The 70,011-nt window shown below is 51.0% G+C and overlaps 3 protein-coding genes across 4 annotated transcripts; 1 reads left to right on the top strand and 2 right to left on the bottom strand.

Annotated features, from left to right (window-relative positions):
- Positions 1–10,856: 10,856 nt before the first annotated feature.
- Positions 10,857–20,152, bottom strand: LOC117886955 (zinc finger protein RFP-like). Its single transcript, XM_034789140.1, has 7 exons — positions 19,686–20,152; positions 17,988–18,083; positions 16,530–16,760; positions 16,181–16,203; positions 15,352–15,467; positions 13,028–13,087; positions 10,857–11,522 (listed from the first exon to the last, which is right to left on the bottom strand). Exons 1-7 carry the CDS (start codon positions 20,100–20,102, stop codon positions 11,008–11,010), a joined length of 1,458 nt encoding a protein of 485 aa, XP_034645031.1. The 5' UTR covers positions 20,103–20,152; the 3' UTR covers positions 10,857–11,007.
- A 1,832-nt stretch (positions 20,153–21,984) lies between these two features.
- LOC117886953 (zinc finger protein RFP-like) lies at positions 21,985–68,372 on the bottom strand. Of its 2 annotated transcripts, none has more exons than XM_034789137.1 (7): positions 67,859–68,372; positions 65,415–65,510; positions 64,584–64,814; positions 63,923–63,945; positions 63,085–63,200; positions 61,418–61,477; positions 21,985–22,688 (listed from the first exon to the last, which is right to left on the bottom strand). In XM_034789137.1, exons 1-7 carry the CDS (start codon positions 68,273–68,275, stop codon positions 22,378–22,380), a joined length of 1,254 nt encoding a protein of 417 aa, XP_034645028.1. In that variant the 5' UTR covers positions 68,276–68,372; the 3' UTR covers positions 21,985–22,377. The 2 variants fall into 2 exon arrangements, with proteins under 2 accessions (XP_034645028.1, XP_034645027.1); XM_034789136.1 differs by lacking the exon at positions 21,985–22,688 and adding an exon at positions 58,758–60,467 and having other exon boundaries at positions 67,859–68,371.
- LOC117887017 (zinc finger protein 585B-like) lies at positions 38,312–43,869 on the top strand. Its single transcript, XM_034789250.1, has 4 exons — positions 38,312–38,722; positions 39,133–39,259; positions 39,750–39,863; positions 40,196–43,869. The coding sequence occupies exons 1-4, from the start codon at positions 38,600–38,602 to the stop codon at positions 42,523–42,525; spliced, it is 2,694 nt and encodes an 897-aa protein (XP_034645141.1). The 5' UTR covers positions 38,312–38,599; the 3' UTR covers positions 42,526–43,869.
- Positions 68,373–70,011: the final 1,639 nt, after the last annotated feature.

The following is a 70,011-nucleotide window of genomic DNA, read 5'->3' as shown; positions in this document are numbered from 1 at the left end:
TGGCGATAGTCCTCTGGAAGCTTGCAACGCCAGACAGCTACTGGTCAGCCAGGAATCAATTTGGAGTAGACAAATCTACTGTGGGGGCTGCTGTGATCCAAGTAGCCAAAGCAATCTTTGACCTGCTGCTATCAAGGGTAGTGACTCTGGGAAATGTGCAGGCCATAGTGGATGGCTTTGCTGCAACGGGATTCCCTAACTGTGGTGGGGCGATAGACGGAACGCATTTCCCTATCTTGGGACTGGAGCACCAAGGCAGCGAGTACATAAACTGAAAGGGGTACTTTTCAATGCTGCTGCAAGCCCTGGTGGATCACAAGGGACATTTCACCAACATCAACGTGGGATGGCTGGGAAAGGTACATGACGCTCACATCTTTAGGAACTCTGGTCTGTGTCAACGGCTGGAGCAAGGAACTTACTTTACAGACCAGAAAATAACCATTGGGGGTGTTGAAATGCCTATAGTTATCCTTGGGGACCCAGCCTACCCCTTAATGCCATGGCTCATGAAGCCATACACAGGCAGCCTGGACAGGAGTCAGGAGCTGTTCAACTATAGGCTGAGCAAGTGCAGAATAGTGGTAGAATCTGCCTTTGGACGTTTAAAAGCATGCTGGCGCTCATTACTGACTCGGTTAGACCTCAGCAAAACCAATATTCCCATTGTTATTGCCACTTGCTGTGTGCTCCACAGTATCTGTGAGAGTAAGGCCTGGTCTACACTATGAGTTTAATTCGAATTTAGCAGCGTTAAATCGAATTAACCCTGCACCCGTCCACACAACGAAGCCATTTATTTCGAAATAAAGTGCTCTTAAAATCGATTTCTGTACTCCTCCCCGACAAGCGGAGTAGCGCCAAAATTGATATTGTCATTTCGAATTAGGGTTAGTGTGGCCGCAATTCGATGGTATTGCCCTCCGGGAGCTATCCCACAGTGCATCATTGTGACCGCTCTGGACAGCAATCTGAACTTAGATGCACTGGCCAGGTAGACAGGAAAAGCCCTGTGAACATTTGAATTGCATTTCCTGTTTGCCCAGCGTGGAGAGCACAGGTGACCACAGATAGCTCATCAGCACAGGTAACCATGCAGGCCGATAATCAAAAAAGAGCACCAGCATGGACCGTACGGGAGGTACTGGATCTGATCGCTATATGGGGAGAGGATTCAGTGCTAGCAGAACTTCGTTCTAAAAGACGAAATGCCAAAACTTTTGAAAAAATCTCCAAGGGCATGATGGAGAGAGGTCACAACAGGGACTCAGATCAGTGCCGCATGAAAGTCAAGGAGCTCAGACAAGCCTATCAGAAAACAAAGGAGGCAAACGGTCGCTCCGGGTAAGAGCCGCAGACATGCCGCTTCTACGCTGAGCTGCATGTAATTCTAGGGGGGGGGGGGGGGCTGCCACCACTACCCCACCTCTGACTGTGGATTCTGAGGTGGGGGTAATCTCATCAGCCATAACTGAGGATTCTGCAGACGGGGAAAAGGAGGAGGAGGAGGATGACGAGTTTGCGGAGAGCACACAGCACTCCGTTCTCCCCAACAGCCAGGATCTTTTTCTCAGCCTGACTGAAGTACCCTTCCAAGCCAGTACCCAAGACCATGACCCCATGGAAGGGACCTTAGGTAAGTTTACCTTTTAAAATATAAAACATGGTTTAAAAGCAAGCGTTTTTTAATGATTAATTTGCCCTGAGGACTTGGAATGCATTCGCGGACAGTACTTGTTTTAAAAGCAAACGGTTTTTAATGATTACTTTGCCCTGAGTACTTGGGATGCGTCTGCGGCCAGTACAGCTACTGGAAAAGTCTGTTAACGTGTCTGGGGATGGAGCGGAAATCCTCCAGGGACATCTCCATGAAGCTCTCCTGGAGGTACTCCAAAAGCCTTACCACAAGGTTTCTGGGCAGTGCAGCCTTATTCTGTCCTCCATGGTAGGACACTTGACCACGCCATGCTAGTAGCAAGTAATCTGGTATCATTGCATGACAAAGCCTGGCAGCGTATGGTCCCGGTGTTTGCTGGCATTCAAGCAACATCCGTTCTTTATCTCGCTGTGTAATCCTCAGGAGAGTGATATCGCTCATGGTAACCTGGTTGAAATACGGGAATTTAATTAAGGGGACAGAGGTGGCCATTCCTACTGGGCTGTTTGCTTGTGGCTGAACAGAAATCCTTCCCTGCAGTTAGCCAAGCGCGGGGTGTGTGTGTGGGGGGGAATTGGCCCTGAGCTTTTCGCGTTTGGTTTCTGCAGGGATCTTCCCTGTTACCAGCCACGCGGTGTGGGGAGGGATAAAGCGATCATCCAGAGAATTGGATGGGGGGGTGTAGTTTGTTTTCTGCTGCTGAAGGTTAACAGGAAAACCGCAGCACTCAACGGGCTTTGCTTGGTATGTGGGAAAGGAGTGCGCAGAAGCCAAAAGACACTGGCTTACCATGACCGCATGCTAGCCGAATTCTGCTGCCTGGACCTGCATCTGTGATCTCTAGCAGCAAAGCCACAGGCACTCACTATTAAGAGGCAAAATGCGACCTTGCACAGAAATCACATGTGCTATGTAATGTGAATAGTGTTGGTCACCGTGAAAGAGTATAAGCATTGTTCTGTAAAATGTATCTTTTTTAAAAAATTCTCTCCTTTTTTCCCTCCCTCCAGCAGCTGCAAATTTTTCAAGCCTTCCACCTCCGGCCCGAAGGCTATCTCAGATAAGGCATCAGAAAAAGAGGACGCGAGACGAGATATTCACGGAAATCATGGAATCCACCCGCAGTGAAAGAGCTCATCTGAATGAGTGGAAGGACACGGTATCTAAATATAGGAAAGATGCCAGTGAATATGAGGTCATGAGGGATGCTCGAGATGAGAGGTGGCAGGCTGCAACGCTGGGGCTGCTGCGTGATCAAACGGACATGCTCCAGCATCTGGTGGAGCTTCAAAAACGGCAGCAGGATAACAGACTGCCGCTGCAGCCGCTGTATAACCTCCCTCCCCCCTCACCATGTTCCATATCCTCCTCACCCAGACATGTAAGAACGCGGGGAGGGGAGGCTCCGTGCACCCTCCCACTCCATCCCAGTGGACAGCCCAACCAAAAGGCTGTCATTATATTGAATTTTTTCAGTGGCCTTTTACTTCCCTCCTATCCTCCTCCCAAACCTCACCCAGGTTACCTTGTCGGTTCTCTCCCTATGTTTATAATCAATTAATAAAGAATACATGATTTTTACATACCCTTAGAGCCCCGACCGGGGTTATTCTATCTACTACCTAAGATCCACAAACCTGGAAATCCTGGACGCCCCATCATCTCGGGCATTGGCACTCTCACTGAAGGACTGTCTGGATATGTGGACTCCCTACTCAGACCCTACGCCACCAGCACTCCCAGCTATCTCCGTGACACCACAGATTTCCTGAGAAAACTACAATGCATTGGTGACCTCCCAGAAAACACCATCCTAGCCACCATGGATGTAGAGGCTCTCTACACAAACATCCCACATACAGATGGAATACAAGCGGTCAGGAACAGTATCCCTGATGATGACACAGCACAACTTATTGCTGAGCTCTGTGACTTTATCCTCACGCACAATTATTTCAAATTTGGTGACAATATATACCTCCAGACCAGTGGCACCGCTATGGGCACCCACATGGCCCCACAATATGCCAACATTTTTATGGCTGACCTGGAACAACGCTTCCTCAGCTCTTGTCCACTCATGCCCCTTCTCTACCTACGCTATATTGATGACATCTTCATCATCTGGACCCATGGGAAGGAGACCCTGGAAGAATTCCACCATGCTTTCAACAGCTTCCACCCCACCATCAACCTCAGCCTGGACCAATCTACACGGGAGGTCCACTTCCTGGACACCACCGTACAAATAAGCGATGGCCACATTAACACCACCCTATACCGAAAACCCACCGACCGCTACGCCTACCTTCATGCCTCCAGCTTCCACCCCGGTCACACCACACGATCCATCGTCTACAGCCAAGCACTGAGGTACAATCGCATCTGCTCCAACCCCTCAGACAGAGACCAACACCTACAAGATCTTCACCAAGCATTCTCAAAACTACGATACCCACACAAGGAAATAAAGAAACAAATCAACAGAGCCAGACGTGTACCCAGAAGCCTCCTGCTACAAGACAGGCCCAGAAGAGAAACCAACAGAACTCCACTGGCCATCACCTACAGTCCTCAGCTTAAACCTCTCCAACGCATCATCAGTGATCTACAACCCATCCTGGACAATGATCCCTCACTTTCACAGACCTTGGGAGGCAGGCCAGTCCTCGCCCACAGACAACCTGCCAACCTTAAGCATATTCTCACCAGCAACCACGCACCGCACCATAACAACTCTAACTCAGGAACCAACCCATGCAACAAACCTCGATGCCAACTCTGCCCACATATCTACACCAGCAACACCATCACTGGACCTAACCAGATCAGCTACAACATCACCGGCTCATTCACCTGCACGTCCACCAATGTTATATATGCCATCATATGCCAGCAATGCCCCTCTGCTATGTACATTGGCCAAACTGGACAGTCACTACGTAAGAGGATAAATGGACACAAGTCAGATATCAGGAATGGCAATATACAAAAACCTGTAGGAGAACACTTCAACCTCCCTGGCCACACAATAGCAGATGTTAAGGTAGCCATCTTACAGCAAAAAAACTTCAGGACCAGACTCCAAAGAGAAACTGCTGAGCTCCAGTTCATTTGCAAATTTGACACCATCAGATCAGGATTAAACAAAGACTGTGAATGGCTATCCAACTACAGAAACAGTTTCTCCTCCCTTGGTGTTCACACCTCAACTGCTAGCAGAGCACCTCACCCTCCCTGATTGAACTAACCTCGTTAACTCCACACTGATATATACCTGCCTCTGGAGATTTCCATTACTTGCATCTGAAGAAGTGAGGTTCTTACCCACGAAAGCTTATGCTCCCAGTACTTCTGTTAGTCTCAAAGGTGCCACAGGACCCTCTGATGATTTTTCAATGATACTGACTTTATTTCCTTTAAAAGCAAACTGTGATTTAAGGGGGGAGGGTGGTTTGCTTACAGAGAATGAGTCAATAAAGGGGGTGGGTTTTCATGAAGGAGAAACAAACAGAAATTTCACACTGTAGCCTGGCCAGTCATGAAACTGGTTTTCAAAGCTTCTCTGATGCGCAGCGCTTCCTGGTGTGCTCTTCTAATCGCCCTGGTGTCTGGCTGCGCATAATCAGCAGCCAGGCGATTTGCCTCAGCCTCCCACCCTGCCATAAAGGTCTCCCCCTTACTCTCACAGAGATTGTGGAGCACACAGCAAGCAGCAATAACAATGGGGATATTGGTTTGGCTGAGGTCTGAGCGAGTCAGTAATGATCGCCAGCGACCTTTTAAACGGCCAAATGCACATTCTACCACCATTGTGCATTTGCTCGGCCTGTAGTTGAACAGCTCCTGACTCCTGTCCAGGGTGCCTGTGTATGGCTTCATGAGCCATGGCATTAAGGGGTAGGCTGGGTCCCCAAGAATAACTATTGGCATTTCAACATCCCCAACGGTTATTTTCTGGTCCGGGAAGTAAGTCCCTTGCTGCAGCCGTTTAAACAGATTAGCGTTCCTGAAGACGCGAGCGTAATGAACCCTTCCCGGCCAGCCCACGTGGATGTTGGTGAAACGTCCCTTGTGATCCACCAGTGCTTGCAGCACCATTGAAAAGTACCCCTTGCGGTTTATGTACTGGGTACCCTGATGCTCTGGTGCCAAGATAGGGATATGGGTTCCATCTCTTGCCCCACCACAGTTAGGGAATCCCATTGCAGCAAAGCAATCCACTATGACCTGCACATTTCCCAGAGTCACTACCTTTCGTAGCAGCAGCTCAGTGATTGCTTTGGCTACTTGCATCACAGCAGCCCCCACAGTAGATTTACCCACTCCAAATTGATTCCCGACTGACCAGTAGCTGTCTGGCATTGTAAGCTTCCACAGGGCAATCGCCACTTGCTTCTCAACTGCGAGGGCTGCTCTCATCTTGGTATCCTGGCGTTTCAGGGCAGGGGACAGCAAGTCACAAAGTTCCAAGAAAGTGCCCTTACGCATGCAAAAGTTTCGCAACCACTGGGAATCGTCCCACACCTGCAACACTATGCGGTCCCACCAGTCTGTGCTTGTTTCCCGGGCCCAGAATCGGCATTCCACGGCTATAACCTGCCCCATTAACAGCATGATCTCCAAAGCACCAGGTCCCATGGTTTGATAGAATTCCATGTCCACGTCTTCATCACTCTCGCCGCCGCGCTGCCGTAGCCTACTCCTCGCCGCCTGGTTTTGCAGATTCTGGTTCAGCATAAACTGCACGATAACGCGTGAGGTGTTTACAATGTTCATGACTGCTGTCTTGAGCTGAGCGGGCTCCATGCTTGCTGTGGTATGGCATCTGCACTGTTCACCCAGGAAAAAGGCGTGAAACGGTTGTCTGCCATTGCCTCCCTGGAGATGGGGGAGGACGTACCCAGAACCACCCGCAACAATGTTTTTGGCCCCATCAGGCATTGGGATCTCAACCCAGAATTCCAATGGGAGGAGGAGACTGCGGGAACTATGGGATAGCTATGGGATAGCTACCCACAGTGCAACGCTCCGGAAATCGATGCTAGCCCTGGTACATGGACGCACACTGCCGAATTAATGTGCTTAGTGTGGCTGCATACATTCGACTTTATACAATCTGTTTCCAAAATTCGAATTATATAAATTCGGATTAATCCTGTAGTGTAGACATTTAGGGGAGACGTTTATGGCAGGGTCGGAGGTTGAGGCAAATTGCCTGGTTGCTGATTATGCGCAGCCAGACACCAGGGCGATTAGAAGAGCACAGCAGTGCGCGGTGCGCATCAGAGAAGCTTTGAAAACCAGTTTCATGACTGGTCAGGGGGCTACAGTGTGAAAGTTCTGTTTGTTTCTCCTTGATAAAAACCTGCCCCTTTGGTTCACTGCATTTCCCTGTAAATAAACTGCCCTCCCCTCCCCACTTTGATCACCTCTTGCAAAGGCAATAAAGTCATTGTTCAAAATTCATGCATTCTTTATTACTTTGTCACACAAATGGGGGGATAACTGCCAAGGTAGCCTGGGAGGGGTGGAGGAGGAGGGAAGGACAAGGCCACACTGCACTCCAAAACTTATTGAATGCCAGCTTTCTGTTGCTTGGGCAGTCCTCTGGAGTGGAGTGGTTGGGTGGCTGGAGGCTCCCCCACCACGTTCTTGGGTGTCTGGGTGAGGAGGCTATGGAACTTGGGGAGGAGGGCAGTTGGTCACACAGGGGCTGCAGCAGCGGTCTGTGTTCCTCCGGCTGCCTGTCCTGCACAACAATACGCTAGAGAATATGAGTTTGATTCTCGAGTAGCCTGAGCATTGCTTCATGCCTCCTTTCATCCCGCTGACACCACATCTCCTCTCACGCATCCCTCCTGTCATCGCGTTCATTTTGTGCCTTCCTGTACTCTGACATTGTCTGCCTCCACACATTCTGCTGGGCTCTTTCATTGTGGGAGGACTGCATGAGCTCAAAGAATGTCAATGCGAGTGCATTTTTTTTGCCTTCTAATCTTTGCTAGCCTCTGGGATAGAGATGATAGGGGGAGTGTTAAAACATTTGCAGCTGGGGGAGGAAAAAGAAGGGGAGAGTAGTATTTAAAAAGACACATTTTAGAGAACAATGGGTACACTCTTCCACTGTGAACCAAGCTGTTAATATTACATAGCACGTGTGCTTTCTTTACAAGGTTGCATTTTGACTCTTATATTGAGGGCCTGCTGGTTTGGTGTGAGAGATCACACACGCAGGGCCGGTGGGCAACAGAATTCGGCTTGCAGGCAGCCATGGTAAGCCACAGTCTTTTGGCTTCTTTAACCTTTGTAACATGTGGGAATGGTTTCAAGCAGCAGTGCCCTCATGTCCCATACCAAGCACCCGTTGGGATGGCCATTTAAAATGGGTTGGCCATTTAAAAGGAGGGGCTGCGGTTTTCAGATTAACGTGCAGCACAAACCCAACTAAAGCCCTCCACCCTACCCTATTCTCTGGGATGATCGTTTCACCCCTCCCCCCCACCATGTGGCTAATATTGGGGATGATTTCTGTTCAGACACAGGCAAACAGCCCAGCAGGAACGACCACTTCTGAATGTCCCCTTAATAAAATTCCCCTATTTCAACCAGGTGACCATGAATGATATCACTCTCCTGAGGATAACACAGAGAGATAAAGAACGGATGTTGCTTGAATGCCAGCAAACACCGGGACCACCCACTGCCATGAGTTGTTGTGCAATGATTCCAGACTACGTGCTACTGGCCTGGTGTGGTAATGGAGGACGGAATAAGGCTGCCCTCCCCAGAAACCTTTTGCAAAGGCTTTGGGAGTACATCCAGGAGAGCTTTATGGAGATGTCCCTGGAGGATTTCCGCTCCATCCCCATACATGTTAACAGACTTTTCCAGTAGCTGTACTGGCCGGAAATGCATCCCAAGTCTTCAGGGCAAATTAGTAATTAAAAATGCTTGCTTTTAAACCATGTACAATATTTACAAAGGTACACTCACCAGAGGTGCCTTCGCTGCCTTCAAGGTCTGTGAGCCCACCTTGGGTGGGTTGGGAGGGTACTGGCTCCAGGGTGATAAACAGTTCCTGGCTGTCGGGGAAAACATTTTCTCCACTTTCTTGCTGTGCGCTAACTTCAACAGCCTCCTCCTCCTCATTCCCTAAATCCGCATTGCTGTTGCATGAGAGTCCATTGATGGAGTCAAAGCACAGGGGTGGGGTAGTGGTAGGGGCACCCCCTAGAATGGCATCATAGAAGTGGCATGACTGGGGCTCTGCCCCGGAGCGGCAGTTTGCCTCTCTGGTAGGCTTGCCTCAGCTCCTGAAGTGTCACACAGCACTGCTGCGGGTCCTTGTTATGGCCTCTGTCCTTCATGCCCTTTGAGATTTTTTCAAATATTGCGGCATTTCATCTTTTGGAACGGAGTTCGGATACCATGAATTCGTCTCCCCATACAGTGATCAGCTCCAGTACCTCCCGTTTGGTCCATGCTGGAGCTCTTTTGCAATTCTGGGACTCCATGGTCACCTGTGCTGATCAGCTCTCCATGCTGGGCAAACAGGAAATGAGATTCAAAAGTTCGCGGGGCTTTTCCTGTCTACCTGGCCAGTGCATCGGAGTTGAGAGTGCTGTCCAGAGCGGTCACAATGGAGCACTCTGGGATAGTTCCCAGAGGCCAATAACGTCGAATTGTGTCCACACTACCCCAAATTTGACCCAGCGAGGTCGATTTCCGTGCTAATCAACTCATCGGGCAGGAGTACCGAAATCGATTTTAAGAGCCCTTTAAGTCAACAGAAATGGCTGCGTCATGTGGACGGGTGCAGGGTAAAATCGATCTAACGCTGCTAAATTCGACGTAAACTAGTAGTGTAGACCAAGCCCAAGGTGCCTCTGATGCCCGTGCATTGTCTAGGGAGTTTAGGCACCTGACACAGCTTTGCAGAATGTGATTTTCTGGTTGCCTACAAACTGCAACACCAAGTCCCTTCATGGATTGCCCCCTGTGTAATCAGTCACCTCTTCGCAGAGCACAGCTGAGCAATTCCAGATTGACATGGGTGTGTACAGGACAGAGACAGGCTGGCTAGAAAGTGACACATCCCAGTAAACCCCAAACTCTCCTCCTAGAGGCTCAATATTCCCTGTGGGGGTTGGAGGGACACAACCAAGTCAGGAAGCAAATCCCATGGCTCTGCCCCCGACAACTGCAGCTGGGACATTAAAGTGGAACAAACTAGAAGAATTGTTTGTAATGTTTTATTTACAGTAATTAACTAAAGATGGTAAGTAAACAGAGCCGAGAAGGAGCCTTAATAACCACAGCATGGCAAGGAGATTCCCCAGCTACTGAGAACAGTTTTCTTAATGGCACTAAAATAGCACCAATGGCCAGGAATTAACGAGTTACAGTCTCACTTTCAGTAGCATGGAATAAATGTCTCTGTTCCCTTTCCTTTCATACTGTCCTTTTCTATTCATTTTTCTAACCCTCATTTCTGATCCCTGTTTATTTTCCTGTGCCTCTCCCACTCTCCTCCCCTCCCAGTTACAGATCATCCCCCATGGCTTCCCCCCTCCCCCGATTTTATCCCTTCCCCTCTTGCTGCCCCTGGCTGGTTCCCCTGTCAGGGATATTTTCCTGCCACTCTTCTCATTTCTGTTTTCCACCATTTCTCCTGGACTCTCCCTTTATTCTTGTTTTATTTTCATTCACATTTTCCTTCTTGCTTCTTCTAATTCCCTCTGGTTAAACCCACCCTGTCCCTGCCTCCCCCAGTGCTGCCAACCTCAGGAGTTTAAAAAAAAAAAATCATGAGACTGACTCAACGATGATTTTTTTAAGGTTATATAATGGTTTTTCCATCAATCTGCACCCGTTACATGGGGGCAGAGGGGGAGATGGGTATGTGACCATTACAGTGTTACCAGTTGTTCTCAAGTGACTTTAGCCCCTGTGGCAGGAGCTCTGGCTGGGAGACCCCATGAGATCTAATCCCACAGATCTGTACAAACTGCTCCCTGCTGCTGCTTCTCCCCAACCCACCAAACCCTGATTGATTCATGCTGGGTCCCTGCCACATCCACATCTGCCTGTCCCCAGCCCGGCTGTTAGTTCTGCCCCCTGCCCAGCCCCCACCTCTGCCCCTCAGGGCCCCTCTGCCCCTCCTGCAGCCCCAGGGGTCCTTCCCCCCCGCCCCCCATCCCTGGGGCTGAAGGGAAGGGGAGGGGCTTCCACAGGTGATAGAGATGAGGAGCCAGGGGCTGGGTAGATGGGCATCCTCCAAGGTCATAGAGTCTGGGGTCCATGAGGCTAGAGAGGCTGATTTCCAGTTCCCCCCTCTGCTGCATGTCTCAGGGACACAGTCTGAGCTGGGATCCCAGCCCCACCCAGAGCCAGGGTCGGATTCTCTCCCCAGGGACGGAGCCCAGCGGGAAAGTGAAGATCGGGGCCTCATCACCAGCATCGATAAATGTCACCTGCCCCCGGTCACAGTCCAGACAAACCCGGATCCTGCTGGGGGCCCGGTGCCCGGGCAGGGGGGTCTCAGGGCCGGTGAGAGCCCAGAACTGAGCCATCCGGCACCCCACAGCCCAGATCCCCTCCTCAGGGCCAAGGCTAATCTCTCCCTTCCTCCACACAGACTCTCTGGCCACCCCCACAGCCCAGCGTCCTCCATCCTCCACCTCCACCTCCCAGCAATGTCTCCCCGAGGTGAATCCCTCACAGCCCAGCACACAGAGCTCAGTGTCAAATCTCTCAGGGTTGTTGATCAGTCGCTGCCATGAGTTTCTGTATCTCACACGTTTGTGATCCTCATACAGGAAGAGTTCGGGATGAGCCGTGTCTGGATCCAGAGTCACATTCACTGGGGAGAGAGAATCAGAGCATTAGGGGCAGAGTTCAGCCCTGGGGGAGGCTGCGACCATTTCTCACACTCCCCAGCAGCCCCATCCTGGCTGGGACAGGCCTGGATCCCAGGGAGCTGCCTCCGTCCTGGGCACCTGAGATTGAGCAGGGACGTCACTGCAGTTCTTAAGTCTGTGTAAGGAGACCCACTTCATTAGTTTCCCATTTGCTTGCATAAGCTTCAGCTCCCAGCTACCCCCATTGGTTCTGCTCCATTCCCAGCAGGAGAGACACACCAAGAAAGGCTTTAGTGAGGAGGGAGCAGAGGAAGCAGGTACAGTTTTGAAGCCCAGAGGGAATCTCTCTCCTCTAATGCAGTCTCCACTCCCAGGGCTGGGAACAGACAGGAAGGTGCAGCATTGGGGAAGAGCCACTTAATACCAGAGAGTAGGAGGTGGCATTGGGTAGGGTAGCCCCATCCCCAGCCCAGAGAGAAGGGAATGTGAGCCCTGCCAGCATCACAGGAAGAGCATCTCCCCAATCCAGGAAGCAGCTCCAGTGGGAGAGCCCAGCCCTGCCCAGAGGAAAGGCAGGATGTTGGAGAAGAGTGATGGGGAGACCCCCTGCACCGGGGTGAAGTTGAAGGATGTGTCAGCCCTCAGGGCAGGGAGCTCTGTTCGGGTGCTGCTCAGGGAGAGTTTCTGTTCAGCAGCCTGGGCATGAACTCAGCACTAAGGTTGGTGTCAGGATTATTTAATCATAGATTATCAGGGTTGAAAGGGACCTAGTCCAACCCACTGCTCAAAGCAGGACCAGTCCCCAACTAAATCCCCAAATGGCCCCCTGAAGGATTGAACTCACAACCCTGGGTTTAGCAGGCCAATGCTCAAACCACTGAGCTATCCCTCCCCCCAACGTCAGCTTGGGATGTCCCCAGGTGTTCCAGCACCTTGGTAGAAGTTGGGGAGGGGGGTACTAGGTCGCACCACCTGTGGCCCTGCCCTCTCCATGGCCCTGACCCCACTCTTCATCTTCCTGCTGAGGCCCTGCCCCTGGCCAGGCTGGGAGCCTTGGCCACTATGGAGAGCCCCTGACCCTCCATCTTCCCATGTCCCCACTCTCCAGTGTGCACCACCCAGGGCAGGTGGAGGGTCCAGGGGAAAGAGGATCGGGGTGGGGCCACTGAGAGGGGCCAGCCCTGGGAAGAAGCTGCACTAAAAAGTGGGAGCTGATCAGCTGCCCTTGCACGAAGCACAGCCAGTGCCTGTAATGCTCCACACCTGCCCAAGGCTTCCAGTTTGGGGCTCCAACATGGCCCCCTGCCCGCAAACTATGTCCATGTTAAATAGTGGGTGGGCTTGGCCCCCCATGTTCCAGTGCCCCTGGATCTCCTCGCTGTTTAATGGGTTATGTTTAGGGCTGTGTGTGTCATGGTCACTGTTGATTTGGTTGGTAACTTTAGTTACAATCCCATGAAGATGTTTTCACTGGAATTTTTAAAGATAATCTCCCCTGCAGTCTCACCCTGTCTGTGTGCTCTTAGGGGTTTCCCTCTTTTTGTCTCCAGTGCAGACGGCAGAGTGTCTGGCAGGGGAAAGGAGAAAAGAGACAAGATTTCAGACTTTCATATTTATAACAGCATCCCCACTCTGAACGCACAGAACTGTGTTTTCATCATGACAGAAAGAGACCAAGAGGCACAGAGACACACTAGGCATTCTCAGCTCCTCTGAGCTCAGATCAAGTGTAAATTAACTAAAACCTTCTCTTTCCTCTCTCATTCAAGCATCTCTCAGCAATGGAACCAACATCCTTGCAGTCTCACAACCATCGTAGGACACACAATCTGTAAGAGATTTACTTTTCCCCTCATCATCCCCTCCCACCCTTCCAACTCCACTTGGTTTGTCTCATTCACTTACTGCCTTTTGTCAAAACCTAGACCCAGATCATACAAAGACTTTGTAATAAAAGTAACTTTACCCACTTTGGTCCCTTTCGCCGGGGTAGGCAGCATCATATTGTGCAACGGACACTTGACAAAATTACCGGCATTAGTGATGGAGATTGGGGGAGGGTGGGTGGGTTATGTCATTCAGTCATCATTCAAACCGTAAAATAACGCACAATTTTCCACACTGAAAAAACCATAACCTAGCTAGTTAATAAATTCAACTCACTTCTGTGTTTTTGAATGTACCTCACTGCCAGTCAATTTTTTTTTGTAGGATGGGGGCAGTGAAATAAATATTTATCCTAAAACCATATTTCAGTGCATTGTTGTCACTACTTTTTTATTTTTCTTGTTTAAATAATATGTTTTATGGGAGGGTGAGTGTGTCTGTGTGTCTCACCTCTACACTGCTTACCCCATGTCTCTCCCCTGTCTGTGTCCTTTGCATGGGAGATCCCCCATCATGTCACAGGATGTGCTAAGCAGAGGGGGGGTCTCAGTGGAGCAGGGTTTCCCATCCCCACACTGTGACCAGGGCACCCCTCTCCAGGCAGGGGTTATCCCAGGGTGGGTGGGAACCTCCTCTGCCTCCTGACCAGGACATGGGAACAAGCTCTGGCTGTGGGCGGGGGTCTCTTTTGAGCAGGGGTCAGGGTGGAACAAATTCTCGGGGGGGGGCTCATCTCTCGTGGCTCCCCGAAGTGCCTTCCCATTGTCCCTCATCCCTGCTGCTTCTGGGAAGCTAGGCTGGGGGGGGGGGGGGGGGGGTGCGGGGGGGGGGGGCGGAGGGGGGGGGGGCGGGGGGGGGGGGGGCGGGGGGGGGGGGGAAAGACACTGAAGGGCTGGAGCTGGGCTGAGGGGGGCTGTGCATCCAGCCACAGAGAAGTTAACAAAGTCCAATACCCCCTGTGTGGAGACAAGGGTGAAAGTGATGTGTGCATAATCAGTGGTAATAAACCAGTCAGAGAAGAGAACAACAACAAACAAACACACATGAAAATAGTTTGAACAAAAAAAGCCCTGTCAATGAAATGTTTGTGCATGTGCAGTGTATGACCTATATAAGGTACTTAATATTCATATCACTCAAAGGTGATTGGAAAAGAACTAGTAAATATGCAATTTGGATGTGTATAATATGTCAGACATTGTAAGGGGTAATCAGAGCTTCATAGGAGAAATCTCCCATGACCCGCCTATGCCCCGGGAGAACGGAACTGGCCAGCACTTCTTTCTATACGTGACGGCTAGTAGCAAATACCCCAACGGCTGGTGATGGGGCACTAGACGGGGAGGGATCTGAGTTAGAGAAATCTTTACCAGGGGTCTGGCTGTTGGGTCTTGCTGAAATGCTCAGTGTCCCACTGACCACCTTATTTGGGATAGGGAAGGAATTTTCAACCAAGTCCAATTGCCAGAGACCCTAGGGTTTTGTTTGTTTGTTTTGCCTTCCTCTGCCATATGGTGCACGTATCATTTACAGATGTTAAACTAGAATAAATGGTGGATTCTCTGTAACTTGAAGTCTTTAAATCATTATTTGAGGATGTCAGTAATTCAGCCAGAGTTTATGAGTAAATTGTAGGAGTGAGTGGGGAGGTTCGGTGGCCTGCAATGTTCAGGAGGTCAGAGTAGATGGATCATGATGGTGCCTTCTGACCTTAAAGTCTATGAGTAATTTCTTACTTTGTAATTGTAATTGAAAGGCATGTTTTTGGTGCCAACAAAGGTTTGAATTAATCAACCTGAGTGTCTTGGACCCAAGTGTCTGGCATTCTCACCCAACAATTAAATAGAAGCATCATGTAAGTGTGAACCAATTGACCAGCACCATTCTCTTCCCACAGTCTCAGAGATTCATCCCAATTTCCATTCCTAGATCCATTTTAGGTACCTTTGAACTTCCTCAGAGTCTTCGATAGCACAATCGTTTGCTGGGAGAAATCGCTGACTTGCCCTTCCAGTTCAGGAGAAATCTCCTCTGGCTGCTGGAACTTCCCCTTCTCACACCTGGAAAAAAACAATTTCATGTGATTATATTTCACTGTGTGACTCATAAGTTCTGGCTAGTGAGTCGCTGCTCTAATGGGCCTGGAGTTAGAATTCCTCGACTTCTCCCAGCCTCAGAGCAGGTGCAACACAGCCCATGGCGGTGCAACCTTCCCTTCAAAGGACTCATTAATATTCTTCAACTCTGGTCTGGAGAGATCAGCTCTGGGGACCAAAGAGTCTCCATGGCCAATTCACTCCTTGGCCTCCATGCTCTGAGGGACAGGAGGTTCCCAGGTGAAGTGCTGTAGAAATCTGACCACTAGAAACTAGACTGAGACACCAACTCCCCCCTCCCCAGCTCATTCCACACAGGTCTTCTAATAACCCTCAGGCTGGGAAAGACTCTTGACCACTGCTGCCCTGGGCTGAATGGTAACCAGGGCCCCAGCAGTGACAGGCCCATATTCCATCGCCATTCTCCTGAGGCAGCCAGTCCCTCGGGGAGGTGACATCTCTAGGAAACACTTGAGGTCAGTCTTTCCCATTGAATGGATAATGCCAGAGTCTTCTGTACCAGGGTGAGAACCTCCGGATTAAGTGTATCTGAATGATTTGTATCCAAAATGTGACCTTCCCCACACATGTTGCTGAGAAGATGCAGTGCTAACATCATCTCCATGCTCTTTCCCAGCATTACTAAGTATGTGTGGGAGTGAAAGAGAGCTACATACCTACTCAAGGTGCTTCTGACATCCTAGAGGGGAGAGAGAGGAGAGAGAGATTAAAAAAACATCTCAGTACCATCTGACACACACTTGGGATTCCAGGAAAGGGATTTTGCAAATACAGGGGAAATGAGCCCTGCCCTGGCCCCAGGGCCATGGTTTCACTGAGCTAATGGGGCTTTTCCATCTCTAATATCAATGTGTCTGAGTCTGCAAAGAACAATCGTCATTCACATGTCAGCAATGAACACACTGAGTTACATGGAGATCTCAGACTGCTGGACCCCTGTGTCCGTAGCTCAGGAGCTGTCCTGTCCCTGTGCGGGGATTTGGAATGTTTCCAGCTCAGTCTCACCTGCAGGAATTCACTTGCTGGCTTCTGACATTTCCCCTCCAGCTCACTGATCAGCTCACTGAGACGGGATATCTGCTCGGAGAGTTTGGTGATATTTTCATTCTGTATCTTCACAATCGCCTCGTCCAGCTTCTCCAGCTGGGCCAGCAGGAGTCGCTCTTGTTCCTCCAGGAACTGTCGCAATTGCTGAAATTCAGACACAATCTTCTGCCTCTTGGTTTCTGTCTGTTTCTAGAAGAAATAAGGAAAGGGCTGGTCAGGAACATGGATGGAGCCTGATGACCTTTCATACAGTCTTACCAGAGAGAGTTTCTTTACAATCTCTAACACATCTGTGTAGAGACCAGGACGTGAGGCGTCTGGCCTAGTGGTCAGAGCTGCAGTTGGAAGTCAGGAACTACAGCCAAAGTCAGAGCTGGAGTCAAAGTCAGGATCTCACCAAGGGTTGGGGCTACAGTCGATCTCAAGAGATATGCCAAAGGCTGAGCCAGAATCAGTATCTGGAGTCACAGGGGGGGATCAGGACTGGAGTCAGAGTCAGGCAGCCACACAAAGGGTTAAGCTGGAGTCAGATAGCAGTACAGGTTTGTCGCATCTTATGCTGGGGTTACGTTCCGCAGTCAGCGTGTAAAGTGAAAATTGCGTATAGTCAAAATTACATTGAGTGTAATGGCGGGCAGAATCGCCCGCACTACAGGTACAGTATTAAAATTGTTATTTTTCTCTTTTTGTTTTTGCCAATCACATAAAGATGAAATTGTGCATGTTAAATGCGCGTAAGATGTGACAGACCTGTACTGCAGGTCAAACCTGAGTCAGGTACAACGCCAGGGCCAAGCCAGAGTCAGGGTCCAGTGCAGCAGCAGATCAGGAGTTCACTCAGTTGTTTGGACAACTTCAGTGACTCCTGCTGGCGTAATTCATGCATCCAAACGTCTGCTCCAAACAAGAGCTTCATAGGCAGATCCTCTGGTGGGCCAGAGTTCCACTAGCCCCTCCCCTGCTGGCTCTGGAGAGCGGTTGGGTTGAATGACTGAGATTCAAAAGCCACCATTCTTCACATCCTGACAATTGACCATATATTGTGATCACAAGGGAGAGGATTGTCTTACAGCTTCCCATTTGGCCCCAATCTCTCTGAACGGGCTGTCTTCATGTCTACTGGGATATAGTCAGTGCAGTTTGGGAGAAATGCTGTGAAAGCCACCACGGGTAGTAATTAACTCATTAATTAAAATGCATCGTAGATCCTGCAGAAGATGCTGTTGTCCTCCTTCAGGCGCGCGCACACACACACACACACACACACACACACACACACACACACACACACNCACACACACACACACACACACACACACACACACACACACACACACACACACACACACACACCCCAACCAATAAACATCCCTCCCACCTCCATGTCCCAGCAGGCAAAGAACAATAGGCACCTACCAGGTACTCCTGGCTTCTCTTCTCTCCAGTCACTTTAAATCCCAGCAGCTTTTCTCTCTCTTCTCTCAGAGTCTTCAAATGGTCTTGTATTTTTTCCTGACAAACAGAAATGATTTGGTGGGTTTATTTTGAGGGTTGTAGGGGGTGGGTGAGGTGTTTTTCCAACCAAAATTCAAGATAACAGTTAGTCTTCCTAGATAGGCTAGGTGGGTAAGGCAATATCTTCCACTGGCCCAGCTCCGGTTGGTTAGAGAGTTACACACAACTCAGCTCTGGGGAACATACTCTTTCCTAGGCCTAAAGAAGAGCTCAGTGTAAGGTTGAAAGCTTGTCGTTCACCCACAGAAGGCGGCCATGAGCAGATATTACTTCACCTCCCTTGTCTCTCTAATATCCCGGGACCAACACAGTTACAACAATACTGTGTACAAGAGTGGGTCTTTCTAGAGGTAGGACATCAGAGACACCAAGGAAATGAAACCTTATTTATGGAAGCTGGGAGTGTTTTAAATTCAGAGTTGAGTTATTACATCCACTTTCACCATCGATTTAAACCAGCAGGAAACTGGTGTCACATGGTGGTGAATTTATAAAGCTGCTTTTGAGCAGATTTCAGAAACAGTGATATCAATCCCAGAAGCCTCCAGGGCAGCCATATAGGCCAGGATGCTCAAAGGAGTCCAACTCCATTGACTTTCAGCCCTGTACCCCTGCGGATGGGACTGGTTGGACAGCACTGAACTAAGGACTAGGGCAAACCCCATTAGATGTGTTGATTTGTGTTAGGACCAGCTGGGGTTTGCCCTAGCACTGTTCTAGCCCCTTTCTGTAGCAATGGCCTCTGGGTAGCTCCCCCAAAGTCCCTAGAAAGACCCCAGAAGCAGTGGATTCTGGCAGATTTCAAAAGGCTGCCTGGTGTGATTAATGGAAACACTTAGGCTGGTCCTTGCTCATGAACACATGAGAACAGGTCAGACTGACATAGGTCCACATTGCCCAGGGGTTAGTTTTGCTGAAGATCAATCTAATCCCAGTGGCATGGACCTGCGCTGTCTGGAGCCCTTGTAGGTGTGGACTCAAGGTGCTTGGGGTCCCACAGCACATTTAGCACAGTGATCTCCTCTAGTGCAGGCAGCAGCATCTGAGTTTAACCCCTCTTGGAGCAGCACAGGAATTCACAATCCCAGTGGGAAACCTCCTCTCCCTGCTGGGCCTAGGACCTGTATCAAGGAGTCTTTTCCTCCTATTGTCTGCACTTCATCACTGCTCAGTGCTGCTGAAAGGGGCAGAGTAGCTAGTGGTTAGGGCACTGAACTGGGTCTTGGAAAAATGGATTTTTACACTGATCTGCTGAGTCACCTTGGACAAGTCACGTCCCCTCACTGTGCCACAATTTCCCCTCCCATCCTTTGTGTGTCTTGTCCAGTTGGACTGTAAATGGCTCGGGGCAGGGATTGGCCTTCACTGGGTTTTGTGCAAGGCCCCCCACAATCGAGGTCAGATCTCATCTGGGGTCTGTAGGGGATGCAAACAACAATAAACACTGTGATACAACCAGTAATACCAGCCACAGGTTGTAACTCCCCTATCAGCTTTCATGCAATGAAGGCTACACACAGCTGAATGACACAGTTACACCATTAAGCTGTAATTAACATCCAAAGTTATTACCCATTAGACTGGACAGCAACTTGGTACCTTGTACTCCTGGGCAGCTTCCTGTATGGGAACCACCGTGTGAGCGCGGTGAGCCCGGGACTCTCTGCAGATCACACAGATGGGGGTTTGATCCTCTTCACAGAATAGTTTCAGAGCCTCCTGGTGTTCCCCACACATCCCATTCCCTCCTAGTCCCTTTGCTACCTGTAAACTCAGTTGCTTGGCAATTTCTAGGACATTTGCCAGCTGCCTGTTGGGCCTGAGGTTTCTCTGTTGCACAGTTTCTCTGCACTGAGGGCAGGAGGCAGCTGTATCGGATCCCTCCCAGCACTGGCTGATGCAGGCTCGGCAGAAATTGTGCCCACACTCCAGAGTGACAGGTTCTGTGAAATACTCCAGACAGACGGGACATGTAGCTTCCTCCTGGAGACTTTCCACGGGGTTCTCTGCAGCCATGGCTCCCTCTGGGCAGGGTAACAGGGTTAGTTTCAATTTCCTGAATTCACACTATGCCCCGCCTGCAACAGCAAGGGTGCGTTTCCTGAAAATGACTTCTGCTGTTTGCTGAGCAGGAAGGCCCCAACCAGTTTCACCCTTGGAGGCTTTAGAGAAAAAATGTACCACTAGGGCTCCGGTCCTGCAATCCAGCCCCTGTGCTGGTGGGGAGGGTCACTGAGGCCTCCTCCTGTGAGGATGAGCCTGCAGGAGCTGTGTCAGGAGTGATAGTCAGGCTGGGCAGAATTATTTTATAATATAAATAATTGCTTAAAATAAACATTCTGTCAAAATTAAATATTTATTGATTTAAACTTTCACAGTTGCACAAAAAATCTAGGGTTTTAGCATTTCATTCCAATTTAAATTTTCTCAGTTGTGGGAAATTGGGGGGAGCAGCTGCGACTGGAAGCCCTGGATGTCAGGTGGTGGGTTCCTGTTTGTGGGTTGCTAAGCAGAGACAGACGCCCCTCTGCAGCCCAGATTTAGGCACCTATCCATGAGAGGGGTGTGGCTTAGGACACCCCTTCCCCCCTTGTCGGCATCTCCCATTGGCTAGCTTACATGGCTTTTGTGAATCGCATTGTAAGGTGCCTGTGTTACCCATGCACTGTCTAGGGAGTTTAGGCACTTGACTCAGCTCTGAGGGTCACAGTGCTGCTGTCCCTGTGATTGTCTCGCTGCTTAAGTTACTCACTGTGATGCTCAGAATTGCAACACCTGAGTCCCTTCATGGATTGCCCCCTGTGCAACCGGTCACCTCTCCGCAGAGCACAACTGACCAATTCCAGATTGACACACGTGTTGTAGCAGGACAGGACTCACCCCTGCGGCACCTCCTGCTGGTCATCTCAGGAATTAGCTCACCAGCCGTCAGAGCACCCTCTGCAGGCCAATGTCCTTTACTTGCTGCTGTCCCCCCAACCCCTGGTGCCTCTTTCCACTGGGGGCTGCCCACTGGCAGTACCCCCACAGTCTCTGGGTCTCCCCTTCCCAGGGAACTCCCTATCCCCAGCTCACCTCAGTCTTTGGCTACTGCCAGTCACCATCTAGCCCCCGTTCACTGGGGCAGATTGCAGTCTGTAAAGGCCAAAGGGTATTTTTGGACCTGCTGCCTTGGCCTACCCCTGGGCTGCCCTCTGCAACCTCACTACTCTTCTGGGCCTTTAACAAGGCCTGCAGGGCTTCTAGGCCAGAGCTCCTCTGGCCTTTCCCTAGCCCTGCTCCACTCTAGGTACCCTGTGAGCTCCTAAGTTGCGTTGCGTTGCGTTGCCTTGCCTTGCGTTGCCTTGCCTTGCCTTGCCTTGCCTTGCCCTCTCTACAGGGAGAGAGAGACTGTCTGCTCTTGGCCCACTGCCCTCTTATAAGGGCCAGCTGAGCCCTGATTGGGGCATGGCCACAGCTAAGCCTGCTTCCCCAATCAGCCTGGGAACTGCTTGCTCCCTGTCCCTGCCTCCCCCAGTGCTGCCAACCTCGGGAGTTTAAAAAAAAATAATCATGAGACTGACACAATGATGATTGTTTAAGGTTATATAATTTTTTTTTGTCGATCGGCACCCATCTCCTCCTCCACCCCATTTGTTACAATTACAGGGTTATCAGCTGTCCTGTAGTTACAGGGGAAGGTGACTTGGGCCCCTGCAGCAGGAGTTCTGGGTGTGAGACCCCAGTGAGATCTAATCCCACAGATTGGTACAAAATGCTCCCTGCTGCTGCTGCTTCTCCCCAACCTCCCCAAACCCTGATTGATTCATGCTGTGTCCCTGCCACCCCCACCTCCACCTGTCCCCAGCCGGGCTGTTAGTTTTCCCCCCTGCCCAGCTCCCACCTCTGCCCCTCAGGGCCCCTCTGCTCCTCCTGCAGCCCCAGGGGTCCTTCCCCCTCCCCCTCACATCCCTGGGGCTGCAGGGAAGGGGAGGGGTTTCCAGAGGTCATAGAGATGAGGAGCCAGGGGCTGGGTAGACAGGAGTCCTCCAAGGTCATAGAGACTGGGGTGTGTGAGGCTAGAAAGGTTGATTTCCAGTTCCCCAGTGGGATATTTCCCCCTCTCAGGGACACAGTCTGAGCTGGGATCACCCCACCCAGAGCCAGGGCCGGATTCTCTCCCCAGGGACGGAGCCCGGTGGGAAAGTGAAGATCGGGGCCTCGTCACCAGCACCGATAAATGTCACCTGCCCCTGGTCACAGTCCAGACAAACCCGGATCCTGCTGGGGGCCCGGATCAGGGGCAGGGGGGTCACAGGGGAGGTGAGAGCCCGGAACTGATCCCTCCATTGCTGCACAGCCCAGATCCCCCCCTCAGGGCTATGGCTGATCTCTCCCTTCCTCCCCACAGACTCTCTGGCCACACCCACAGCCCAGAGTCCCCCACTTCCCAGGAATGTCTCCTCGAGGTAAATCCCTCACAGCCCAGCACACAGAACTCAGTCTCAAACTTCTCAGGATTCTTGGGCAGTCGTTGCCGTCTGTCTCCCCGTCTCACACTTTTCCCATTCTCAGACAGGATGAGTTGGGGATGAGCCGTGTCTGGATCCAGAGTCACATTCGCTGGTGGGAGAGAGAATCAGAGCATTAGGGGAAGAGCTCAGCCCTGGGGGAGGCTGGGACGATTTCTCACACTCCCCAGCAGCCCCATCCTGGCTGCGACAGGCCTGGATCCCAGGGAGCTGCCTCTGTCCTGGGCACCTGAGACTGAGCAGGGACGTCACTGCAGTTCCTTAGTCTGTGTAATGGGACCCACTTCATTAAGTTTCCATTTGCTTGCTGAGGCTTCAGCTCCCAGCTCACTTGCTGGGGCTGCTCCATTCCCAGCATCAGAGACACAGCAAGGACGATTTTACTGAGGAGGGAACAGAGGAGGCAGGTACCAGCTTTGACCACCAGAGGGAAGCTCCCTCCCCTAAATGCAGCCTCCACTCCCCGGCCAGAGTAGGAAGAGCCAATTAAGAAAAGAGAGTGGGAAATGGCATTGGACAGGGTAGCCTCCACTAGGGTTACCATACGTCTGGATTTTCCCGGACATGTCCGGCTTTTTGGGCTCCAAATCCCCGTCCGGGGGGGAAATCCCAAAAAGCCGGACATGTCCAGGAAAATCGGGACATGCGGGGCCGGCGGTGCTGGGCCGGGGGCCGGCGGTGCGGAGCGCCGGGGGCCGGGGGTGCTGAGTGCCGGGGGCCAACGGTGCCGGGGGTGCCGGGGGCCGGCGGTGCCGGGGGCCAGGGGCACCAAGGGCCGGGGGCGCCAAGGGCGCCGGGGTCCGACGGGGCCTGGCGCCGAGCGCCAGGGTCCGGTGGGGCCGAGCACCGGCGGTGCCGAGCGCCAGGGGCCGGCGGAGCCAAGCGCCGGCGGTGCCGAGTGGGCCGGGGGTGCTCGGCCGGGGGCCCGGGGGCCGGGCCGGGGACCGGCAGTGCTGGGCGGGCCGGGGGTGCTCGGCCTGGGGCCAGACCCGGGGCCGGCACCCCAGGGCCCGAGCTGACCCAGGCTGGAGACGCTGGGGGGGCCAGACTGGGCCGTGCCTCCTCCCCCCACACGCCCCTTACCTGCTTCAGGCTTCCTGCGAATCAAATGTTCGCGTGAAGCAGGGGAGGGGGCGGAGTTGGGGCGGGGACTTTGAGGAAGGGGCGGAGTTGGGGCGGGGCCCCGTGGAGTGTCCTCCTTTTGGAGGCTCAAAATATGGTAACCCTAGCCTCCACTCCCTGGCCAGGGAACAGAGAGGAAGATGCAGCATTGGGGAAGAGCTGCTTAAGAGCAGAGTAGGAGGTTGCATTGGGTGGGGTAGCCATCCCTAGCCTAGAGAGAAGGGAGGAGCTGACAGTCTCACAGGGAGACCGTCTCCCCAATCCAGGAAGCAGGGAACAGCTCCAGTGGGAGAGCCCAGCCCTGCCCAGAGGAAAGGCAGGATGTTTGAGAAGAGTGATGGGGTGACCCCCTGCACCAGGGTGAAGCAGAGGGATGTGTCAGCCCTCAGGGCAGAGAGCTCTGTTCACAGGCTGCTCAGGGAGAGATTTTCTGTTCAGCAGTTTGGGCCGTGAATTCAGCACTAAGGTTGGTGTCAGGAGTGTTTGTGTGACTTCAGCGTGGGAGCCCCTCACTGTTCAGTGTGTTGTTTTTAGGGCTGTGTGTGTCATGGTCGGTGTCGGTTTGGTTGGTAACTTTAGCTACAGTCTCATGAAGACGTTTTCTGATAATTTAAAGAATCTCCAGCTGAAATCTCACCCTGTCTGAATGTTCCTAGGGATCCTCCTCTTTTTGTCTCTAGTGCAGACGGCAAAGTGTCTGGAGGGGAAAGGAGACAAGATTTCAGGATTTCATATTCATAACAGCATCCCCACTCTCAACTCCTAGAACTGTCTTTAATTATGACAGAGAAACACACCGAGAAGCACTCAGATATTTAATATAAAAGGGTCTGAAACTGCCTCTTTCCTCTCCCATTCAGGCATCTCTCAGCAATGTAACCAACATCCTTGCAGCCTCACAACCATCCCAGCACAGACAATCTGTAAGTGAGATTTACTTTTCCCCTCCTCATCCCCTCCCTCCCTTCAGACTCCAGTTGGTTTGTCTCATTCACTCACTGCCTTTTGTCATAATCTAGACCCAGAGCCTGCAAAGACTTTGGAATAAAAGTAACTTTACCCACTTGGGTCCCTTGACACTAACAGGATGTTGAGAGTTTGTGAAATCCTGGCTCTAATTGTGAGCTGTTGGGTCTGTTTACTCAACATCTCTACAGAGAGCAGCGCGACGGGGCCTCATCCTCCATAGGCAGAAACAGGAATAATGATAAAATCGCTTCATCAGTGTGGAAATTGAGGCGGGAGAAGGGTGTCTCCATGTGCCGGTTTCACCCCTGTACCGGCGAAAGGAGAGGGGGAGAGGCCATTTGTGACTCTGCTGTTCAGTGGCTGCAGGGGCCGGTGCAGACCTTGGCACAGGCTGAGGAAGTTCTGAAGCCAGCCAGAGTTACATCCCTATGACAATGTGTCTTGGCCAGCCTGCAGAGTACCAGGGGCCCCGCTTTACACTGCCCAACTCCTCCTATCCCTGGTCCACACCCTCCCTCTTCCACACACTCTCACCACCCCCACCCCATTCCCAGCCCTCTCAGGAACACGCCTTGTGTCTGCAGCTGCTGTGGAGGCGGTACAAGAGGCCCCTGTGCTGGAGGGATTCCTCACCGTGGGGGAGGGGCTTTCTCCTTCCCTCCAGCCCATTTGGCCCAGACTAGCTGCCACACAGGACCAGAGCCAAGTGATGGGCTGGATCCAGCTTTAACAAATGGCCTTTAATTTAGGGTCTAGATTTTGGGTGCCGAGCTTTAGGCCCCTGGGGCCTGGTTCTCAGAGGGGTTGGGCACCTGCAGCTCCCACTGACTCCACCTGCAGCTGTGGAGGCTACACGGCTTGAGAGCACATGCCCTGCAGGTCTCTAGTGGGGAACAGAGAAACCCAGGTGCCCCAAATTAGCCCATTTTGGGGAATTTGGGACTGAATGTTTGTGAACTTTGGTAAATCATGAATTCATGTGAGATGTCCTGATGCCTGGGCCCCTGCTCCATCTGCTCCATTTCTCTCCTTTTCACTAATTATTAAGTTAAGTATTAGAATCATAGAATCATAGAATATCAGGGTTGGAAGGGACCTCAAGAGGTCATCTAGTCCAACCCCCTGCTCAAAGCAGGACCAATTCCCAACTAAATCATGCCAGCCAGGGCTTTGTCAAGCCAGGCCTTAAAAACCTCCAAGGAAGGAGACTCCACCACCTCCCTAGGTAATGCATTCCAGTGCTTCACCACCTTCCTAGTGAAATAGTGTTTCCTAATATTCAACCTGGACCTCCCCCACGGCAACTTGAGACCATTGCTCCTTGTTCTGTCATCTGCCACCACTGAGAACAGCCGAGCTCCATCCTCTTTGGAACCCCCCTTCAGGTAGTTGAAGGCTGCTATTAAATCCCCCCTCATTCTTCTCTTCTGGAGACTAAACAATCCCAGTTCCCTCAGCCTCTGCTCATAAGTCATGTGCTCCAGACCCCTAATCATTTTTGTTGCCCGCCGCTGGACTCTTTCCAATTTTTCCACATCCTTCTTGTAGTGTGGGGCCCAAAACTGGACACAGTATTCCAGATGAGGCCTCACCAATGTCGAATAAAGGGGAACGATCACGTTCCTCGATCTGCTGGCAATGCCCCTACTTATACAGCCCAAAATGCCGTTAGCCTTCTTGGCAACAAGAGCACACTGTTGACTCATATCCAGCTTCTCGTCCACTGTGACCCCTAGGTCCTTTTCTGCAGAACTGCTACCTAGCCATTCGGTCCCTAGTCTGTAGCAGTGCATGGGATTCTTCCGTCCTAAGTGCAGAACTCTGCACTTGTCCTTGTTGAACCTCATCAGGTTTTTTTCGGCCCAATCCTCTAATTTGTCTAGGTCCCTCTGTATCCGATCCCTACCCTCTAGTGTATCTACCACGCCTCCTAGTTTAGTGTCATCTGCAAACTTGCTGAGAGTGCAGTCCACACCATCCTCCAGATCATTAATAAAGATATTAAACAAAACCGGCCCCAGGACCGACCCTTGGGGCACTCCACTTGAAACCGGCTGCCAACTAGACATGGAGCCATTGATCACTACCCGTTGAGACCGACGATCTAGCCAGCTTTCTATCCACCTTACAGTCCATTCATCCAGCCCATACTTCTTTAACTTGGTGGCAAGAATACTGTGGGAGACAGTATCAAAAGCTTTGCTAAAGTCAAGGAATAACACATCCACTGCTTTCCCCTCATCCACAGAGCCAGTTATGTATCTTATATAACTCATACAATAAACATCCATGAACTTTTTAATTGGCAGGGCTTTTGCTATACAAGCTATTTTCATGTTATTGTTCCCTTTTCTGATTGGTTTATTGCCCCTGATTATGTATAGGTCACGTTGACCCTGTTCTCTGCATAGGGGTTTTGGACTTTGCTAACTGCTCCTGGGCTGTACATTTTGGGTGTCTGTTGTCTTTAAGCACATTGTGTGGTGAAAACATCTTTGTCCCACATAGCAACTTATGAACACATCGCTTAATATCAAGGTCACTTAAGGCAACATTTCCCTTATGTCCAGCAAACTGCTCACCAGGCCAAAGCCAAGTCACTCAGTATAAACGCACGATCTCGGTCTGTCCAAACTTATGTACACCTCTACCCCGATATAACGCTGTCCTCGGGAGCCAAAAAATTTTACCGCATTATAGGTGAAACCACGTTACATCGAACTTGATTTGATCTGCCAAAGCTCGCAGCCCTGCTTTACCGTGTTATATCCGAATTCGTGTTATATCGGGTCACGTTATATCGGGGTAGAGATATATAAGAAATGACCCTTGTACCAATTCTCAATAGTAAATATGGCAGGCGACCAGCTTGGCTAAACAGTGAAATCCTTGCTGATCTTAAACGCAAAAAAGAAGCTTACAAGAAGTGGAAGATTGGACAAATGACCAGGGAGGAGTATAAAAATATTGCTCAGGCATGCAGGAGTGAAATCAGGAAGGCCAAATCACACTTGGAGTTGCAGCTAGCAAGAGATGTTAAGAGTAACAAGAAGGGTTTCTTCAGGTATGTTAGCAACAAGAAGAAAGTCAAGGAAAGTGTGGGCCCCTTACTGAATGAGGGAGGCAACCTAGTGACTGAGGATGTGGAAAAAGCTAATGTACTCAATGCTTTTTTTGCATCTGTCTTCACGAACAAGATCAACTCCCAGACTGCAGCACTGGGCAGCACAATATGGGGAGAAGGTGACCAGCCCTCTGTGGAGAAAGAAATGGTTCAGGACTATTTAGAAAAACTGGACGTGCACAAGTCCATGGGGCCAGATGCACTGCATCCGAGGGTGCTAAAGGAGTTGGCGGATGAGATTGCAGAGCCATTAGCCATTATTTTTGAAAACTCATGGCGATCGGGAGAGGTCCCGGATGACTGGAAAAAAGGCTAATGTAGTGCCCATCTTTTAAAAAGGGAAGAAGGAGGATCCGGGGAACTACAGGCCAGTCAGCCTCACCTCAGTCCCTGGAAAAATCATGGATCAGGTCCTCAAGGAATCAATTATGAAACATTTAGAGGAGAGGAAAGTGATCAGGAACAGTCAGCATGGATTCACCAAGGGCAAGTCATGCCTGATTAACCTAATTGCCTTCTATGATGAGATAACTGGCTCTGTGGATGAGGGGAAAGCAGTGGATGTGTTATTCCTTGACTTTAGCAAAGCTTTTGATATGGTCTCCCACAGTATTCTTGCCAGCAAGTTAAAGAAGTATGGGCTGGATGAATGGACTGTAAGGTGGATAGAAAGCTGGCTGGATCGCCGGGCTCAACGGGTAGTGATCAATGGATCCATGTCTACTTGGCAGCCCATTTCAAGCGGAGTGCCCCAAGGGTCGGTCCTGGGGCCGGTTTTGTTTAATATCTTTATTAATGATCTGGAGGATGGTGTGGACTGCACTCTCAGCAAGTTTGCAGATGACACTAAACTAGGAGGCGTGGTAGATACACTAGAGGGTAGGGATCGGATACAGAGGGACCTAGACAAATTAGATAATTGGGCCAAAAAAAACCTGATGAGGTTCAACAAGGACAAGTGCAGAGTCCTGCACTTAGGACGGAAGAATCCCATGCACTGCTACAGACTAGGGACCGAATGGCTAGGTAGCAGTTCTGCAGAAAAGGACCTAGGGGTCACAGTGGACGAGAAGCTGGATATGAGTCAACAGTGTGCTCTTGTTGCCAAGAAGGCTAATGGCATTTTGGGCTGTATAAGTAGGGGCATTGCCAGCAGATCGAGGAACGTGATCGTTCCCCTTTATTCGACATTGGTGAGGCCTCATCTGGAATACTGTGTCCAGTTTTGGGCCCCACACTACAAGAAGGATGTGGAAAAATTGGAAAGAGTCCAGCGGAGGGCAACAAAAATGATTAGGGGTCTGGAGCACATGACTTATGAGGAGAGGCTGAGAGAACTGGGATTGTTTAGTCTCCAGAAGAGAAGAATGAGGGGGGATTTGATAGCAGCCTTCAACTACCTGAAGGGGGGTTCCAAAGAGGATGGAGCTCGGCTGTTCTCAGTGGTGGCAGATGACAGAACAAGGAGCAATGGTCTCAAGTTGCGGTGGGGGAGGTCCAGGTTGGATATCAGGAAAAACTATTTCACTAGGAGGGTGGTGAAACACTGGAATGCGTTACCTAGGGAGGTGGTGGAGTCTCCTTCCTTGGAGGTTTTTAAGGCCCGGCTTGACAAAGCCCTGGCTGGGATGATTTAGCTGGGAATTGGTCCTGCTTTGAGCAGGGGGTTGGACTAGATGACCTCTTGAGGTCCCTTCCAACTCTGATATTCTATGATTCTATGATTCTATGATTCTATACTTAATATTTGTAACAGTCAAAGATGATTGAAAAAAACTAAAATATATCATTTGGATCTGTAAAGAGGAATCTGAACTTCACAGGGAATTTCCTGTGACCCACCTGTGGCCCAGAAGAAGGTAACTGGCCAGTATTTCTTTCAGTATCTGTAATTTCTTACTTTAATAGTAATTGTAATGGCAAGGCAGGCTTGTGGTACAAATAAAGGTTTGAATTAATCAACTGGAGTGTCTTGGATCCCAAGTATGTGACATTCTCACCCAACAATTAAATAGATCCATCATCTAATTATCAACCAATTGGCCAGACCCATTCTATTCCCACAGTCTCAGCGGCTCATCCCAATTTCCCCTCCTAGATCCCTTCTCAGGCCTTGGCTACACTTGCAGACGTACAGCGCTGTGAGTTAAACCTGACTTGGTGCAGCTGAGTAGGGAAAGCGCTGCAGTCTGTCCACACTGAGAGCTGCCCAGTGCACTGTCGTGGCCACATTTGCGGCAATTGCAGCGCTATTGGGAGCGGTGCATTATGGGCAGCTATCCCACAGAGCACCTCTTCCCATTCTGGCACCGTGGGTTGTGGGAAGGGGGCGTGGGTGCGGGGGATTCTGGGTCCTGTCCCAATGCCCCGTGATGCATCGCTTCGCATCCCAGAAATCCCTTTGTTTCCGTCCACCTTTGGCGCCATCTTTCAACGGTTTCTGTGTAGCGCGATCTGTCTGCGGGAAATGGAGCCCGAACTGCTGAGATGTATGCTGACGAGTCTCACCAGCACGTCACATTTGGCTGTTGAACTATTCCTTAAGATCCAAAGTGACAGTGAGAGTGAGGAGTTCGACTATGCTATCGATCCGTGTAATGTGTACGACATGAAATTGCTTGTGGCATTCACGGACCTGCTCAGCACCGTGGAACGCCGCTTTTGGGCTCGGGAAACAAGCACCGAGTGGTGGGATCACATCGTCATGGAAGTCTGGGATGACGAGCAGTGGCTGCAGAACTTTTGGATGAGAAAAATCACTTTCATGGGACTGTGTAAGGAGCTTGCCCCCACCCTACGGCACAAGGACACAAGATTGAGAGCTGCCCTGCTGGTGGAGAAGCGGGTGGCTATTGCAATCTGGAAGCTGGCAACTCCAGTCTGCTACCAGTCGGTCGCAAACCAGTTTGGAGTGGGAAAGTTGACCATTGGAATCGTGTTGATGCAAGTTTGCAGGGCCATTAATCGCATCCTGCTCAGAAGAACAGTGACTCTGGGTAACGTGCAGGACATAATGGATGGCTTTGCACAAATGGGGTTCCCTAAATGTGGAGGGGCGATAGATGGGACGCACATTCCTATTCTGGCACCACCCCACCTAGCATCCGAATACGTTAATCGGAAGGGGTATTTCTCTATGGTTCTCCAGGCGCTTGTGGATCTCCGTGGGCATTTCATTGACATTAACACAGGCTGGCCCAGAAAGGTCCATGACGCACGCATCTTTCGGAACACTTGGCTGTTCAGGAAGATGCAGGCTGGGACTTTTTTCCCAGAGCGGAAGATCACAGTAGGGGAAGTTGAAATGCCCATTGTGATCCTTGGAGATCCCACTTACCCGTGAATGCCGTGGCTCATGAAACCCTACACAGGGAGCCTTGACAGCAGCAAGGAATGGTTCAACTGCAGGCTGAGCCTGTGCCGAATGACTGTGGAGTGTGCCTTTGGCCGTTTAAAGGGCCGCTGGCGATCTCTGTATGAGAAGCTGGACTTGGCCGAAAACAGCATCCCCGCAGTTATATCCGCGTGCTGTGCCCTCCATAATATTTGTGAAAGGAAGGGTGAAAGCTTCACTCAGGCATGGACCTCTGAGGTTCAACACCTGGAGGCTGAATTTGCACAGCCAGAGAGCAGGGCTATTACAGGGACCCAGCGCGGGGCTGCAAGGATTAGGGATGCCTTGAGGGAGCAATTTGAGGGTGAAAACCAGCAGTGATATCTGGTGCCCTGCACGGGAGTGAAGTGCAGTAGTTCCAAGCTTTAGGAATTAGTGGTTGCTAAGCAGACAAGCAGACTTGCAGTGCCTGTTTATTTCTTGGGCTAAGGAGTCTTTTACTTTATGCAATAATAAAGAATGTTTTCAAAGCCAAAAAATCCATTTATTGAAAAGAAAATTTATTTATTGAAAAGAAACACAACTGCTGGGAATCAGAAAGGGCAAGAGGTGAAGGGGGTGAAGTGGGGAACAGTTCAATCACAGATCTGTGTATGTCCTGTCTGGTGTGCTGTACAGTGAGTTCTGCACTTCAGGATAGCTATACTGCATGGTGATGGGGGTTGAGTGCAGAGGGTAAGGGTCGTGGTTTTCAGGGCTGGGTGGCGAAGATACTGGTGTTAGAGGCAGCTGGTGGCGTGAAGAACATGGAAGTTGGGGAAAGTGGGTTTGAGGTAATAGTGGGGCACAACGGAAAGAGTTTTGGGACAAGGGCTGTAGGGGGGGTGGCGTTTGCGTTTCCGGTACTGCTCCTTCTGCATGGCCACGAGCTCCTGGATAGCATCTGCTTGGCACTCCAGTATGCTTATGAGCCTATCAGTGCTTTGCTGCCAGTGCGTGGTGCTTTGCTGCTGGTGCGCTGTGTTTTCCTAGTGGATCCTGCTTTCTGTCTCCCTCCAGTCCTGTGCTTTCTCATTCTCTTTAATAGATTGCCGCATCACTTCTTGCAGCATGTCTTCTTTGCTTTTTCGTGGTTTCTTACTGAGTCTTTGCAGTCTCTGACAATCATTGCTGTCTCCACGCATTCTGCTGTGTTCTGTCAGTGTGGGAGGACATCTGGAGCTCTGAGAACATATCATCCCGAGTCCGCCGCTTTCTCCTTCTAATCTTCACTAGCCTCTGTGAAGAAGAAACATTTGCAGCTGGTGGAGGAGAAGGGAGAAGTGGTTATAAAAGACACATTTTAGAGAACAATGGGTACACTCTTTCACGTTAAATTTTGCTGTTCACATTACACAGCACATGTGCTTTCGTTACAAGGTCGCATTTTTCCTCTTATATTGAGGGCCTGCCGGTTTCGTGTGAGAGATCACTCACGCAGTGCCAGGCAACAGATTTCGGCTTGCAGGCAGCCATAGTAAGCCACAGTCTTTTGGCTTTTTTAACCTTCATAACATGTGGGAATGGTTTCAAACAGTAGCGCCCTCATTTCCCATACCAAGCACCCTTTGGGTTGGCCATTTAAAATGGGTTTGCAATGTAAAAGGAGGGGCTGCGGTTTCTGGGTTAACATGCAGCACAAACCCAACTACCCCCCACACATCCAATTCTCTGGGATGATCACTTCACCCCTCCCCACTACCACGTGGCTAACAGCTGGGCACATTTCTGTTCAGCCGAGCAGGAACGGGCACCTCTGAATATCCCCTTAATAAAATCACCCCATTTCAACCAGGTAACCGTGAATGATATCACTCTCCTCAGGATAACAAAGAGAGATAAGGAATGGATGTTGTCTGCATGGAAGCAAACACCGGGACCATACGCTGCCATGCTTTGTTATGCAATAATTCCAGACTACGTGCTACTGGCCTGGCGTTGTAAAGTGTCCTACCATGGCGGACGGGATAAGGCAGCTCTCCCCAGAAACCTTTTGCAAAGGCTTTGGGAGTACATGAAGGACAGTTTTCTGGAGATGTCCCTGGAGGATTTCCGCTCCATCCCCATACACTTGAACAGACTTTTCCAGCTGTACTGGCCGCGATTGCCAGGGCAAATTAATCATTAATCATTAAACACGCTTCCTTTTAAACCATGTGTAATATTTACAAAAGTGCACTCACCAGAGGTCCCTTGTGTGCCCTCAGGGTCTGGGAACATGCCTTGGGTGAGTTTGGGGGTTACTGGTTCCAGGTCCAGGGTGATAACCATATCCTGGCTGTTGAAAAAAACAGTTTCTCCGCTTCCTTGCTGTGAGCTATCTTCATTGTCTTCATCATCATCTTCCTCATACTCCGAACCAGCTTCCCTGTTGCGTGTTTCTCCATTGATGGAGTCAAAGCACACGGTTGGGGTAGTGGTGGCTGCACGCCCTAGCATGGCATGCAGCTCCACGTATAAGCGGCATATTTGCGGCTCTACCCCGGACCTTCCGTTTGCCTCTCTGGCTTTGTGGTAGGCTTGCCTTACCTCCTTAATTTTCACGTTGCACTGCTGTGCGTCCCTGTTATGGCCTCTGTCCTTCATGGCCTTTGAGATCTTTTCTAATATTTTGCCATTTCGTTTACTGCTACGGAGTTCAGCTAGCACTGATTCATCTCCACATATGGCGAGCAGATCCCGTACCTCCCGTTCGGTCCATGATGGAGCTCTTTTGCGATCCTAGGACTCCATCATGGTTACCTGTGCTGATGAGCTCTGTGTGGTCACCTGTGCTCTCCACACTGGGCAAACAGGAAATGAAATTCAAAAGTTCGCGGGGCTTTTCCTGTCTACCTGGTCAGTGCATCTGAGTTGAGAGTGCTGTCCAGAGCGGTCACAATGAAGCACTGTGGGATAGCTCCCGGAGGCCAATAACGTCGAATTCCATGCACACTACCCCAAATCTGATCTGCAAAGGCCGATTTTAGTGCTAATCACATTGTCGGAGGTGGAGTAAAGAAACCAGTTTAAAGGGCCGTTTAAGTCGAAAAAAGGGCTTCGTTGTGTGGACATGTCCAGGCTTAATTCGATTTAATGCTGCTAAAGTCGACCCAAACTCATAGTGTAGACCAGGCCTTAGAAACCAGTTACAGATCATCAACTGGTGCAGGTAGCACAGTCCTACAGGGAACAGTTTCCTATATGACACCTGCCAGCTCAAACTGGGTGCAAAGCAGGGGGAAGCCAACCCACACTGTGCTAGGGGCTGGGACAGCCACACCTGGGGGAGGAAGAAGAGTGGGGGAGTGGAATGAGGGCTTAAGAGGGGAAGGGGGTGTAGATAAGGTGGGATTGAAGGGGGATGAGGGATGAGGGATGGGTCGGGCAGGAGGAGGATGCAGTGGGCAGGGTGCTGAAGGGAGGGGGCGATGCAGGGGAATCAGGGAAGACTTATGGGGTGGATGGGGACAGGTTGTAATAGAAGGAAACGCTGAGTGGGGGTGTCACTGCGTGGGAAATGCATAATGTTGGGGGGAGGCTGGCATAGACTGAGAGCAAGAGCAGACTGGCTGGAGGAGGGTCAGAAAGAGGGTAGGAGTTGGGTAGAGGGAGAGATACAAGGGCAGCTCCCCCACCCCATGGGGCAGGAGAGGGGGAGGGGTTGCCCCACCCAGCAGCCAGAGGGGAGTTCCTTTACCACAAAAATCACTGAAACTTTGGGGGTAGGTGGAGGTTTCTGTCTAAGGGCTCAGAAGCTACAAGGCAGGTGTCCAGACTAAGGATGAAAATAGCATGTAAAAAGTAACCGTTTCAACTATTAAAATTGTACTGGTAACATGTTAAGGAGTTCACAACATAGGCATCTGCCCAGCATCCCAGGTGCGGCCATGACTGGTTTCGCCCGGCAAATCACAGGCGGAGAGGCTGGAATTGCTCTGGGCCCAGTGGAACACTTTTTAAAGTAGGGGTGCAGTGCCCCCCCTTATCCCTGTCTGTGCCCCCCACCCCATTGAGGTGGGACCGGGAGCAGGGCCATGGCTCCAGGAAGCGGGGGTTGGGACACAGACAGGGGTAAGGGGCCTGAGGCTGGACGTGGAAGCTGATGAAGTCATCCCCATTGTACTGGAATTCCCCCCCCCCGGGGGTGCCCCATTCCATGACCTGCACCCCGTGGAACCCTGGGGGAGGGCAGGGACAGAACTAGGTCAGCAGCCAGACGTGCTCAAAGATCATGAGTCTGCCCCTCTCTGCCCCCCAATCAGTTTACAGAGATTACCAAGTTTGGGGGCTATTTATCTGCCCCCTGAATCTGCACCTTTCCAGGGACACTGGGAAGAAAGGTCCTGTCACCTAGAGCCTGAGGGCATGTGGCCACCGTCAGAGCAGGAGTCTGACCTGCAGAATCCCTGTAGCACAGTCAGGGCCTGGGCAGGAGGCCTGGGACGTGGGAGGGACAGACTGTGAACTGCCCTGGCATTCTAGAGACACTGTTTGTGCTTCCCCAGTGCCCACAGAGTGGGGCAAAGTGTTTTCCTTTTGCCTTTCCCATTGTTTCCTGATTTCTTTTATTAGCTGCTGTGTTGTAAATTGCATTTGTTCTGAACTATAGACAATGGTCAGGGAAGCGTCCATAGCAGAGAAAGTACGTGGAGTGTGGACACTCTAGCCCGTGTCCTGAGTGGTCACAACCAGGGTGGGGGGGCGAGCCCCTCAGGAAGCCTGGGCCCAGCCTTGTCGGGGTTATAAGGACTTTGCCACACAGGAGAGTGCAAGGGAGCCCTCCAGGTGAGGCAGGCTCTGGGTGAAGGGAGCGAGGACTCAGATCCTTCTGCTATTTGATTCCACCCAAGAAGTGTTTAAGTCAGGAAAGTTCCCCACAATAGCGGGAACCAATTCCCCGCTTACCTCTGTGCATGTTTACTGGTTTCCCCTAAAGTTCATTAAGTATTTTAGGAAACTGTGACACTCATTTCCCCCACTAGATGAAAGACGGTTCCTCATTAGAATCTCTGGGCTAGATGCTCATGATGGACCCTTCTGACCTTAGAGCCTGTGAGTGGAACAGAAGCCAGGCACAGAGAGGCGAAACGCCACGCGATGGGTTTCTCGCTAGGACCCAGGAGCCGCTGGGATACGACTCGGGGATCGATCGCTGGGGTCAGTCCCGGCAGCACGAAGTGACTCGCAGCCGCTGCGGTGACTCTGGCTCCTGGCGAGATCCCCGAGCCCCGGCGGCTGGTGCTGGGAGCCCGGAGCCCGGGCTGCAGCCGGGAGAGGGGAATCTCCAGCTGGACCCTTCCCGCTGCTCCCCAGGAGCCTCTCCCAGGGCAGAGCCCCCAGCCCGGCCAGGCCCCTTCCCGGCCCGGCCCCTGCCCCAGGGGGCCCCGCTCGGAGGGAAGGTGAGAGAGACCCGCCCCCCCCCCCCCCGTCCCCCCCGGGCTGCAGGGGGAGGTTTGGCCCCAGGCTGCTCCCAGCGGAGCTGGCTGCGATTCCCTGCCCTGGGCCCGGGAAAGCTGCCGCCAGCTCCCGGTGTGTGCGGGGGGGGGGGGCAGGATCATGTTACCGCCCATCACCCACCCCCCATCTGCTGTTTTGTTTCCCTGCCCCTGGCCGCGCTGGTGCGGACGGAGGCTGCAGCTCAGGGAGATCTGAGGGGGGCAAATAGGGAGGGGCAGAAGGTGGTCAAGGGCCAAACCGAATGCAGGGTGGGGGGCCCGGCTGGTGAAGGAGAGGGGCCCAGGGGCACAATCCGGGCGGGGGGGGGCGCACCCACTGGCTTGAAGGGGTTTCTATCCTATCCAGGGTTTACAGTTTGGTTCAATTGCTCTCCGCCCCCCCCCCCCAGATTGTTTCAGCCCCCCTGCTTCGGACTAGGAGTTGGCGATACGAATGGGGTAGAGGGGGTGGGGGTGGACCCAGGGCTGAGGGAGGAAAGCTTCTCCCACCCCCTTTAGAGGCAGGAACCCAAGTCCCTGAGCACCACCCAACTGCCCCCCCTCGCTGAGCATGTGGCCCCAGCCTCCCCATCCCCAGAGCTCAGGGAGGGCGCACAGCCCCAGCCTGAACCCCGGGGGCAGCCTAAGGAGAAGCCTGACCCACTCCCCCACAGGGGCCGTGCACCCCACCTCCGCAGTCAGCTGTGACTCTCAGCCAGCTTGGAAAACAGACGGGTTTATTGGTAGCTAGGAACACAGCATAGAACAGAGCTTGTTAGCACAGAAATCAGGAGCCTTCAGCAAATTCCATCTAGGGGGGAATCCAGAGTCCCGAGCCCTGGACTCTCCCCGCTGAGTCCCAAACTGGGAGACTGACCCGCTTCCAGCCCCCCATCCTTAGTAATGCCCAGCTGTCCTCCTTCGTGCTTTCTCTCTTTCCCAGGAAAACAGGTCACCTGTCCTCCCCCTCTCTCTTTGTTCTCCAACACCTTTGGCTGGCTGGCTCCTTGCAGAGGACCGTTTTCGGCCACTGCTTGCGATGATACAGAATTTTGGCCATTCTCTATGCCCAGGGAGCCACTCTGCAGTGACACCTGCCCTCTAGAGATCTCTGTAATGATCACACACCTGTATCCCATCAGCTTGATACTTGAGTAACACATGGGGAAACTGAGGCACACACTCAGTATTCAGAGAAAACATTAAGAACATTCCTGCTTCCTCACACCCCTCTGAGACCAGACCAGGGGCACTTTCTCCAGTGGCTGGAACCCCTCTAACCATACCAGCCCCTGAGCTTCAGCTCCCAGGTGATGGAGAGACCTGGGGAAAGGGCTGGAGCCGGGCAGGGAAATGACTGCACAAAGGCCCCTTTCAGGGACCTGCTGGTGAGTTTGGCCTACAAGGGGAGGGCCTCCCTGTGTCTGAGTCCCAGAGCTGCTGCCCCCAGTGACACAGCCGGGTTCAACCCCCATTACCAGTGTCACTGGCTGAGCTGCCTAATGAGAGCAAAGGCCCACGACAATGGGGCAGTCGCCTGTTCTCCCAGGGCGAGGGAAGAAGATAAATGGGAGAGCAGAGAGACTTGAAGGGCAGCAGGATCAAGAAGTGGGGAGGGAGGTTCCCAGCTCCCAGCCCTGCCCGGATCCATTCCCTGCATCCCTCTGGGAACAAGGGGAGGAGCTGAGAGAGGAAAAGCCAGTTGTTCACTCTGCTGAGCACTGCATGACTGAGGAAGAAGGGGGAGAGCTAGAGGGGGTTACAATACACTGTAGGGCAGTGATTCTGCTCTTTTTCCAGTGTTTGGCTCAGAGATGCTGTTCTGGGAAAGTTTAGAAGGGACTTGGTGGGTTTAGTTCTAATGGGGAAGTGGGGGCCTGGCCAGGGTGGTAATGAATTAACTGGGTTTCTTCCCAGCATGGCAGCGTCATAGAATCATCTGTCTGCAGGGAGAGAGCCTGGGGGGAATCGAGGCGTGACATGGACTCCAGCCCCTTATGAAACCTCCCCAATCTTCCTGCTCCGCTGACAGGCTGAGAAATCGCTTCCACGTTTCGCTCCAGATCGTCCCGTCTTCCAGGAGACAGGGCAGGGAAATGGCTGTGCTGCAGCCAGCTCAGGTAGGGGATTTTTAGGGAGCTTTTGGTGTGGGGGAGGGGTATTGCAGAGGGATTAATCACCCGGGGTGGGACAGGGTGTGATAAACCTGCTGGAACATGATCCCACTGGCCAGAGGTTGCTGTGAAATACGAAGGGAAGCTGTTGGGATTCCTGTCCCTGTCCCTGGCTCAGAGCTCTGCTTCCCGTATCAGCCTGTGGCTGGCAGGCGTCTGGGAAATGAGAAGTCCCTGCCCTGCTCTGTGTGCTGGGGGGGAACAAGGAGCTCTCACCTTCTCCCACCCCCTGAAGCCTCCTGGCTGCTCTGAGCAGGGTGCGGGGAGGATTCTGCTTCTCTGGCCCTCCGCCCCCATGACAAGGGGTATAGTGGCTGGAGCAGCAGGTTCTCAGTGGGGGATTCTTGTTGTTTCAGATGCCGGTGACCTTCGAGGATGTGGCTGTGTATTTCACCCAGGGGCAGGGGGCTCTGCTGGACCCTGCTCAGAGAGCCCTCTACAGGAATGTCATGTGGGAGATCTATGAAACGGTGACCTCGTTGGGTAAGGGATTCCTGGCTCCTTGGTTATTTGAAGCTGGAGGGGGGGTCTGTGTGTCTCATCACTCTCCAATGAAACATGGCAGTCAAAACCTAAGACACATACTAAATCATCCCCACCCAACCCCCGAGGCTTGCAAGGTGGAGAAGCCGTGTATTGTCCCGTCTGTGATGTTTCTCGGTCACTCACAGAATCCCTCTTCTCCCTCCTACTGGGGAACAGCTCCAGAATGTGGAGGGCTCTGGTTTGCGCAGGTTTAGAAATAGGCAGGGGTTTAACACTAGAGCTGGGTGTGCATCACAATTCCCCTCACCTCCCCAGATGTCTGCGCCCCCACCCCGAGGGGGCTCAGTGACGACTTTCTTGTCTTCTTAGATTCCACATTCCCCAGCACAGCACAGGGACGGGTTCTGCTCACAGAATGTCCTTTCTGACAGATGCGCTCTCAGTCCTCCACCCACCCTGATCTGGTCTGTTTTCACTCCCTGCACAGGATTCCCCATTCCCAAACCTGACCTGATCACTCAGCTAGAACAAGGGAAAGAGCCATGGGTGCCCGATCTTCAGGCCTGTGAGAAAAGAGAGATCCCGAGAGGCGCCCAAACAGGTGAGGACTGACACACAAACCATCTGGTGAATGAAGGAAAAAGTTGAGAATCCCAAAAATGAGGGATCAGTAAGTGCCCTCAGTTCCTTCCTCATCTCACCCAGGACAGGGTTCCAGGCAGCAGATATCACTGATATCGCTTCGCGTGTGTCCTGTTAACTGCAGGAGTTTCCTTCCTTACTTTCCTTCTCTGTGAACATTTGGGTGGGAAGTGGAGGCAGAATCCAATTGCTCTGTTTGTGCAGCTTTAGTATGGTGGGTTTTCCCTTGGTGCTATTCCTCTTGATTTCTCCTCAGCACAATGACTCCTCTCTGAATTATCTCTCTCCCAGCAGGTTACGAGACAGTGAGTGAAAAAAAGGATGGGAATCAACAGCAGGAAGTTTCTGGGCATAGGGAACCACAGGGGACCTTTGTGGGAAGAGCTGAAGGGAATTTTTCCCAGTGCTCGGAACAGGGAGAAGCCTGGGAAAATTGGCAGAGGTCAAAGAGTCTGCTGGGAAACCACTCAAGGGAGCAAAAGGATGAATTTGTTATATATGGGGAAGGACACAGGAATCCCACAGGCCGGCAGACAACCCCCAAGGAAGAGAAATGCTATGAATATCTTGGTTCTGTTACGCTTCAGGCAATAAATACTGGAGAGAAAACACTTCGATGGTTGGACTGTGGGGAACACTTCAATAAGTGCTCAGATCTTGCTAACCATGGGAGAAGCCATGAGGGAGAGAGACCCTCTCAGTACCTTGAGGGCAGGAATTGTTTGAATTGGAAGTCAGCGCTGATTACACATCAGAAAATCCACACAAGGGACAGACCACATAAGTGCTTAGACTGTGGAAAAAGTTTCACATGGAGATCAGCCCTTGTTAGACATCAGGCAATCCACACCGGAGAGAGACCCCATAAGTGCTTGGACTGTGGGAAAAGTTTCATACAGAGGTCAAACCTTGTTAATCATCAGGCAATCCACACCGGAGAGAGACCCCATAAGTGCTTAGACTGTGGGAAAAGTTTCATACAGAGGTCAGCCCTTTTTAAACATCAGGCAATTCACACTGGAGAGAGACCCCATAAGTGCTTGGACTGTGGGAAAAGTTTCATACAGAGGTCAGCCCTTTTTAAACATCAGGCAATTCACACTGGAGAGAGACCCCATAAGTGCTTGGACTGTGGGAAAAGTTTCATACAGAGGTCAGGCCTTGTTAGACATCAGGCAATCCACCCCAGAGAGAGACCCCATAAGTCCTTGGATGGTGGGGAAACTTTCATACGGAGGTCAGCCTTTGTTAAACATCAGGCAATCCACACAGGAGAGAGACCTCACAAGTGCTTAGACTGTGGGAGAAGTTTCATACAGAAGTCAGGCCTTCTAATACATCAGGCGATCCACACTGGAGAGAGACCCCATAAGTGCTTGGACTGTGGGAAAAGTTTCAAACGGAGGTCAGTCCTTGTTAGACATCAGGCAATCCACCCCAGAGAGAGACCCCATAAGTGCTTGGACTGTGGGAAAAATTTCAAACGGAGGTCTGCCCTTGTTAGACATCTGGCAATCCACACCGAAGAGGGACCCCATAAATGCTTGGACTGTGGGAAAAGTTTCATACGGAGGTCAAACCTTGTTAATCATCAGGCAATCCACACAGGAGAGAGACCCCACAAGTGCTTGGACTGTGGGAAAAGTTTCATACAGAAGTCAGGCCTTCTAATACATCAGGCAGTCCACACCGGAGAGAGACCGCACAAGTGCCTAGACTGTGAGAAAAGTTTCTTATATAGGTCAGCCCTTGTTAATCATCAGAGAATCCACACAAGAGAGAGACCCCACAAGTGCTTGGACTGTGGGAAAAGTTTCATACAGAGGTCAGCCCTTGCTAATCATCGGGCAATCCACACAGGAGAGACACCCCATAAATGCTTGGACTGTGGGAAAAGTTTCATATTGAAGTCATCCCTTGTGAAACATCAAACAGTCCACACCGGAGAGAGACCACACAAGTGCTTAGACTGTGGAAAAAATTTCCTATATAGGTCAGCCCTTGTTAATCATCAGGCAATTCACACAGGAGAGAGACCCCATAAGTGCTTGGACTGTGGGAAAAGTTTTATACAGAGGTCAGACCTTGTTAAACATCAGACAATCCACACAGGAGAGACACCCCATAAGTGCTTGGACTGTGGGAAAAGTTTCAGACAAAGGCCAAACCTTCTTAATCATCAGGCAATCCACACAGGAGAGAACCCCCATAAGTGCTTGGACTGTGGGAAAAGTTTCATATGGAAGTCAGCCCTGGTTACACATCAGAGAATTCACACAGGAGAGAGACCCCATAAGTGCTTGGACTGTGGGAAAAGTTTCATACAGAGGTCACACCTTCATAAACATCAGAGAATACACACTGGAGAGAGACCCCATAAGTGCTTAGACTGTGGAAGAAGTTTCCTACAGAGATCACAACTTCTTATGCATCAGGCAATCGACAATGGAGAGGGACATAAGTGCTTAGACTGTGGGAAAAGTTTTATATGGAAATCAGCCCTGGTTACACATCAGAGAATCCACACAGGAGAGAGACCCCATAAGTGCTTGGATTGTGGGAAAAGTTTCATACAGAGGTCCGACCTTGTTAAACATCAGGCAATCCACACGGGAGAGTGACCCCACAAGTGCTTGGACTGTGGGAAAAGTTTCATATGGAGGTCAGTCCTTGTTAAACCTCAAGCAATCCATAGAAGAGGGAGACCATAAGACTCTGGGAAAGGTTTCAGAAACAGATCAGCCCTTCTAAACATCAGGCAATCCACGCACAAGAGAGACCCCCCCGTAAGTGCATAAACTATGGAAAAATGTTTCAAATAGATGTCATCCCTTGTTTTACATCAGAGAATCCACACAGAGAAGTGACCCCATAACTGTTTAGCCTGTGAAAGATGTTTTAAATGGAGGTCAAAATTTATTCCAAATCAGGCAATACACACAGGAGAGTGACCCCATAACTGGTTGGACCATGTGAAAAGTTTCACAGAAAGATCAAATCTTATAACACTCAGAGGATCCACACAGGTGAGAGATCCCATCAGAGCTCAGACTGGAAAAAGTCTCCTACATAGATCATACTTTTTTAAAAATCAGCTAATCCACACGGGAGAGATCTCATAAGTGCTTAGGCTGTGGGGAAAGTTTTATATGGAGCTCAGGCCATGTTTTACATCAGAGAATCCACACAGGAGACACCATAAATGCTCAGACTATGGAGAATGTTTCATACCATGGTCAAGTGCTTGGACCGTGGGAAAGGTTTTAGAAACACTTCAGACCTACTGAACATCAGCCAATCCACACAGGAGAGAGATCCCATAACTGTTTAGACTGCAGAAAAAGTTTCATATGGAGGTCAGACCTTGCTAAAAATCAGGCAGTCCACACCGAAGAGAGACCCCATAAGTGCTTAGACTGTAGGAAACATAGCAGAAACTGATCAGTCTTTGTTTTACATCAGGGAATCCACAAGACGCCGTAAGTGCTTGGACTGTGGCAAAAGTTGTACACAGAGATCACACCTCATTAAACATTGGAGAATTCACACACGATCTAAACTTCTGTGACACGTGGCCCGAAAGAGTTAAGAACCTTGCAGGCTAATTGACCAGCTTCAACTTTTAGAAACTGGTTACACATCAGAGAATTCACACAGGAGAGAGACCCCATAAGTGCTTGGACTGTGGGAAAAGTTTGTAAATGGTATCTGGGGCCATTCCAAGAAATAGAGATTAGAACTTTGAAATGTAAACTGGTGTTTTTAAAAAAATTGGAAGAAGTTGATTAATTGCAGTTAACTCGCGTGATTAAATCAAAAAAATTCATTGTGGTTAGAAAAATTAATCTCGATGAATCACATTGTTAAACAGTAGAATACAAATAGAAATTTGTTAAATGTTTTTGGATGTTTTTCTACGTTTTCAGATATATTGATTTCTATCACAACAAAGAAGAGAAAGTGTACAGTGCTCACTTTATATTATTTTTTATTACAAATATTTGTACTGTAAACATGCAAAACAGAAGTAGTATTTTTCAGTTCACCTCATACAGGTGCTGTAATGCAATCTCTTTATCAGGAAAGTGTAACTTAGAAACATCAATTATTTTAATGATATAAGTGCACTCAAAAATAAAGCAATTAAAAACCCTATAGCCTAGAAGTCAACTCAGTGCTACTTCTTTCTCTGCCACTCGCTAGGACAAACAAGTTCGTTTACATTTACGAGAGAGAATGCTGCTTTGTTTCTAATTTATGATGTCACCTGAAAGTGTGAGAAGGTGTTCGCACGGCACATTTGTAGCTGGCAATACAAGGTATTTATGTGCAAGATATGCTAAACATGCATATGTCCCTTCGTGGTTTGGCCACCATTCCAGTGGACATGCTTCCATGCTGACGATGCTCATTTTTAAAAAAAATGCATTAATTCAATTTGTGACTGAACTCCTTGAAGAAGAATTGTATGTCCCCTGTTCTGTTTTACAAACCTTCTGCTGGTGGCATCTGACTCAGTTGATGAAAATGAGCATGTGTCAGTCTGGTCTGCTTTGGATGTTATCGATTAGAACCCGTCATTAGCATGGATGCATGTCCTCTGGAATGGTGGTTGAAGCAGGAAGGAACCTATGACTTTTTAGAGCATCGGGCACATAAATATCTTGTGACGCCGGCTGCAGTAGTGCAACGAGAATGCCTGTTCTCACGTTCAGGTGACATTGTGAACAAGAAGCGGGCAGCATTATCTCCTGCAAATTGTAACCAAACTTATTTTTCTGAGTGATTGGCTGAACAAGAAGTAGGACTGAGTGGAGTTGTAGGCTCTAAAATTTTACATTGTTTTATTTTTGAATGCAGGTATTTTTTTGTAAAAAATTCTACATTAGTAAGTTCAACTTTCATGATAAAGAGATTGGACTAAAGTAATTACAGTTGGTGAATTGAAAAATACAATTTCTTTTGTTTTTTACAGTGCAAGTATTTGTAATAAAAATATCAAGTGCTCACTGTACACTTTGTATTGTGTAAAAAGAACAAGGAGTCCTTGTGGCACCTTAGAGACTGACAAATTTATTTGGGCATAAGCTTTCGTGGGCTATAACCCACTTCATCAGATGCATGGACTGTATTCTGTATTGCAACTGAAATCAGTATGTTTGGAAATATATAAAACATCCAAAATATTTAAATACATGGTATTCTATTATTGTTTAACAGCGCGACTAATCACGATTCATTTTTTTAATCGCTTGACAGCCCTAGAAGTTAGTAATTGTAGTAGTCTCTGTTTACCTATATCTTGTTATAAATTAACGGTGTAACCAAAGGGTTCCTGTCTAGGACTGTATTTTGTTAATTCAGAAGTCAAAAGGAAATATTAACATTTAAATGACACTTGGGTGTAATAATGTTCTTGCGTATATCTCTTTTTAAAGTTTGTGGTAAACTGTCTATGAACGGCTTTATGGATAATTACCTTATGTCAATCCATGTAGTTTTATTGGTGATGCTTGGGAAATAGGAGTTTATTTCCAAAACCTATTGTTCCCCCAAGGACTGCCTGCTGTCGAGAGGCTGCAAAAATGTCTATATAAACTCTTGGGACCTGATCCTTTCATCTCAGATCTTCTTAAGCTTTATTTGTGGGGAGTTTGAGTCGTAAGACCGAGATCTCCAGTCCTCTCTGGGCCGCCCTGATATTGAACATTGGACTAGAGCATGATGAAATTGTTGGGATATAGATATTCAAGCCTGTCTGTAAAGGCCTATACTTTAAGAATGTAGGTATATGTTTATTATTTAGCTGGTTATAGAGGTATAAAAGAATCTGTGTAAGGCCTTCTCTCACTGTGACAGTCTGAGGCCCTGTTCTTAGGCTAAGGCCTTTGGCCAAGCAGCAGAGGCAGTCATAAGCTGGGAAGCGAACGGTCACATCCTCACATTCCAAACTAGTTGAAATAAGGCAATGTGGGGCTGTTAGATCGGATCAACTTCCTGTCACCTCCAGAGAAAGGGAAGAGCCTAGAAGATGTAAAAGGAAATTTAGTTTGATAGTTTTCTGTCTGGTAAGAACTCACTTAGCAATAGACAGCTGGGAAACCCTTATGTCTTTATAGATGTAGTTGTGAAATCCTCACTTCTGTATTGTTTTGTCATTCTAGTTACCACTTTGCTGTGTTTATTTGCATGGTCTCTGTCTGGTTCTGTGATTGTTTCTGTCTGCTGTGTAATTAATTTGGCTGGGTGTAAACTAATTAAGGTGGTGGGATATAATGGCTAACTAATCATGTCACAATCAGGATTGATTAAGTAAAATTTAGGAGACTGATTGGTTAAGGTATAGCTAAGAATATTATATATAAATTAGGGGCATACAGGAAGTAAGTTTGGATTCGAAAATAAGGAAAAGGAACTTGCGTTTAAGCTTGCTGGAAGGTCACCCTAATAAACATTGACTTGTTTGCACCTCCGGACTTTGCGTATTGCTGCTCTCTGTTCATGCGAGAAGGATGAGGTAAGCGAAAGGGTGAAGGAATAAGCCCCCTAACATCTTGGTGCCGTGACTCAGATGCATCGCACTGGATAGGTGAGTGGCAGCCTGTAAGTCCCCCTCCTCAACAGTCCTCGCAGCTGCTTGGAGGGGGTATGACGAACTCTCGTGATGGTAGTTGTGGGTTCTGGCCAGCTGGGATAATGGATTTTTTGAACAAATGGATAAGCAAGAATCAGAGCCCATAGCAGGTGCAGGGGTCTACCTGGGATGAGTTTGAGAAGGAGATGGGGGTGGTTTTGGGAGACCCCAAGGGAAAGGAGTGTAGGAAAAAGGGAATGGTATTACAAGGTTTGTGTGCTGGGATGGCATACTGGGTAAAAAGGGAAGCCGATCTCCTCCAACACATTAAGGCTTTGGAACATTGTGGAACAGGAATGGATTTTAACAGAAAAATCCGTGTTAGCGGCAGAGGTACCGGATTTGAAAGCACGGGATGCTGCACGGATAAAGGAGTCTTGTCAGGCAATCTGGAGAGAGAGAGAGGAACTGCTGGGAAGTGTAGGAGACTTAGAGGAGGAATTGTATCAATGTAAACATGGGGGCAATGGATTTGGAGCCCCAATTCATCCACCCCACTAATGGAGCTGATGGAAACACCTCCACCACCCTACCCTGAAAAAACACTGTACCCACCACTGCCAGTGGACGTTGTAAGCCGGCGATCCACTGTTACAGCCGCCGCGAGAGAGACTACCCGGGAGGAACTGCAGGAGGCAGGAATAGTGGCCCCAGTTGCAGGGTGAGGGGACCATGCCCCACAAGAAGTAGAACCGGCAGAAATCCGCCCCTTTTCCCTGAAGGACCGGGAGACATTACTGGGCCGTTTGGGAAAGGTACCCCGGGAGGATTGGGATCAGTTTGTGCTGTGGCTAGTGGAAGTAGGCAGGGAAATGGAGGATCTAACTCGTGAGGATCAGGTGATCATATGGCATAGTCTTTTGGGACGGGGCACCTTAAGAATCGATGTGGCAGGACTGGCACACCCATTTTCTAATCCCCGGACAGGTGGCAAAACAGTTGTTTGGGGTGTACTCTCGTACTGCGGGGATGAATAGGATGAAGCGAATCCCTGGGGAAACAGGGCGGGATACACTTAATTGCATACAGTCATGGGCACAGTGCTGGGTGCATCCCCAGGACTGTCCCTGGGGGATACCCGAGACAGGAGCACCAGGTCCTGGTGGGGGTGTAGAGCATGGTAGGGGTGTGGAATTGCTGGAGAAATAGTTGGAGCTGAACGATCCGCAGTTTGGGGCATTTAAGTTTGCAGCATTCTGAATTTGCTCCCAATCAGCTACCCCAGTTTCTGGAACAGGCAGATGCATCAGCGGGGAGAGCCAGTCCATGTTGTTATTGCAGGGGATCAGTACAAGGTGGAAAGGGGTGGATCAGCCCGGAGGGGAGGAGGGAGAGGCCGTAGCTTTGGGGCGGGGGTTAGTCAGGGATGAGTGGGGCAATTGTAGAGCAAAGTTGCAGAGACTGCAGGCTCAACTGACTATGCAGGATCTTACCAGATGAGGGGGAAAGTGGCCCAGGAGGCCAGGGGACTGGGACTCGGACTGCCTGAAATGCCAGACACACAATTTTGATTGGAGACAGGAATGTGTTCGGTGCCGGGACCCCCAGTCCCCCTGTGAACCAGTGGGAGGGACAGAGGTCGGTGCTGCGACTTAGGGGTGCTTGGGAGGCATCCTGTCCATTTTCTCAGTTTAGGACGGGACGCATCTGCTCGCCCCACGCAAAGATCTGTACACAGGTGCTCAGCCGAGTCCCTTCCACCCGGAGAGCCAATTGCAGAGTTGGACGCTGAGGAGTTGCTGATATTCAGAGCAGAGTTTGAGCCCCTGTTTCCGTAGCATCCCTGCCAGCTGTCAGCCTGCTCCAGCAGCAGGGCTCTCAGGCTTGCAGTGAGAGATGGACACACCTGGGGAGAGCAGGGGATATGTGCAAGGGGCAGACAAAGAGTGAGGAGCAGCTGGGGAGCTCTTCTTGCCAAAAGGGGAAGAGTGGGCAGGGGAAAGAGGCAGGGGGGAAGGATGGGAGTAAGATGGGGAGGAGATGGAGTGGTGGGCAAGGGGCATGGGATGGGGAAGAGAAGGGAATAGGGGAAGCGGGGGCAGGGAGAGAAGCTGGATACCAGCATGTGGCATCCCATTGGCAGAAGCTGAGTCCCCTGTGAAGCAGGCCCATCGAACCCTCACCCTGACAAGCCCCACCTCCCCTGCATCTGTACCACCCCGATGATCCCCCCAGTCACCCTCCCCACTGAGCCCCAACCACCTGCACCTGGACCCCCAACCAAATGAACCCCACCTCTTCTACATGTAGACCCCGCTGCTGAGCCCCAAACACCTTCACCTGGATCCCCTGCAGAGTCCTATTGCCCCTGCACCTGGAACCACTCAATGAGCTTCTGTGCATCCAGATCTCCCACTGAGCCGCCCGCACCCAGATTGCCCCACAGAGAACTCTCTTACCCCCCCCGGATTTCCCCACACTAAGTCCCTCTGCACTTGGATCCTGCTGCCGGGCTGAGCCTGCTCACCCACACCTGGTGCACCTGGCACAGGGGGGCAGGGCCCCAGGGTGTTTCTGGGGCAGGCCTGGCCTTTGCGCTGTGTCAGGGTCGGATGCAGCGTCACGGCCGAGTCTCTGTCCTAGGGTGCGGTGGGGTGGGGGGAGGCTGCAGGGTGATCTCCCACCTCCATGCAACCAGTGGCCTTTGCTCCCCACTGCTGTGTTGGAGCCTCCACATTGATTTACTGACAAATAAAATGTTCAGAATTTTAAAATAGTGTGTGCAGAATTTTTAATTGTTTGGTGCAGAATCCCCTCAGGAATATGGGTGCAGGGCTGCTGTGATGGTGGGACTGAGGAAGGAGGTGGGCAGTGGGGAGGTCTATGGGCGGGGGGCACTGGGCGAGTGGTGTGGTGTGCAGGGTGCTGTGCAGCTGTGGTGGGAGGCCAGCGGGGGAGGTCTCAGGGCGAGGGGGCGCTGGCACAAGGATGGGGTTCTGGGCAGGTAAGGTAAGGTAAGGGGAATCTGCAAAGGTAAGGGGAACACTGGCAGCACAGCTCTGGGCTGGTTTGTAAACAGTGCCCTCTGCTGGGCTGTATAGAGTGGGGCCGCTCCTGCCTCATTGTGCCCAGCCCGCCCTTCACTCTGGAGACTGACCATTCCACCCTGTGCACCTTGCCCCGTGCGGGCCCACAAGTATGTTTGGCACCGTGCCCACGAAAAGTTCATCCGGCCCTGCAGAGTGGGGCTAAGAATTTTCCTTTTGCCTTTCCGATTGTGTCCCTATTTGTTTTATTAATTGCTGTTTTGTAAATTGCATTTTTTCTGAACTATAGACAATGGTCAGGGAAGCGTCCAGAGCGGAGAAAGGACCCGGAGTGGGGACGCTCTAGCCCATGTCTTGAGTGGTCACAACCAGGGTGAGGGACGAGCCTTGTTGGGGTTATAAGGACTTTGCACACAGGAGAGTGGAAGGGGAGCCCTCCAGGTGAGGCAGGCTCTGGGTGAAGGAAGAGGGAGCAAGGACTCAGATCCTTCTGCTATTCGATTCCACCTGGGGGGGGGTTAAGTCTTCTCTGGGGGGAGTAATCGCTGGGCTCAGTCCCCGCAGCAGGAAGTGACTCGCAGCCGCTGCGGGGACTCTGGCTCCAGGCTCCTGGCGAGATCCCCGAGCCCCGGCGGCTGGTGCTGGGAGCCCGGAGCCCTGGCTGCAGCCGGGAGAGGGGAATCTCCAGCAGGGCCCTTCCCGCTGCTCCCCAGGAGCCTCTCCCAGGGCAGAGCCCCCAGCCTGGCCAGGGCCCTTCCCGGCCCGGCCCCTGCCCCAGGGGGGCCCTGCTTGGAGGGAAGGTGAGAGAGACCCGCCCCCCGCTGTCACACCCGGGCTGCAGGGGGAGGTTTGGCCCCAGGCTGCTCCCAGCGGAGCTGGCTGCGATTCCCTGCCCTGGGCCCGGGAAAGCTGCCGCCAGTTCCCGGTGTGTGCAGGATGGGGGCAGGATCACGTTACCGCCCATCCTCCCCACCCCCTTCTACTGCTTTTTGTTTCCCTGCCCCAGGCCACTCTGGTGTGGATGGAGGCTGCAGCTCAGTGAAATCTGAGGGGGACAAATGGGGGGGGGCATAAGATGGGCCGGGGCCAAACAGAATGTTGGGTGGGGGGCCCAGCCTACCCGCTAATGCCCTGGCTCATGAAGCCCTATACTGGCGCCCTGGACACTGAAAAAGAACTCTTCAACTACCGGCTGAGCAAGTGCAGAATGGTGGTGGAGTGTGCTTTTGGCCGTCTCAAGGGGAGATGGAGAAGCTTACTGACTCGCTGTGATCTCAGCGAAACCAATATCCCCATTGTTATAGCAGCTTGCTGTGTGCTCCACAATCTCTGTGAGAGCAAGGGGGAGACCTTTATGGCGGGGTGGGAGGTTGATGAAAATAGCCTGGCTGCTGATTACGCTCAGCCAGACAGCCGGGCGATTAGAAGAGACCTGCGGGAAGCGCTGTGCATCCGGGAGGCTTTGAAAGCAAAGTTCCTGAGTGAGCAGGGTAACCTGTGACTTTTAAGTTTGTGTACAGAGAAGCTGAACCTGCCCCCGTTTCTTTACCCAGTTAATGTTGACTATCCTACCCAGTTACATACCCCCTTCACCCCCTTCCAACACACGTTTCGAAATAAAAATAGTTCTACTTTGTTAATGCACACCGTTTTCTTTAATACTGTTTTCGCGGGAATTTTTTAAAACTGGGATGCAGACTGTGGTGCGGAGCGGGTGTAGTGTAGTGACGCGAATGAAGCTTCTAAACTCAAGGATTGACGGGCTCCGCTGCGGTGGGATGGTTGTTTCAACGGAGCCTGTCACCCCTCCTGATCGGGACTGTGTGTATGGGGGGGCTATGTGACTTTGTGGCAGGGGGAGGACGGTTACAGATCCCCTGCTGCGTGGCTCTGTGATCCTGCATAAGGACCGCCGCTTAAGATCTGTAACTGCCCTCCCCTGCCACAAAGTCACAGAGCAACCCACCCCCCACCACATAACATGAAAACAACCTCCCAGACTAACCAGGGTAACTAGTCACTGCATCACTGCACTGTGTATGTGCCCTGCTGCTGTGCCTGCCCCCGCCTATGTACCCTGCCAAAGGTGACTGTCCTGTCCAATTACCAACCCCCTTTCCCCTCCTCCTCCAAAAGAACATGATTGAAACAGTAGTTAACAGAAACTTATTTTTTATTATCAACTACACATGGAACTGGGAGGTGAAACTTGGACGGGGGCTTGTGTCAGGCGGGAAGGAAAGAACTTTTCAAGTTTTGGGGAATGAGAGCCTTCTGCTACTAGAGCTCTCTGCAGGGGTGGAGTGAGAGTTAGCAGGGACTCTGCCGCCTCTCCTTCTTTGCACTTTGGGTGAGGTGGGTATGGGACTTGGTGGCGGGGGAGGGCGGTTAGAGATGGACTGCAGCAGGGCTCTGTCCTCCTGCCTCCGTTCCTGCAGAACATCCACAAGGCGCCGGAGCGTGTCTGTTTGCTCCCTCAGTAGTCCAAGCAGCGTTTGAGTCGCCTGCTGGTCTTCCTGCCGCCACCTCTCCTCCCGATCCATGTTTGCTTGCTGCATTTGGGTCAATTTCTCCCGCCACTGGGTCTGCTGTGCTGCCTGGGCTTGGGAACAGGCCATAAGTTCAGAGAACATGTCCTCCCGTGTCCTCTTCTTCCTATGCCTAATCTTCGCTAGCCTCTGGGAGTGTGATGCCAGGCTAGGTTGTGAGACAGTCGCAGATGTGGCTGTGGGAATGGGAAAAAGGGAGTGAATTCCTCAGAAAGATAAATGTAGTTGTGAACAAAGAACATAGTCTTTCTCTGTGAACAAGACCATGCACAGCACCTATCACATGCGCACTCAGCACAAGGTCGAATTCTCGGCCTTCGCATTCAGTGCCTGGGGTCTTCCACAGCACATTTGAGAAGCGGGGCAGCACAACGGAATTTCTGTTGCAGGCAGACATGGTAAGCCGAAGACTTGTGGCAGTTTAAAACTTTTATATTACCACTGGCCTCATTTCACATTTAAAGCAATGTCAGTCCCTGCTGCCAGCAATCCGGCAAGCGGGAACTCTGCCCCTGTCCCACCCCCTCGCGGCTGTCCCCAGGAATGATCCCTTTCGGCAGCCCCTCTCCCGCCTCCACCGCGTGGCTGCAAACCAGCGGTTACATTTCTGTAAAGGAACGAGCAAGCAGTCCCAACACTAACATTCCCCTACCTAATTCAAAGCAGGTCACCATGGGCAACATCACCCTGATGAGGATCTCTGACAGCGAGAGAGAGAGAATGCTCCGGGAAAGCCTCCAAAGACCAGGGCCGTATGCCGCCCTGCTGTGCAGAGCAATGATTCCCGAGTACTTGATAGTCTCGTGGCGCGGCAACGTGTCGTACTTCGGAGGACCCAATAAGGCCGCTCTCCCCAGGAACCTCATGCAACGGCTTTCCAATTACCTCCAGGAGAGCTTCATCGAGATGTCCCGGGAGGATTACTGCTCTATCCCTGCACATATAGACCGCATTTTACTCTAGCTGCAGTAGCAGGGACTAAACAGTAGAGCGGCTTGGGCAGGACAATCACGGAAAACCGGACATTGCTAGATTTTTTTTCAAAACTTGCACTGCCCATGACTGAACCGTTAAGTGCCTAGGGCAAAGTAATCATGAACAACCCATTCTTTTAATTGTTAATATTCCTGTTCTGTTAAAAATAAATGTTTAGATGTTTACAACACTTACTGGCTGATCCTTCCCCAGATTCTGTGTCCGGGGTAACGGCTGGGGACGCTTCGTAGGGGATCTCTGTAAGGGTGATGAAGAGATCCTGGCTGTCGGGGAAATCAGCGTTGTGAGCGCTGCCGACTGCCTCGCCCTCCTCATCTCCTTCCTCATCTTCCCCGTCCGCTAACATGTCCGAGGAACCGGCCGTGGACAATATCCCATCCTCAGAGTCCACGGTCAGTGGTGGGGTAGTGGTGGCGGCCGCACCGAGGATGGAATGCAGTGCCTCATAGAAACGGGATGTCTGGGGATGGGATCCGGAGCATCCGTTTGCCTCTTTGGTCTTCTGGTAGCCTTGTCTCAGCTCCTTGATTTTCACGCGGCACTGCGTTGCATCCCGGCTGTATCCTCTCTCTGACATGTCTTTTGAGATCTTCTCATAGATCTTTGCATTCCGTTTCTTGGAGCGCAGCTCAGAAAGCACGGACTCATCGCCCCACACAGCGATGAGATCCAATACTTCCCGATCAGTCCATGCTGGGGCCCTCTTTCTATTCACAGACTGCACGGCCATCACTGCTGGAGAGCTCTGCATCGTTGCCAGTGCTGCTGTGATCGCCACGATGTCCAGACAGGAAATGAGATTCAAACTGGCCAGACAGGAAAAGGAATTCAAATTCAAATTTTCCCGGGGCTTTTCCTGTGTGGCTGGTCAGAGCATCCGAGCTCGGACTGCTGTCCAGAGCGTCAACAGAGTGGTGCACTGTGGGATAGCTCCCGGAGCTATTAGCGTCGATTTCCATCCACACCTAGCCTAATTCGACATGGCCATGTCGAATTTAGCGCTACTCCCCTCGTCGGGGAGGAGTACAGAAGTCGAATTAAAGAGACCTCTATGTCGAACTAAATAGCATCGCAGTGTGGACGGGTGCAGGGTTAATTCAATGTAATGGCGCTAACTTCGACATAAACGCCTAGTGTAGACCAGGCCAAAGTGACTGAGGGTTTTCCCAATGGCAGAGACCAGAGCCTATCTGCAGGGAGAGAGATTCAGGGGGCCTGGGACAAACCAATTTCAGAGTCTTTAGGGGGAGGTGGAATCGGGGTGCGAAATGGATTTGAGCCCCTTCTGTAACCTCCCCCATAGCCCCTCTCACTCAGAGAGGCTGAGGACTCGCAACCACGTTTCACTCCAGATGGTCCCGTCTTCCAGGGAACAGGGAAGAGAAATGGCTGTGATGGAGCCAGCACAGGTACGAGATTTGCAGAGAGCTGTGGGGAGGATTTGTTGTAGAGGGGGAGGGGCAGGAAACATACAGTGTGAGGCAGGGAGGGGACAGTGTGTGATAAATCTGCTAGAACATGATCAACCTGGGCCTGATTTTATGAACAGGCCCACTGGCGGCAATGGGAGGTGGGCACATTCCTTCATTTCTGTCCCAGGGAACACCCCACTGGCCAAAGGCTGCCATGAAACACGAAGGGAAGCTGTTGAGGTTCCTGTCCATGTGCCCGGCTCAGAGCTCTGCTTCCCGTAACAGCCTGTGGCTGGCAGGCGTGTGGGAAATGGGAAGACCCTGCCATGCTCTGTGTGCTGGGGGGGATAAGGAGCTCTCACCTTCTCCCCACCCCCTGAAGCCTCCTGGCTGCTCTGAGCAGGGTGCGGGGGGGATTCTGCTTCTCCGGCCCTCCCAGAGATTTAATGTTTTGTTTATTTTTCCCTGTGACTAGTGGGATTCTGGGTGGGGCTGCAAGTAGTCAGTCATCATGAATAGGTCGGAATATGAACAAGAGGCTGCTAGGCAGCTCTCTAAAACTACATTCTACAGGCGGTTACCCTCCGATCCCACTGAGGGTTACCAAAAGAAACTACACCATCTGCTCAAGAAACTCCCTGAAAAAGCACACGATCAAATCTGTACAGAGACCCCTACAACTCCGACCGGGGGTATTCTATCTGCTACCCAAGATCCATAAACCTGGAAATCCTGGACGCCCCATCGTCTCAGGCATTGGCACCCTGACAGCAGGATTGTCTGGCTATGTAGACTCTCTCCTCAGGCCCTACGTTACTAGCACTCCCAGCCATCTTCGAGACACCACTGACTTCTGACAAAACTACAATCCATTGGTGATCTTCCAGAAAACACCATTCTGGCCATTATGGATGTAGAAGTTCTCTACACCAACACGCCACACAAAGATGAACTACAAGCTGTCATGAACAGGATCCCCAATAATGTCACGGCAAAGTTGGTGGCTGAATTTTGTGACTTTGTCCTCACGCGCAACTATTTCACATTTGGGGACAATGTATACCTTCAAGTCAGCGGCACTGCTATGGGTACCCACATGGCCCCACAGTATGCCAACATTTTTATGGCTGACTTAGAACAACGCTTCTTCAGTTTTTGTCTGCTTGAGCTACATTGATGACATCTTTATCATCTGGACCCATGGAAAAGATGCCCTTAAGGAATTCCACCATGATTTCAACAATTTCTATCCCACCATCAACCTCAGCTTGGACCAGTCCACACAAGAGATCCACTTCCTGGACACTACAGTGCTAATAAGCGATGGTCACATAAACACCACCCGATACCGGAAACCTACTGACCGCTATACTTACCTACATGCCTCCAGCTTTCATCCAGACCACACCACACAATCCATTGTCTACAGCCAAGCTCTAAGATAGATCTGAATTTGCTCCAACCCCTCAGACAAACAGTTACAAGATCTCTATCAAGCATTCTTTCAACTACAACACCCACCTGCTGAAATGAAGAAACAGACTGACAGAGACAGAAGGGTACCCAGAAGTCACCTACTACAGGATAGGCCCAACAAAGAAAGTAACAGAATGCCACTAACCGTCACCTTCAGCCTCCAACTAAAACCTCTCCAGCGCATCATCAAGGATCTACAACCTATCCTGAAAAATGATCCCTCACTCTCACAGATCTTGGGAGACAGGCCAGTCCTCACTTACAAACAGCCCCCCCACCTGAAGCAAATACTCACCAGAAACCAGACAACAAAAACACTAACCCAGGAACCTATCCTTGCAACAAAGCCGGTTGCCAACTCTGTCCACATATCTATTCAAAGGACACCATCATAGGACCTAATTACATCAGCCACACTATCAGAGACTCATTCAACCGCACATCTACCAATGTGATATATGCCATCATGTGCCAGCAATGCCCCTCTGCCGTGTACATTGGCCAAACCGGACAGTCTCTAAGCAAAAGAATTAATGGACACAAATCTGACATCAGGAATCATAATACTCAAAAACCAGTGGGAGAACACTTTAACCTGTCTGGCCATTCAATGACAGACCTGCGGGTGGCTATCTTACAACAGAAAAACTTCAAAAACAGACTCCAACGAGAGACTGCTGAGCTGGAATTGATATGCAAATTAGATACAATCAACTCAGGATTGAATAAGGACTGGGAATGGCTGAGCCATTACAAACATTGAATCTATCTCCCCTTGTAAGTATTCTCACACTTCTTATCAAACTGTCTGTACTGAGCTATCTTGATTATCACTTCAAAAGTTTTTTTTCTCTTACTTAATTGGCCTCTCAGAGTTGGTAAGACAACTCCCACCTGTTCATGCTCTCTGTATGTGTGTATATATATCTCCTCAATATATGTTCCACTCTATATGCATCCGAAGACATGGGCTGTAGTCCACAAAAGCTTATGCTCTAATAAATTTGTTAGTCTCTAAGGTGCCACAAGTACTCCTGTTCTTTTTGCGGATACAGACTAACATGGCTGCTACTCTGAAATCTATTGTGTCTATCTTAAGTAGATTAGAGGAATATTGAAGGCCTGGGTCTCAATGTAAATTGTCTTGGTTATTGATTGTAAAACTTAGCAGGGTTTAATTTGCAATGCCCTTTTGCTCAATATAAAATACTGCTGTTTGTATTCTCAATCTGTTTGTGTGAATGAGGAATGTATGCATCAGAAAAAGGTAAGGTGTGAAGGCCATTATTATAGCCAGAGTCAAGGAAGAAGGAGTGAAGAAACTTATAGGACATCAAAGAATCATCAACACGCATCCATAATGAAGGGCAGATTGACGACCCTGAGGTAAAGGCTGGCACCCCTAAAGACAATTGATTAAATCGGAACAAAGGACAGGATGACCTTCTCGGAGGTGTATTGGAATGTTTACACCAATTAAGAAGTAACCGGTCACAAAGTGACACAGCAAAATCCATAGGCTTCAACAGAGAAGAAAACCTATAAGAATAGAATGCTTTGCCATAGGACTTTGGGTTCGTCTTGCCACACTCCAGGAGCATCGGATCGCGACCGATAGAACCCCGCTCCCCTCTGCGACCAATCTGGCTGGCCACTAGATTGATCCAGACTCTAGACTGGTAGCTATAAACATCACTGCAGGACTCTGTGTGTGTGTGTGTGTGTGCGTGTGTGTGTGTGTGTGTGTGTGTGTGTGTGTGTGTGTGTGTGTGTGTGTCTAAAGCATATGCTAACTGTGGTATTCTCAATAAACGCTGTGTGTATTTACCTTCCTCTATAAAGATCCCGTGTGCTTTGTATGAGCATAACAGCTGGTCAGGGAAAGCCACTGGCAGGCCGCAGATGCTTTGTTTACCTGAGCGTCCACAGGCCCCGCTGTTCACAGCACCCAGTGGCCACTGTTCGCTGTTCCCCTTCCCCTGACCAGCCATGACCCAGACTTTGAACACCCCTGCTTTAGGCTGCATGACGGGAAAACGGAACCTGGGTCTCCCACATGCCAGCTGAGTGCTCTAACCGTGGGGGTAAACGTTATACGCTGGTTGACATCACCAAAACCACATTCTCCTTCCCCCCACCCCTCACATTTTGTGTGGAGCAAGGCAGGTGCCTACCTCATTCCAGCAAGAAACGCCTTAGGAGCCTGAGTCACCTGATGTCAGGCACTGGGTTCCCATCTGTGGGTTGCTAAGTAGAGACACATGCCCCTCTGTGGCCCTGATTTAGGAACCTGTCTGTGAGAGGGGACAGGACTTAGGACACCCCTCCCTTGTTGGCATCTCCCATTGACTAGCTTAGATGGCTCCCCCCACCCCACTGAGCTGCCTTTTGTGAATCACACTCTAAGTTGCCTGTGATGCCCTCACACTGTGTAGGGAGTTCAGGCCCCAACTCAGGTTTGCAAAATTGCCGACTGTGATTTTCTAGTTGCCTACAAGTTAGGCCCTGCCATGACGCTCAGCATTGCAACACCCAAGTCTCTTCATGGATTGCACCCTGTGTAACCAGTCAGCTCTCCACAGAGCACAGCTGAGCAATTCCTGATTGGCATGGGTGTGTACAGGACAGAGACAGAGCACAGGCTGGATAGTGACATATCCCAGTAAAACCCCAAACTCTCCTCCTAGAGGCGTGATATTTTCTGTGGGTGCTGGGGAGTCACAACCAAGTCAGGAAGCAAATCCCATGATGCTGCACCCAGCACCTGCAGCTGGGACAGTAAAGTGGAACAGGCAAGAATTGTTTGTAGTGTTTTATTTACAGAATTTGGGTTGCCAACTTTCTCACCGAACACCCTTGTCCAAACCCAGAGCTGAGAAGGAGCCTTAACAACCACAGCATGGAAAGGAGATTCCCCAGCTACCGAGAATAGTTTACTTAATGGCACAAGAACCGTACAGTTGCTCAGGAACTAATATAGGGAATTGATAAGTTACAGTCGCTCTCTTTCAGTAACATGTAATAAATCCCTCTGTCCCTCTCATATTCCTTTTCCTTCTCCCTTTTCTTTCATCCCACCATTTTCTACTCAGCATTTTTGTAGCCCTCACTTCCCACCCCTGTTTATTTTCCTCTCCCACTCTGCTCTCCTCCCTCCCACAGATCATCCCCCATGGCTGCTCCATTCTTTTCTCTGCTTTTACCCTTTCCCCTCTTGCTGCCCCTTCCCCTCTTGCTGAATGGCTGGTTCCCCTGCCAGGGATATTTTCCTGTCACTTTTCTCAATTCTATTTTCCACCATTTCTCCTGGACTCTCCCTTGATTCTTGTTTCATTTTCATTCACATTTTTCTTCTTGCTTCTTCTAATTCCCTCTGGGTAAACCCACCCTGTCCCTGCCTCTCCCAGTGCTGCCAGTCTCAGGAGTTAAAAAAAAAAAAAACATGAGATTATTAACCTTAAAAAAAATCCTCATTGTGTCACAGTTTTTTTTTGTCAAACTGCACCTATCTCACCTTCCCCCGACCCTTTGTGACAATTACAGGGTTACCAGCTATCCTGTAGTTACAGGGGAAGGTGACTTGGGCCCCTGCGGCAGGAGCTCTGGCTGGGAGACCCCATGAGATCTAATCCCACAGATCTGTAGAAAACGCTCCCTGCTGCTGTGGAGCTTCCAGATTCTCCCCAAACCCTGATTCATTAATTCTGTGTCTCTGCCACCCCCATCTCTGCCTGTCCCCAGCCTGGCTGTTAGTGCTACTCCTTTCTGAGCCCCCGCATCTGTCCCTCAGGGCCCCTCTGCCCCTCCTGCAACCCCAGGGGTTCATGCCCCCTCCTGCTTCCATCCCTGCTGCTGCAGGGAAGGGGAGGGGCTTCCACAGGTCATAGAGATGAGGAGCCAGGGACTGGGTAGACAGGAGTCCTCCAAGACCATAGAGACTAGGGTGTGTGAAGCTAGAAAGTCTGATTTCTGGTTCCTCCCTCTGCTGCTTGTCTCAGGGACACAGGCGGAGCCAGAATCCCCCCCACACCCAGAGCCAGGGCCGGATTCTCTCCCCAGGGACTGAGCCCGGCGGGAAAGTGAAGATCGGGGCCTCATCACCAGCATCGATAAATGTCACCTGCCCCCGGTCACAGTCCAGACAAACCCGGATCCTGCTGGGGGCCCGGCTCAGGGGCAGGGGGGTCACCGGGGAGGTGAGAGCCTGGAATTTACCCCCACACCGCCGCATAGCCCAGATCCCCCCCTCAGGGCTACGGCTGATCCCTCCCTTCCTCCCCACAGACTCTCTGGCCACCCCCACAGCCCAGCCTCCCCCACCCCCCACCTCCACCTCCCAGCAATGTCTCCCCGAGGTGAATCCCTCACAGCCCAGCACACATTCCCAATAGTTAAATCTCTCAGGGTTGTTGGGCAGTTGCTGCCGTGTGTCTCCCCATCTCACACTTTTCCGATCCTCAGACAGGACGAGGTTGGGATGAGCCGTGTCTTGATCCAGAGTTACATTCGCTGGAGAGAGAGAATCAGAGCGTTAGGGGCAGAGCACAGCCCTGGGGGAGGCTGGGACCATTTCTCGCACTCCCCAGAAGCCCGGTCCTGGCTGGGACAGGCCTGGATCCCAGGGAGCTGCCTCTGTCCTGGGCACCTGAGACTGAGCAGAGATGTCACTGCAGCTCCTCACTCTGTGTAATGGGACCCACTTCATTAGTTTTTCATTTCGTTGCTGAGGAATCAGCTCCCTGTTCCCTCTGCTGGGGGTGCTCCATTCCCAGCATCAGAGACACAGCCAGGAAGTGAGGAGGAAGCAGAGGAGGCAGGCACCAGCTTTGAACCCCAGAGGGAAGCTCCCTCCTCTAAATACAGCCTGCACTCCCCGGCCAGAGTAGGAAGAGCCAATTAAGACCAGAGAGTAGGGAATGGCATTGGGTGGGGCAGCCTCCACTCCCAGGCTGGGGAACAGAGAGGAAGGTGCAGCATTGGGGAAGAGCTGCTTAAGAGCAGAGTAGGAGGGGGCATTGGGTGGGGTAGCCCCATCCGCAGTCTAGAGAGAAGAGAGGAGCTGACAGTCTCACAGGGAGAGTGTCTCCCCAATCCAGGAAGCAGCTCCAGTGGGAGAGCCCAGCCCTGCCCAGAGGAAAGGCCGGATGTTGGAGAAGAGTGATGGGGAGACCCCCTGCACCGGGATAAAGCAGAGGGATGTGTCAGCCCTCAGGGCAGAGAGCTCTGTTCACAGGCTGCTCACGGAGAGTTTTTCTGTTCAGCAGCGTGGGCATGAACTCAGCACTAAGGTTGATGTCAGGAGTGTTTGTGTGACTTCAGCGTGGGAGCCCCTCACTGTGCAGTGTGTTGTTTTTAGGGCTGTGTGTGTCGTGGTTGATGTCGGTTTGGTTGGTAACTAGCTACAATCTCGTGAAGACATTTTCTGATAAGTTAAAGACAATCTCCAGGTGCAAACTAACCCTGTCTGAATGCTCCTAGGGATCCTCCTCTTTTTGTCTCTAGTGCAGACGGCAGAGTGTCTGGAGGGGGGAAGGAGAAAGGAGACGAGATTTCAGGCTTTCATATTTATAACTCTCAACTCCTAGAACTGTATTTTAATTATGACAGAGAAACACACCAAGAAACACTCAAATATTTAATATAAAAAGGTCTGAAACCGTCTCTTTCCTCTCTCATTCAGGCATCTCCCAGCAATGGAACCAACATCCCTGCAGCCTCACAACCATCCCAGGACAGACAGTCTGTCAATGAGATCACCTCCTCATCCCCTCCCACCCTTCAAACTCCAGTTGGTTTGTCTCATTCGCTTACTGCCTTTTGTTGTAACCTAGACCCAGAGCCTGCAAAGACTTTGGTATAAAAGTAACTTTATCCACTTCGGTCCCTCTGACTCTAATGGGATATTGAGAGTTTGCTAAATCCTGGCTCTAATTGCGAGCTGTTGGGTCTGTTTACTCAGCATCTCTACAGAGTGCGGCATGACAGGGCCTTGTCCTCCGTAGGCAGCCATAGAAATAATAGTAAAATCATTTTATAATTGTGGAAATTGCAGTGGGGGAAGGTTGATTCAATGGGACAGATTCACCCCGTACCAGCAGGAGAGGGGTCACTCTGCTGTTCAGTGGCTGCAGGGGCCGGTGCAGACCTTGGCACAGGCTGAGGAAGTTCTGAAGCCAGCCAGAGTTACATCCCTATGACAATGGCCCCCGTGTGTTTTGGCCACTGTGCAGAGTGTCAGAGGCCCAGCTTAACACTGCCCACGTCCCTCTGTCCCTCGTCCACCCCCTCCCTCTCCCACCCACCCTCACCCCCACCCCATTCCCAGCCCTCTCAGGAACACGCCTTGTGCCTGCAGCTGCTGTGAAGGAGGCACCAGAGGCTCCTGTGCTGAAGAGATCCCTGACCATGGGGGAGGGGCTTTCCCCTTCCCTAAAGCCCATTTGGCCCAGACTAGCTGCATACAGGACCTGAGTCCAGTGATGGGCTCTGTCTACCTTTGAGAAATGTACCCCATGACTGGTGATGGGGCAGTAGACGGGGAGGGCTCTGAGTTATAGAGAATTCTTGGCCGCGTGTCTCACTGTTGGGTCTTGCCAAAATGCTCGGCATTCAACTGACCACCATATTCGGGGTCGGAAGGAATTTCCCCTAAGTTAGATTGGCAAAGGATCTGGTGGGTTTCTGCCTCCCTTTGCAGTGTCGGGCATGGGTCACTTGCAGATTTAAGTTAGTGTCTATGGTGGATTATCTGTAACCTGAAGTCTTTAAATCATGATTTGAGGACTCCAGTAACTCAGCCAGAGGTTGAGGTCTATTGCAGGAGTGGGTGGGTGAGGTTCTGTGGCCTGCAATATGCAGGAGGTCAGACTGGATGATCATGATGGTCCCTTTTGGCCTTAAAGTCTTTCTTTCTTTAACAGTAATTGTCATGGCACGGCATGGTTTTTGGTAGAAATAAAGGTTTGAATTAATCAACCTGAGTGACTTGGACCCCAAGTGCGTGACATTCTCACCCAACAATTAAATGGAAGCATCATCTAATTGTGAACCAATTGGCCAGAGCCATTCTCCTCCCTCAGTCTCAGAGGCTCATCCCAATTTCCGTTCCTAGATCCTTTCTAGGTACCTTTGAATTTCCCCAGAGTCTCCAATAGCGCAGTCGTTTTCCAGGAGAAACCACTGACTTGCTCTTCCAGTTCAGGAGAAATCTCCTCTGGCTGCTGGAACTTCCCCTTCTCACACCTGGAGAGAAACAGTTTCACATGATTATATTTCATTGTGTGACTCATTATAAGTTCTGGTTAGGGAGTCACTGCTCTAATGGGCCTGGAGTTAGAATTCCTCAACTTCTCCCAGCCTCAGAGCAGGTGCAGCACAGCCTATGGCCGTGCAACCTTCCCTTCAAAGGACTCATTAATATTCTTCAACTCTGGACTGGAGAGACCAGCTCTGGGATAAAAGGAAAATTGAGTCTCCATGGCCAATTCACTCCTTGGCCTCCATGATCTGAGGGACAGGAAGTTCCTGGGTGAAGTGCTCTGCCCTCTAGGAACTAGACTGAGACACCAACTCCCCTGTCCCCAGCTCATTCCACACAGGCCTCCAAACAGTCCTCAGGTGGGAAAGACTCTTGATCGCTGCTGCCCTGGACTGAATAGTGACCAGTGCCCCAGCAGTGATAGGCCCATATTCCATCCCCGCAATCCCGAGGCAGCCAGTCCCCCAGGGAGCTCACATATCTAGGAAATACTTGGTCAGTCTTTCCCACTACATGGAGAATTCCAGATTCTTCTATACAAGGGTGAGAACCTCAGAATGAAGTTGATCAGAGAGATTTGTATCCAACATGTGACCTTCCCCACACATTTTGCTGTAGAGCCCTGGGGAGATGCAGTGCTAACATCACCACCAAGCCCTTTCCCAGCGTTGTGAAGTGTGAGGGGAAGTAAGAGAGAGACACGTACCTGCTCAAGGTGCTTTTAATATCCTAGAAGAGAGAGAGACAAAAGAATTTCAGTCCTCTCTGACACACACACAGGAATTCAGGAAAGAGATTTTGCAAATATGGTGAAGCAAGGCCCTGCCCTGGCCCCAGGGCCATGGATTCCCTGAGCTAATGGGGCTTTTCCATCTCTCATATCTCTGTGTCTGTGACTCTGCAAAGAATAATATTCAGTCACATGTCAGCAATGCACACGCTGAGTTACATAGAGATCGCCGACTGCTGGACTCCAGTGCTTATGATTCAGGAGCCCTCCCTTCCCTGTGTGTTTCTGGCATGTTTCTAATGACAGGTGCTGGTTTCCAATTGTCCCTGGGGGTGCTCAACCCTATGCCGCACCCCCACTCCAAACCTTCCCCCAATGCCATACCCCTGCCCAATTATTCCCGCTCCCACTCCACCCACAGTCTGTCTCTTCCCCGCCTCCTCTTGTAAGCACACTCCCTCCCCGCTCCTCCCCCTCCCTCCCAGCCTCTCCTGCACACAGTGGAACAACTTATTGTAGCAGGCAGGTGGTGCTGGAGGGAGGGGGAGGAGTTGATCGGCAGGGAAGCCAGCTCCTCCCTCAGTGTCACCTACTGGTTGCCCTGGAGAGCCCACCTATGTTTCTCATTCAGTCTCACCTGCAGGAATTCACTTGCTGGTTTCTGACACTTCCCCTCCAGCTCACTGATCAGCTCACTGAGACGGGAAACCTGCTCGGAGAGTTGACTGACATTTTCATTCTGGATCCTCACAATCTCTTCGTCCAGCTTCTCCAGCTGGGACAGCAGGAGTCGCTCTTGTTCCCCCAGGAACTGCTGCAGTTGGTGAAATTCAGACACAATCTTCTGCCTCTCGGTTTGTGTTTGTTTCTGTATGAAAATAGGGCAAGGGCTGGTCAGGGACATATGGATGGAGCCCGGGGTCCTTTCATGGAGAGCTGAGTGGGGAGGAGGCTGAATTTCTTTGAAAATCCTAAGATTTCTGACATTTGACTTTACCCTGTGCGTAGTAGGCAGGGGATTCTCTTGCACCTTCCCCTTTGGCCCCTGTATCCCTCTGAAAGGGATGTTTCCATTCCTGTCATGGTCAGCAAATTCTGTTATTTATGGTCTCTGGAAATTCCGACCCAGAGCAGCAAGAGGCAGGACTCAGCACTACACTGACAGAGACACCAGGGGAGTTAAAAGAAACAAACATTTAAAAAATGCACAAAATGACCAGGCACAGCGGACAGCACTTCACGGGGCCATTCAGTTCACTTGGGGAGGATTTCTGGGTAAACCACAAGGGCTAGACATTAACTCATCAACTGCAATGGAAGCTTATGGCTTGTCTACACATGAACCTAACCCAGCAATCCATGATCATGGAGAAACACACACAAGACCATGTTCACCAAGGCCACAGAGGAGTCTGCCTCCAAACAGACTTCCCACTGCCACCGCTGGTTCAGAACAACAGGCACCTACCAGATACTCCCGGCTCTTCCCCTCTGCAGTCGCTTTCAATCCCAGCAGCTTTTCTCTCTCTTCCCTCAGAGTCTTGAAATGGGCCTGGATTCTTTCCTGAAGAAACAGAAATGATTTGGGAGGTTTCATCGGGATAGTTGAGATGTACTTGGAAGTGGGTGTTTTTCCACCCAAAACCCAAGATGACTGTGGTTCTAATTGCTTTGTGACATCAGGGCCACCAAGGAGATAAAATCTTACTAATGGAGACTGGAAGTGTGTCACATTCAGACTTGTTATCAATTCAGGTTCAGTCTTTTTAGTAATTAGACAGAGATCTTATAACCAAGCTTTACTGGTATTTGTGAACTGATTAGTGGTACAGAGCGTAACAGGACACCAGAGTCACATGGGGGTGAATCAATAAACTTGTTTTGTAGAACATTTAACAAACCAAGTGATACAAATCCCAGAAGCCACCAGGGTTTAAATATGGGCTGGGATTTCAGCCCTGAAGCCCTGGGGACTGCACTGGTTGGGCAGAGCTGGTTTAAGCACCAGGGCAAACCCCATGATACGTCAGGAGGCCATTCGTCTGGTTGGAAGCTGCAAAGTCCAGTTTTGTGGAGCACTATCCCTGTCTGGCAGGGACTCCGCACCGGATGTGGCTTTGTCTGGTGCAGAAGTGAGAGGAGGAGACTGAGGATGTAGAAGGACACCCATGAGAGTGGGGGCAGGGCTGGAGTGGCACCTTCATGCAGAATGATGCAGGTGGGTGGCACGCTGAAAAAAGCAGTGGGGGGGGGGTCCCACGCAGGATGGCTGCTACTGGTGAGGACGGGCCCATGCAGGCAGGCGTGGCCATGTCCTATGTTCTGGGGAATCCTCGGTGACCTCCCTAATTAGACATGATGCAGATTTGTATGAAGAACGGGTTGGGGTTTTCCCCAGTGCTGTCCTAAACCCTTTCCGTGGCAATGGCCCCTGGGCAGATGTCCCACGGTTCCATTCCCTGGTAAAGATCCCAGAAGCAGTGCATTCTGGGAGATTTCAAAAGGCTGCCTGGTGGGACTAATGGAACCACTTTGGCTGGTCCTTGCCCACGTACACAACAGAACAGGTCAGACTGGCACCAGTCAGCTCTAGTCTGTGCTTAGTTTTGCTACAACCCAGTGTAATCCCAGTGGTACTTGGCATGGACCTGAGCTGCCTGGAGCTCTTTTGTGTGAGGACTGAAGGTGCTCGGGGTCCCACACAGTGTTTAGCCCAGTGATCTCCTCTAGTGCAGGCCGGCAGCATCTGAGTTTAATCCCTCATGGAGCAACACGGGAGTTTAGAATCCCAGTGAGAAACCTGGGTGATTTGGGTTTTGGTCTGGGGAGAACTGGGTTCTATATTAAGCTCTGTCACTGACTGCTGGGTGACTGTGGGCAACTCGCTGCCTTGCTTTGTGCCTCAGTTTCCCTTCCCACCTTCTGTCTAGTTAGACCAGTGGTCACCTACCAGTCGATGCTGGAGACTTTCCCTGTCGATCGCAATCTCCAGTGGCACAGCGGGGTTGCCTGCCTGCCCCAGCCACACGGCGCTACTTGCACTGCCTGCAGTCACCGCTCCCGCAGCTCCCATTGGCCGGGAATGGGGAACTGTGGCCAGTGAGAGCTGCGGGAGCGGTGCCTGCAGAGAGGGGCAGCACACAGAGCCACATGCCTATCCCGGGGCCACAGGGGCATGTTGGCCCCTTCCAGGAGTGGCAAATGGCTGGGGCAGGCAGGGAGCCTGTATTAGCCCCACTGCACCACTGACTGGGGGCCTCCTGAGGTAAGTCAGTGCTGCCCAGCTGGAGCCAAACCCCATATCCCCCCTTCACGCAACACCCCACACCACCTCCTGCATCCCAGGCCCCCTCCTGCAACCTAACCCCCTGCCCTCCTCCCAGGGCCAGCACCCCATACCCATTCCTGCACCCCAACAGACTGCCCCAGCCTGGAGCCCCCTCCTGCACCCAAACTCCCTCCCAGAGCTTGCACCCCTCACCCCCTCCTGCACCCCAACATCCTGAGCAAGGCTCCGTGCAGAGCCCCCTCCCACATGCAAACCTCTTGTCCTTAGCCAAGAGTCTGCCCCCACACCTGAACCCCAACCTCCTGCCCCAGACCGGTGAAAGTGAGTGAGGGTTGGGGAGAGCGAGAAATGGAGAGAGGGGGGTATGGAGTGAGTGGGGCTTTGGGGGTGGGGAATGGGAGAGGCCTTGGGGAAGGGGTGGGGTAGATCCTACTTTCAAGACCTGATATTTTGCCTCTGTTATCACACTGGCAGATCATTAATTTTGTTATATCATCTCCTGTACAATGAAGACTTTACAGAGCTGAATGATGAGTCACACCCATGACAGGTAACTTTCAGTGAAATTAGCCTATCATTAAAACCCAAAAGTTAACCCATTCAATCTGACAGCAATTCCCTACCTTGTACTCCTGGGCAGCTTCCTGTATGGGAACCACCGTGTGAGCGCGGTGAGCCCGGGATCTGTCGCACACCACACAGATGGGGGTTTCATCCTCTTCACAGAACAGTTTCAGAGCCTCCTGGTGTTCCCCACACACCCCGTCCCCTCCTGCTCCTTTCGCTGCCTGTAAACTCAGCCGCTTGGCGATTTCTATGACATTTGCCAGCTGCCTGTTGGGCCTGAGGTTTCTCTGTTGCACAGTTTCTCTGCACTGAGGGCAGGAGACGGCTGTATCGGATCCCTCCCAGCACTGGCTGATGCAGGCTCGGCAGAAATTATGCCCACACTCCAGACTCACAGGTTCTGTGAAATAGTCCAGACAGACGGGACATGTAGCTTCCTCCTGGAGACTTTCCACGGGGTTCTCTGCAGCCATGGCTCCCTCTGGGCAGTGGATCAGGGTTAGTTTCAATTTCCTGAATTCACACTATGCCCCGCCTGCAGCAGTAAGGGGGTGTTTCCTTGCTTGAAAATGACTCCTGCTATTTCCTGAGCAGGAACCACACAGCCAATTTCACCCCTGGAGGCTTTAGTGAAAAAATTTACAATCACACTTGTGACAGGTAACTTTCAGTGAAATTAGCCTGTAATTAAAATCCCAAAAGGGCTCCCGGCCTCCCGTCAGCCCCTGTGCTGGTGTGGAGGGTCACTGGGGCATCCCCCTGTGAGGATGAGCCTGGAGGAGTAGGAACTGTGTTTCAGGAGTGATAGTCAGACTGCGCAGAATTTTTTTATAATATATAATTGTGACAGATAATGTTTATTTTAAGCAATTTTTATATTTTATTGATTAAACTTTCAGAGTTGCACAACAATCTGGGTTTTAAGCATTTCATTCCAATTTAAAGTGTCAGGGTTGTGGGAAATTATGGGGGGATCAGACAATAATTTGGTCAGACCAGAACTATTTAATGACACTAGACACTGAGATTCAAAAAGTTGAAGCTTTATAATGTTTAAAATTGTCTGTGAGCAGGTAAGTCTCCTCCGTTCCCCAGCAGCTCCCCCAGGGCTATAACCCAGTGCCTCCCCCACCCCCATAGGGTCCGAGGCTGAAAGTCCATCTGATGGCAGCTCAGGGGCCTGTGGAATGTGCTGGGATCTCAGCCTGGGCCCTAGTGGGGCAGGTGACCGTGTAACACAACCACACCCAGCAAGCCCTGCCCCCATTTCCTCCCTGTTTGTCAGTCCCAGCAGAGGGACCAGGGACTGCAGGGAGATCAAGCTCCTGTCCCCCAGGTGAGGGCTGGGGCCCAATGGCCGAGGGCAGCTGGTGTGAGGGGAGCTCGCATTAGGGGATGCAGGGCACATGGTGTGGGACAAACAGAGACCTCTCAGGCCACTTGCCCATTGCGGCTGCAGGAGGGGATGTGGGGACAGACTGAGGAGGCCTGGGGCAGTCTGGGAAGGCGCCATCGGGGACAAGGAGAGGGAATTCAGCTGTGGTGGAGGAGCCGTGCTGCGCAGAGATGCTGCTGCGGATGCAGCTAGTTACCCGAGTCCAGTGTTGCAGCAGTTTAACAAGGTGGTTAATAGAGACGTTGCAGCTCAGCCAAGTATAAGAGGTGCAGCTTCACCCTGGCCACACCCCTCTATCCCTTTCCACCCCTTCCTCCTCCAGCCTGTCCGTGCCCCAACCCCACTCCCTCCCACCCCGCCCAGGAGCACTCCCTGTGCCTGCGGCTGCTGGGGAGGAGACACAAACAGCCGTGCTAGCCGGCACAGGAGCCAGAGCACAATGATGGGCTGGGTCCAAATGTCAAGGCTGTATTTGATTTAGGGTCCAAATTTGGGTCCTGACCTAAGTGCTTAGGGGCTGGTTCTCCAAGGGGCTGGGCACCCGCAGCGCCCACTGACTCCGGCTGCAGGTGTGAATGCAGGTGGAACACGTGCCCTGAAGTCCTGTATTTCAAGGAGATAAACCGAGACACCCACAATTAGGCCACTGTTGTAAATTTAGGCCTTACCGACTTGCCCATTAACAGCAGGACGTGGGCTAAGTCTCATTGTAAGTCACTCTTTATATTTGGTCACTGCTCGGACCCATGATTGTAAGCAGCAGAGGTGCTGACCCCATAGGTGCTCCGGAGCTCAAACCCCTGTGGAAAAAAT

This window comes from Trachemys scripta, chromosome 14 (assembly GCF_013100865.1).
Source record: "Trachemys scripta elegans isolate TJP31775 chromosome 14, CAS_Tse_1.0, whole genome shotgun sequence".
NCBI lineage: Eukaryota > Metazoa > Chordata > Testudines > Emydidae > Trachemys > Trachemys scripta.
This window is presented reverse-complemented; position numbering and strand designations above follow the sequence as displayed.

Bases quoted from the DNA above. Each gene is read 5' to 3' on its own strand.
- LOC117886955 (XM_034789140.1), bottom strand. From the start codon at position 20,102: ATGGCTGCAGAGAACCCCGTGGAAAGTCTCCAGGAGGAAGCTACATGT. The intron at 16,204-16,529 runs GTGAGACTGAGC...TCTCCCCTCTAG, and splicing joins CAGCAAGTGAATTCCTGCAG to GATGTCAGAAGCACCTTGAG. The intron at 15,468-16,180 runs GTATGTAGCTCT...GTTTTTTTCCAG, and splicing joins GTCAGAAGCACCTTGAGTAG to GTGTGAGAAGGGGAAGTTCC.
- LOC117887017 (XM_034789250.1), top strand. From the start codon at position 38,600: ATGAAACCTCCCCAATCTTCCTGCTCCGCTGACAGGCTGAGAAATCGC. The intron at 39,260-39,749 runs GTAAGGGATTCC...CTCCCTGCACAG, and splicing joins TGAAACGGTGACCTCGTTGG to GATTCCCCATTCCCAAACCT. The intron at 39,864-40,195 runs GTGAGGACTGAC...TCTCTCTCCCAG, and splicing joins CCCGAGAGGCGCCCAAACAG to CAGGTTACGAGACAGTGAGT.
- LOC117886953 (XM_034789136.1), bottom strand. From the start codon at position 68,275: ATGGCTGCAGAGAACCCCGTGGAAAGTCTCCAGGAGGAAGCTACATGT. The intron at 63,946-64,583 runs GTGAGACTGAAT...TCTCTCTTCTAG, and splicing joins CAGCAAGTGAATTCCTGCAG to GATATTAAAAGCACCTTGAG. The intron at 60,468-61,417 runs GTTAGTTTGCAC...CTCTCTCTCCAG, and splicing joins CCTAGGAGCATTCAGACAGG to CGAATGTAACTCTGGATCAA.